Genomic DNA, 72,089 nt, shown 5'->3' with positions numbered 1-72,089 from the left:
CAAGTTTTGATCTCCCCCAATTCCCTTTTCATCCGTTTTTTTAAAGGGAAAAAGATAAAACTTCAATTAATACTGCAAGGCATAAACAATGCTTTTAGATACAAGTTCTACACTATTGATCAAATACAATGATACCCTGCTAAAACAAAAGCATGTTGCACACCCCACATCCAAAAACACGGACCTCCAGACCAATACACATTATGCAAAGACATCCAAACTTGAGCAAAGCAAAGCTGAAACAAATGAAAAAAGATACATTGAAACAATAGTCCAAAATTACAAAATAGACTTGTTTACTATTGTCATTAGGAAACAATAACGAGTTTTAATTCATTTGCAGAATCAAATTTGAAAAATCCTAAAAGACAATTTATGCTAAATATTTGAGAAAAAGCGTGATAATGTTATAATATTTCATAATGCAAATAAGTAAAGAACTTCAGCAAATGCTCTTAAATTAACATAATAATAAAAAGTAAACTACAAAAAGTAATAGAAAGTGTTTAAACTAAAGATGGGGACACAAGTTCTTACATTTATCAAAAACTCAAAAATCTCAGTAAATCGGATATGAGAGTTCTAAAGAGAATAAAATAAAAATGTGAAGCCCCATCACATAAACAAAATCTACTTATGTACTATGTACATCAATAACTGTCAACAACAGTTATATCTTTAGAATTTGACATGTATCTTCTATGTGGGATTTCATCTTAGATGTGTTTAAACGCGTCTTTGATTTTCGAACCGCTCCAAACCATTACTATTGTCAAAAACGTCTTCTAGTTACCTGATCATATCTATCGAAAACTCCACTTATTGAATTTGCAACTTGGTGTTGACAACATGACTTAACTACCTTATATCTCACAATCATGTAAAAAAGGCTAAGTCAAAAATCTCAGGCTAACATAAGCCACCTAAAAATGCTATTTTCGATCATATTTGCAATATGACAAAAATATGGCATTTTTTAGTAGACATTATTCAAACTATTTTGCACACGTCATCATCATCATCATGACTCCTATTACCTAGCCATCATGTCAGTAACGTGTGTGTACCTGCCATAATAGCTCCAATTTCCAAGACCATCATGAGCCACAAAAATTAACTGTATTAAATAAAAGAAAAATCATTAATTAGTAATGATTTAAATCAAAAATTAAAACGTCAGTGTTTTAATTTCAAAGCGTAAACAAAAGAGTCTCATTCCAATAGATATATAACTTCCTCTCCTTTTCTTCCTTCCGTTTCACTATTTTAATCTTTCTGGACCCTAAGAACTTTCATCTTCTTCAACCTCCAGTCTCACCTTTTCTTCTATTCAAGTTTAAGAAAAAATGGCCTCTTCTTCCGGTATAACGAAGCAACCCTAAATCTTGTTTGCTGTTGATATTTAGGGTCTCATCTATTTCGGTAATCACACATACATTCCAGAACCACCAATAAAGAAGGAAAAAGCCATCATTTGGGTTCCTAGGTACTAATTCCCTTCTCTATTGCAGGTTATGTTCATGCGTTCTTGAGTCCTTTACCCATATCATTTGTAAAACCTGCTAAATTGGACAATTTATTTCCTTGTTTACCCTATTATAAACCCCAAACCCCGTGCATTTAAGGACACAAGCTTTGAATTAGAGTTCATGTACCAACCCGATCATGTATTCCATTCTTCTCCTTCTATCAATACTGAAGCATATCTCAGTTGGTTAAATAGAATGGAAAAGAAGAAAGGAAAAATCTGGCAAGATCAAGGTATCTTTGACCTAATTCAGCTGTCAAGAGTTGGGCCAAGGTACAATGTCAACATGCTCATATTTGCCCCTCATTTTTTGGAAGCTTAGACTAATACACTCCAACTTCATTATGGGATAATAACCCTTACACTTTTCAACGTTTGTGCCATTACTAGTCTTCAAACGATACGGGAAACTTTCGACCTCGCTCTCAGGATCAAAATGAAACCTAGTTTCTCCTTCGACCATCCTAGCTTCAATGCATATATAAAAGACTACCATGGCCAAACTAAGGATGTCTCTGACTACAAGAATATTGATTTCCTCACCCTCTGGTTATCTCTTTTCATTTTCTGTTCTAGTTCTCTTCAAACAGCTAAGAAGTTCATATCTTTAGCAACCCAGATTCATGGGCGCTAAATGTCTGTCTCAACGGGTTGATCATGGGTTGTCTTTATGAATCCTTAGGGATTGCCTCCCTCGAACTAAAAAACCGAATTAGTGATAACGATAACCTTTTAATTTTTGGTCTCATGTGACTTTTGCAACTATGCCTTAATGCCACTTTTGAGCCTTCTCTAAATGTTCATGTCCCATATGACTTAGAAATACAAGTCAAAGGCACTAGGCTCACTTTGTTCACTCCAGAAGATGTTGACTTATCGACTAAAGAAACCTTCAAAAAATATTTCTATATGTATATAGATTATGCCACATTAGTTTCTTTTATGCCACCATTTTTCGATCGAAGCCATAAACCAGATTGGTTCAGAAGAGAGTTTTGAACTTCTTCACCTAAAAACCAATATGAAGTTCTCGACATCTGGGCAACTTTCCTTAAACCTATTTTCCTATCAACTAGAATTTCGATGGGGAAAGTTGGCATGAGGCTTGTTAGTTATCGGCCAAATTTGTTGGCTAGACAATTTGGTTTTAGCCTGTTCTTACCAAGATCACTTTTTACCAATGAAGATGAAATCTGCTTAGCTAATACCACACTAACAGAGAGAGACTACAAAGCGTATTTAGACTTTCATGCCCAAAAAGTCATTAATCTGATCCCTTTCAAATTTAAAACTTCTTACCTTTGTGCCAAGGAATTCGAAGAGTGTTGACATCATATTATAATGTTGTTGTTGTGGATCACTCAACTCTACTTCAACATTTGACTGACGCTTTTTCCTCTTTGTAGAAACAAACTATGAATAAAGGTCGAGGTACTCACATCAAGGAGATTCAAGCTTTTCAAAATTACTTCGAAATTGTGTATAATCAGTGTCAAGTTAGTCACACTATTTATCAGGCAACTTTTTCTTTAAAACAATAAATTACTAAAAATATTCCAAAACTTAATTTTCCTTCTTACTAATAAGATAGCTATGAGTTTGCTTTGAAATTTCATCTTCCCAAATTTCCACCATTACCCGCTTGTGAACTTGGTTTAGCTTTCATACTGCCACTTCCAAAATTGTGTTTCTTTAGGTCTTCTTTATACCTAAAAAATGAATAAAAGAATCCTTCCCAGAGAGTGATTTACACTAAGTATCATATACACAATTATCCATGGCCTTTGAGAGTCGGTCTCGAAAGCGTTCGAGTCAGATCCACCATTCTTGAAGGTGATATATTGGGACTCTCAAAAACCTCACCACCTTCTCTTTTGTTTTTATGTTATTTACTTGTGTCAAAAGTTTTGTAGTCCGAGCTCTCATTCCCCCTAAAGGGTCGAAGAAGAAGTAGCTTAAATTAACCGAAGGTAGTGAAGAATCTGGCTCAACGCTTGGCCAATAAAAAGAGACAACACAAGTGCATTTTCAAAACCTTTGTTTTCCTTTATGTCAAAATTTTTCTTTACTCTTTATTTTTCAGAATAGAAAAAGAGGAATTAGCTCAACTACTACTTTAAGTCAAAAAAAGACAAGGAAATAAAGACCATATGTCGCTCTCGACAATGAAAGAACTTAGGTTTAGACTGAACCTAAACCTTTATTAATGTTTTCTATCTATTCAACTTAACTATTCGTCGTACTAATAATTGCAAATGTCTTAGTCTGATCCAAAAGTTATATAAAAGAATAATGAAGTCGAAGATAATGATGAGAGTGATGATCTTAGGGGAAGCAATGAGGTTTCCAATGAACCCATACCTCCTAAATATTAAAGCACATGGCAGGGTGAAGCTAAAAAATTAAAACCTCAAAAAGCAAAAAAAAAAAATCAAGCTCAAAGGATAGCACACAAGAGACATCAAAAAGAAAATTGGTTCTTGCTTATGATGATGATGTTGAAGAAGAAGAAGAAGTTAAAGGTACTTAGCTAACTCGAAAGAAAGTAAATCGATGAAAACAATCTACTCCTGATGATCGTTCAAAGAGTAAAGATGCAAGACCCAACCATAGGGCCTCTAAGGTACTTTGTGTTTCATCCATATATTATTTTCAATATACTTCAAGAAATTTATAATATTGTTCCATTTCTATCTTCTTGTAGGAAATTCCTATTCCTAATACTTATCCTCCAACAAACATTGCTTCAGGCATCCACCAGCCCGTTCCACAAATAAAAAATTCATCACCACAAAAAATAATAGATGACAATCCTGTTAGGGAAACATGTGTTGAGAAATTAAAGGAAGTAGTTGAAGATCACAATCATGCACAACAATCGTCTGGTCTTGAGGATCAAGACCCTGAACAACCATCGACTGGTCCAAACGACAATGCTAAAATATAAGAGGGCCAAAAGCATGTTGATCAACCATAAGAGGAGCAAGATACTGATCAAACAAAAGAGGATCAAGTTCAAAGAGAATCTCAAAGTGCTACTATCGGAAAAGAACAACCACAAGTTGTTCAAACTTCACAAAGTTCACCAACAACCGTTGAGATTCCCTTTTCAACTACAACTACTATTATTGACCCTTAAATCACATATTCTTCATCCAAAACCTATAACACTTCTCTCAGACGGGAGGAACTAAAAGCTATAAAAGATAGAAATCATGTAGAAGATTTAAGGAACTTATGAGTTGTATAAGTATTGGCCCTGCTGAAAAATCCATAAGTTCTTCAACTGTGTCAGGAAGTGAGCCCTCTGGTAACTATGCGAGTATGTTGGTTCAACAATTGAAAGCAAATGTTTTTGAAGAAGATCTATTCAAAACCATCAATGAAAGTTCTTCTATTGAGTCGGATATTAGGGATTTATTGAAACAACTTAGTGATCAGGATTTACCTAACCCCATTGTTGATTTCGTGTTAGAGTTTGAATCATTTCTCAACCAAATTAGTCATAAAATGAAGATGAAACATGAGTCTGTAAAAAAGATCAAGCAAATAAATGTGATTGTGTCCAAAAAATGGGAGTTAATTGCTTAGTTTAAGAGTCTGGTTGATCAATTAGACGCACACGCTAAGAAGAATGAATATCAATTAACAGACTACAATGAAACATTTTCAAACTTGACAAAATAGCTTGAAGAACGATAACAAAAGAAAACTGTACTCTAAAATCCTAGATTGGACTCTTTCAAAGAATAGATAGACCAAGAGGCCACTGTTGGTCTTCAATATGCAGATACTACTTATCTGTTGGAAGAAGAAGTCCAAAAAAAAAAAAAAACTGAAGACTCAATGAATGATACGAGGATTGAGCTTGCAAAAAAGTGTTTTGAAAGGATCAAGGTTTAACTTCCATTATGAATTAACCTTTTTTTATTGTGTAACTATATAATGACAATACTCCATTTTGGCACTTTTAATTTTAATGTCATTCTGGCACCTTGATTCCTTATGCATTTTTCTTCTATTATTAGAATTTCTTGCAATGTAGGTTTGTTCTTCTTTAAGTACTTATCATTTATTCTCATAGTCCGCTCATCAGGACCCAACTCTTTAACTTTATAGGCGTTATTTGAAAACACATTGATGATTTGAAACGAGCCTTCCCAATTTGGTGACTATTTACCTAAAGTTCTATCTTTTTGACCCATAAGAAAAATAACTTTCCAAGCGTAGTCACCAACTATAAAGTTTTCAATTTAGCCTTCTTATTATATGCCTTAACTATTTGTTGTTTTATCTTATGAGAATGTTCAAGGTAGCTAATCTTTCCTCGTACAAATTAACTAATTCATCTAACATCATATACCAATAATGGTCAGAAGGAATTTCAACTTGCCTTTGAATTCTAGTTGGCCGTAAATAATATCCGACAGGTAAAACTGCATCATGACCAAATGTAAGTCAAAATGGAGTAGAATTAGTTGCCTCTTTATGGAAATTTCTACAAGCCCATAAATATTTGGTCTAAAGTCTTATGTCAATTCCTTAGCTTTTGACCCACATGTTTTTTAATCAGGTTGATTATAATTTTGTTAGATGCTTTGACTTGGTCATTTACTTGAGCATAATAAGGAGTATAAGTTAAAAGTTTTATTTCCGAGTTTGAAGCAAACTCAACTATCTTTCAACCAATACAAATTGTGCCTTGATTAGTGTTAAAGTTTTAGGAATTCCAAACCTATAAATAATGTGATTTTGAATAAAATTAATTACTGCTTCCTAATCAACATTAATCAAAGAAACATGCTCTATCCACTTGGTAAAATAATATATACCAACCACAATGTATTTGCGGCCTTTGGATGATGTAGGTAAATTATCACCAATTAAATCTAAAGCCCAACCTCTAAATGGACAATGTTTAATAATAGAGTGTAACTATCGCACCTCGAAAAATGCAATCCTTCGCGAAGCACATCACACGCTCGCGGAAAAAATGTTTGAATAGAGTCACCACCGAATTTTATTTATTCCAATGAAGGAATATGAAAACATCGATAAAACCTTTGGAAAAGAACATGGTCATCGCAACCGTATTTGAGTCTGGGAGTCGATTACGCAATGGGAAGGTATTAACACCCCTCATGTCCGTTGTACTAAATATGAACCTTTTAGTTGGACTTGCAATTTGAATGTTAGCTTATGTTAATTATTTTCTTAGAATTATTAAAAGATTAGAGAGAGAGAGAGAGAGAGAGAGAGAGAGATGAGTCGCAAAAAGTTTTACATTAATGTGCCTGACAAAATTGCGGGTCTTACTCCTACATATCTCTGGATGCGTTGGAGAACTGAAGGCATACGTAGCTCTGGGTAGAAAATGTTTTGTTTGTTGGTCGATTTTAGCAAAATCTATTTTGTATTAATCGACGAAAAATATTTTTTTTATCGAAAACAGGTGAGGAATGGGTGTTTGCATCATATTGAATGGATTTCTATGTATCAACTTTTATGGGAAAATGCCACTTATCTCAACTCAACGATTATGGATGAATCATTACTTTGCATTATCTTAAGACAAAATATATTTCTTTTTTTAAAAGGTTTTTAAGATCGCACGGCAGCGAGAAAAAAAAGTTTGATTGGTTGGATGTATTTTATAGGTGATTGACGAATGTTTGACGAGAACCAGATATAAGCCTCGAGATCAATCAACCGGGGTTCCATCGAAATGCTATATTCCGACGATCCTTTTTCATTCAAGATTAATTGAGAAAATTGTTTGATGAACAACAAATGCTCAATAAGAATCAATTGTTCAAAGAGTTACGCCAGAATGCTTGATCCCAACGACCCTTATTTGTCTAAGTTAATTTAAGTGTTTTAAGAAAGAAAGAAAAGAATGAACGGTTAACCCAAAACGCATGGCTCAGGACTGATAATTCGAGGGTTCTCACCAGAATGCTAAATTCCAATGATCCTTTTCTTTCGTGTTTGTTTAGAAAAATGTTTGACATTACGCTTGATTTTGGAAAAGTCACTCAATGTGATTGAGGTTTGATTCGTATAAATGATTTGAGAAATGGTTTCAAATTGAAATTAAAAATGGTTTTGAAAATGGTTTGAAGTTATTTATTCGATGATGAAATGTTAGTGAGGTTGAATGAAATGTTAGTGAAGTTAGTGTGAAATTGAATTTGATTATATACAGGATGGTACAGACATGAATTACTTAATTAATTGACTAATCACAATTAAACAAATAATTCACTTTAACAATTAAAATTAATTAATTAAATAAACAAAAATTAATTAATTTATTAATTACCACTCTAAATAAATGAATTAAAATAAATATATAATAAAACATGATATGGGTGCAAATACTGACATAGGGTGCATTTATCAAACCATATTGGACCAAACCAAAACTTCTACTAACCCTAATTGTAATGAAAGAAATAAAAAAGTAATAATAAAAATTAGAAAAAGAAAAAAAGGAAGAAAAAAAAGGATTGTGTCGTGTAATAGAAAGAGAGTGTTACATTGGCTTCTACTCTCAACTCAAGTTGTCATTTTTTTTATTAAAAAAAGGTAACCAAAGATATGGTGCCATGTGGCATATCCTAAAATAAAAAAATAAAAAAAGTAAATAACAGAAACAATAAGATTTTTTTACAAAAATAACCCAAATTTTCAAGGAAATTCCCAAAATACCTCTGGTTTCAAAAAATTCCCAAACTACACCACTTTTAGGAGGAAACGCCAATTCAATTGGCGACTCCTCTTAAAAAGTGAATAGAGCCGCCAATTGGATTGACACCCCAGTGTAAAATGCATTTTTTTGGCTAAACGGTCTACGTGATACATAATTTTTAAATAAGACCAATTGATATTAATAAAATTTTCATTCTCTTTCTTTGGTTTTTATCCAAATATATATTTCTTCTCTTTCTCTCCTTTGCTGCTTTCAACTAACAAACAGTGACAGCAAAAAAATGGCAGCCATTGAAAATCCAACCTCTGTTTTGAGGAACAAGTTTTCTAAAGCTGTAAAACGATGTTTTGTTCCATTGGTTTTCAATGGAACCATTATCGCTGTGTATTTAGGTCTTTCACATCAAAGTGATGTAGAAAAAAATACCAATTCAAAAATGTATAAAAATACTCATTCATAATTTGTTTTAATTCAATTTTCACTTTAGTTTCATAGATTAATGATATATTAATTCATTTGGAATTATGAAAATTCCTTCTACGAGAATGTCTGATAGTTACGGTGCGTGATGCGAATTGGACACCTCTTGAATGGATGTTGTTGCTGCCAAATGAAAAAGAAAAAATGTTTTTGGCGGTATATTGGGAGATCAAATCGTGTATTATGCGCTTTCAATAACCGTTTTTGAAATCCAATTTCTTGTTTGTTATTCGAGCCCAATAATGATTGAAATCCTTATTTATTCTCTTTCTTTGGTTTCATCTAAATATCTATTTCTTCTCTTTCTCTCCTTTGCAGCTTTCAACTAACAAACAATGATAGCAAAAAAATGGCAGCCATTGAAAATCCAAAATGTGTTTTGAGGACCAAGTTTGCTAAAGCTGTAAAACGAAGTTTTGTTCCATTAGTATTGAATGGAACCATTATGGCTGTGTATTTAGGTCTTTCACGTTCAAAATGATGTAGAAGAAATACCAATTCAAAAATTTATGAAAATACTCATTCATAATTTTTTTAGTCCAATTTTTACTTTCGTTTCATAGATTGATGATATATAAATTTAATAATGAAATATATATGTTTTGGTATGTACGACTTCTTTCTTTATTATTTTTTTTATAGGCATACTTGTTATTATTGTCCTATTAATTCATTTGGAATTGTGAAAATTCCTTATGCGAGAATGTCCGATAGTTTCGGTGCGTGATGCGAATTGGACACCTCTTGAATGGATGATGTTGTCTGCCAAATGAAAAAGAAAATTTGTTTTTGGCTCTATATTGAGAGATCAAATAGTAAATTATGTGCTTTCAATAACATTTTTTGAAAATCAATTTCTGGTTTGTTATTAGGGCCCAATAATGATTGAAATCCCTAATTATTCTCTTTCTTTGGTTTTATCCAAATATCTATTTCTTCTCTTTCTTTCCTTTGCTGCTTTCAACTAACAAACAATGATAGTAAAAAAATGGCAGCCATTGAAAATCCAAACTCTATTATGAGGAACTGTAAAACTAAGTTTTGTTCCATTCATTTTTAATGGAACCGATATCGCTGTGTATTTAGGTCTTTCACGTTCAAAGTGATGTAGAAAAAAATACCAATTCAATAATGTAGGAAAATACTCATTCATAATTTTTTCTATTCAATTTTTACTTTAGTTTCATAGATTAATGATATATAAATTTAATATTGAAATATATATGTTTTGGTATGTACAATTTCTTTCTTTATTATTATTATTTTTTGATAGGCATAGTTGTTATTATTGTCCTATTAATTCATTTGGAATTGTGAAAATTCCTTCTGCGAGAATGTTCGATAGTTTCGGTGCGTGATGCGAATTGGACACCTCTTGAATGGAAGCTGTTGTCTGCCAAATGAAAAAGAAAATTTGTTTTTGGCTGCATATGGTGAGATGAAAATCTGTATTATGCGCTTTCAATAACAGTGTTTGAAATCCAATTTCTTATTTGTTATTAGGGCCCAATAATGATTGAAGTCCCTATTTATTATCTTTCTTTGGTTTTTATCCAAATATCTATTTCTTCTCTTTCTCTGCTTTGCTTCTTTCAACTAACATACAGTGACAGCAAAAAAACTGGCAGCCATTGAAAATCCAAACTCTGTTTTGAGGAACAAGTTTTCTAAAGCTGTAAAACTAAGTTTTGTTCCATTGGTTTTCAAATGAACCATTATCGTTGTGTATTTAGGTCTTTAACGTTCAAAGTGATGTAGAAAAAAATACCATTTCAAAAATGTATGAAAATACTCATTGATAATTTCTTTTATTCAATTTTTAGATTAGTTTCATAGATTAATGATATATAAATTTAATATTGAAATATATATGTTTTGGTAGATACGGTTTCTTTCTTTATTATTATTATTTTTTGATAGGCATAGTTCTTGTTATTGTCCTATTAATTCATTTGGAATTGTGAAAATTCCTTCTGCGAGAATGTCCGATAGTTTCGGTGAGTGATGCAAATTTGACACCTCTTGAATGGATGTTGTTGTCTGCCAAATGAAAAAGAAAATTTGTTTTTGGCTATATATGGTGAGATCAAATCGTGTATTATGCGCTTTCAATAACATTTTTTGAAATCCAATTTCTTGTTTGTTATTTGGGCCCAATAATGATTGATATTCCTATTTATTCTCTTACTTTGGTTTTATCCAAATATCTATTTCTGCTCTTTCTCTCCTTTGCTACTTTCAACTTAAAAACAATGATAGCAAAAAAATGGCAGTCATTGAAAATCCAACCTCTGTTTTGAGGAACAAGTTTGCTAAAACGGTAAAACTAAGTTTTGTTCCATTAGGTTTGAATGGAACCATTATCGCTGTGTATTTAGGTCTTTCACGTTCAAAGTAATGTAGTAAAAATACCAATTCAAAAATGTATGAAAATACTGATTCATAATTTTTTTTAGTTCAATTTCTAATTTCGTTTCATAGATTAATGATATATAAATTTAATAGTGAAATATATATGTTTCGGAATATACAATTACTTTCTTTATTATTATTTTTTGTATGATAGGCATATTTGTTGTTATTGTCCTATTAATTCATTTGGAATTATGAAAATTCCTTCTGCGAGAATGTCCGATAGTTTCGGTGAGTGGTGTGAATTTGACACCTCTTAAGTGGATGTTGTTGTCTGCCAAATGAAAAAGAAAATTTTATTTTGGCTGTATATCGTGAGATCAAATCGTGTATCATGCTGTTTCAATAACAATTTTTGAAATCTGATTTCTCGTGTGTTATTAGGGCCCAATAATGATTGAAATCCCTATTTATTCTCTTTCTTTGGTTTTTATCCAAATATCTATATCTTCTCTTTCTCTCCTTTGATGCTTTCAACTAACAAACAGTGATAGCAAAAAAGTGGCAGCCACTGAAAATCCAAACTCTGTTTTGAGGAACAAGTTTTCTAAAGGTGTAAAACTAAGTTTTGTTCCATTGATTTTAAATGGAACCATTATTGTTATGTATTTAGGTCTTTCACGTTCAAAGTGATGTAGAAAAAAATACCAATTCAAAAATGTATGAAAATACTCATACATAATTTTTTTATATTCAATTTTTACTTTAGTTTCATAGATTAATGATATATAAAGTTAATATTGAAATATATATGTTTTGGTATGTACGGTTTCTTTCTTTATTATTATTATTTTTTGATAGAAATAGTTGTTGTTATTGTCCTATTAAATCATTTGGAATTGTGAAAATTCCTTTTGCGAGAATGTCCGATAGTTTCGGTGTGACACCTCTTGAATGGATGTTGTTGTCTTCCAAATGAAAATGAAAATTTGTTTTTGGCTTTATATGGTGAGATCAAATCGTGTATTATGCGCTATCAATAACATTTTTTGAAATCCAATTTCTTGTTTGTTACTAGGGCCTAATAATGATTGATATCCCTATTTATTCTCTTCCTTTGGTTTTATCCAAATATCTATTTCTTCTCTTTCTCTCCTTTGATGCTTCCAACTAACAAACAATGACAATAAAAAAATGGCCGCAATTGAAAATCCAAACTCTGTTTTAAGGCACAAGTTTACTAAAGCTGTAAAACTAAGTTTTGTTCCATTAATTTTCAATGGAACCATTATCGCTGTGTACTTAGGTCTTTCACGTTCAAAGTAATGTAGAAAAAAATACCAATTCTAAAATGTATAAAAATACTCATTCATAATTTTATTTAATTCAATTTTTACTTTAGTTTCATAGAGTAATGATATATAAATTTAATATTGAAATATATATGTTTTGGAATGTACAGTTTCTTTCTTTATTATTATTTTTTGTTTGATAGGCATAGTTATTATTATTGTCCTATTAATTCATTTGAAATTGTGAAAATTCCTTCTACGAGAATGTCCGATAATTACGGTGAGTGATGCGAATTGGACACCTCTTGAATGGATGTTGTTGTCTGCCAAATGAAAAAGAAAATTTGTTTTTGGCAGTATATTAGGAGATCAAATCGTGTATTATGCGCTTTCAATAACAGTTTTTGAAATCCAATTTCTAGTTTGTTATTAGGGCCCAATAATGATTGAAATCCATATTTACTCTCTTTCTTTAGTTTCATCTAAATATCTATTTCTTCTCTTTCTCTCCTTTGCAGCTTTCAACTAACAAACAATGATAGCAAAAAAATGGCAGCCATTGAAAATCCAAACTCTGTTTTGAGGACCAAGTTTGCTAAAGCTGTAAAACTATGTTTTGTTCCATTAGTTTTGAATGGAACTATTATCGCTGTGTATTTAGGTCTTTCACGTTTAAAGTTATGTAGAAAAAATACCAATTCAAAAATGTATGAAAATACTCATTCATAATTTTTTTAGTTCAATTTTTACTTTTGTTTCATAGATTAATGATATATAAATATAATATTAAAATATATATGTTTTGGTATGCACGGTTTCTTTATTTATTATTATTTTTTATTTGGTAGGCATAGTTGTTGTTATTGTCCTATTAATTTATTTGGAATTGTGAAAATTCCTTCTGCGAGAGTTTCCGATAGTTTCGGTGAGTGGTGCGAATTTGACACCTCTTGAGTGGATGCTGTTGTTTGCCAAATGAAAAAGACAAATTGTTTTTGGTTGTATATGGTGAGATCAAATCGTGTATCATGCGCTTTCAATAACAATTTTGGATATTCGATTTCTTCTGTTATTAGGGCCCAATAGTGATTGAAATCCCTATTTATTCTCTTTCTTTGGTTTTTATCCAAATATCTATTTCTTGTCTTTCTCTCCTTTGCTGCTTTCAACTAACAAACAGTGATAGAAAAAAAAATGGCAGCCATTGAAAATCCAACCTCTGTTTTGAGGAACAAGTTTTCTAAAGCTGTAAAACGAGGTTTTGTTCCATTGGTTTAAAATTGTTGTTTTAGTCCTATTAATTCATTTGGAATTGTGAAAATTCCTTCTGCGAGAGTTTTCGATAGTTTCGGTGAGTGGTGCGAATTGGACACCTCTTGAATGGATGTTGCTGTCTGCCAAATGAAAAAGAAAATTTGTTTTTGGTTGTATATTCGGAGAGGAAATCGTGTATTACAAGCTTTCAATAACAGTTTTTGAAATTCAATTTCTTATTTGTTATTAGGGCCCAGTAATGATTATAATCCCTATTTATTATCTTTCTTTCATTTTATCCAAATATCTATCTCTTCTCTTTCTCTCCTTTGCTGCTTTCAACTAACAAACTGTGATAGCAAAAAAATGGCAACCATTGAATATCCAAACTCTGTTTTGAGGAACAAGTTTGCTAAATCTGTAAAACTAAGTTTTGTTTCATTAGTTTTGAATGGAACCATTATCGCAGTGTATTTAGGTCTTTCACGTTTAAAGTGATGTAGAAAAAATACAAATTAAAAAATGTATGAAAATACTCATTCATAATTTTTTTAGTTCAATTTTTACTTTTGTTTCTTAGATTAATGATATATAAGTATAATATTGAAATATATATGTTTTGGTATGTACGGTTTCTTTATTTATTATTATTTTTTGTTTGATAGGCATAGCTGTTGTTATTGTCCTATTAATTCATTTGGAATTGTGAAAATTCCTTCTGCGAGAGTTTCCGATAGTTTCGGTGAGTGGTGCGAATTTGACACCTCTTGAGTGGATGCTGTTGTTTGCCAAATGAAAAAGAAAATTTGTTTTTGGCTGTATATGGTGAGATCAAATCGGGTATCATGCGCTTTTAATAACAGTTTTTGAAATCCTATTTCTTGTGTGTTATTAGGGCCCAATAATGATTGAAATCCCTATTTATTCTCTTTCTTTGGTTTTTATCCAAATATCTATTTCTTCTCTTTCTCTACTTTGTTGTTTTCAACTTACAAACAGTGACAGCAAAAAAATGGCAGCCATTGAAAATCCATCATCTGTTTTGAGGAACAAGTTTTCTAAAGTTGTAAAACGAAGCTTTGTTCCATTGGTTTTCAATGGAACCATTATCGTTGTGTATTTAGGTCTTTCACGTTCAAAGTGATGTAGAAAAAAATACCAATTCAAAAATGTATGAAAATACTCATTCAAATATTCATTTTTACTTTAGTTTCATAGATTAATGAATTGTATTCCTTCTGCGATAATGTCTGATAGTTTCGGTGAGTGATGAGAATTGGACACCTCTTGAATGGATGTTGTTGTCTGCCAAATGAAAAAGAAAATTTGTTTTTGGTTGTATATTCCGAGATGAAATCATGTATTATGCGCTTTCAATAACAGTTTTTGAAATCCAATTTCTTATTTGTTATTAGGGCCCAGTAATGATTATAATCCCTATTTATTCTATTTCTTTGGTTTTATCCAAATATCTCTTTCTTCTCTTTCACTCCTTTGTTGCTTTCAACTACCAAATAGTGATAGCAAATAAATGGCATCCATTGAAAATCCAAACTCTGTATTGAGGAACAAGTTTGCTAAAGCTGTAAAACTATGTTTCGTTCCATTAGTTTTGAATGGAACCATTATCGCTGTGTATTAAGGTCTTTCACGTTCAAAGTGATGTAGAAAAAAAATATCAATTCCAAAATGTATAAAAATACTCATTCATAACTTTTTTTAATTCAATTTTTACTTTAGTTTCATAGATTAATGATATATAAATTTAATATTGAAATATATATTTTTTGGTATGTACGGTTTCTTTCTTTATTATTATTTTTTGTTTGATAGTTATAATTGTTGTTATTGTCCTATTAATTCATTTGAAATTGTGAAAATCCTTCTGCGAGGATGTCCGATAGTTTCGGTGAGTGGTGCGAATTTGACACCTCTTGAGTGGATGCTGTTGTCTGCCAAATGAAAAAGAAAATTTGTTTTTGGCTGTATATGGTGAGATCAAATCGTGTATCATGCGCTTTCAATAACAATTTTTGAAATCCTATTTCTTGTGTTATTAGGGCCCAATAATGATTGAAATCCCTATTTATTCTCTTTCTCTGGTTTTTATCCAAATATCTATTTCTTCTCTTTCTCTGCTTTGCTTCTTTCAACTAACATACAGTGACAGCAAAAAAACTGGCAGCCATTGAAAATCCAAACTCTGTTTTGAGGAACAAGTTTTCTAATGCTGTAAAACTAAGTTTTGTTCCATTGGTTTTCAAATGAACCATTATCGTTGTGTATTTAGGTTTTTAACGTTCAAAGTGATGTAGAAAAAAATACCATTTCAAAAATGTATGAATATACTCATTGATAATTTCTTTTATTCAATTTTTAGATTAGTTTCATAGATTAATGATAGATAAATTTAATATTGAAATATATATGTTTTGGTATGTACGATTTCTTTATTTATTATTATTTCTTGAAATTGTTGTTTTTGTCCTATTAATGCATTTGGAATTGTGAAAATTCCTTCTGCGAGAATGTCTGATAGTTTCGGTGAGTGATGCGAATTGGACACCTTTTGACTGGATGTTGTTGTCTGCCAAATGAAAAAGAAAATTTGTTTTTGGTTGTATATTCGGAGATCAAATCGTGTATTATGCGCTTTCAATAACAGTTTTTGAAATCCAATTTCTTGTTTGTTATTAGGGCCCAGTAATGATTAAAATCCCTATTTATTCTCTTTCTTTGGTTTTATCCAAATATCTATTTCTTCTCTTTCACTCCTTTGTTGCTTTCAACTACCGAACAGTGATAGCAAAAAAATGGCAGCCATTGAAAATCCAAACTCTGTTTTGAGGACCATGTTTGCTAAAGCTGTAAAACTAAGTTTTGTTATATTAGTTTTGAACGGAACCATTATCGCTGTGTATTTAGGTCTTTCACGTTTAAAGTGATGTAGAAAAAATACCAATTCAAAAATGTATGAAAATACTCATTCATAGTTTTTTTAGTTCAATTTTTACTTTTGTTTCATAGATTAATGATATATAAATATAATATTGAAATATATATGTTTTGGTATGTACGGTTTCTTTATTTATTATTATTTTTTGTTTGAAAGGCATAGTTGTTGTTATTGTCCTATTAATTCATTTGGAATTGTGAAAATTCCTTCTGCGGGAGTTTCCGATAGTTTCGGTGAGTGGTGCGAATTTGACAACTCTAGAGTGGATGCTGTTGTCTGCCAAATGAAAAAGAAAATTTGTTTTTGGTTGTATATGGTGAGATCAAATCGTGTATCATGCGCTTTCAATAACAATTTTTGAAATCCGATTTCTTGTGTGTTATTAGGGCCCAATAATGATTGAAATCCCTATTTATTCTCTTTCTTTGGTTTTTATCTAAATATCTATTTCTTCTCTTTCTCTCCTTTGTTGCTTTCAACTAACAAACAGTGACAGCAAAAAAATGGCAGCCATTGAAAATCCATCATCTGTTTTGAGGAACAAGTTTTCTAAAGTTGCAAAACGAAGCTTTGTTCCATTGGTTTTCAATGAACCATTATCGTTGTGTATTTAGGTTTTTCACGTTCAAAGTGATGTAGAAAAAAATACTCATTCATAATTTTTTATTCAATTTTTAGATTAGTTTCATAGATTAATGATAGATAAATTTAATATTGAAATATATATGTTTTGGTATGTACGATTTCTTTATTTATTATTATTTCTTGAAATTGTTGTTTTTGTCCTATTAATTCATTTGGAATTGTGAAAATTCCTTCTGCGAGAATGTCTGATAGTTTCGGTGAGTGATGCGAATTGGACACCTTTGACTGGATGTTGTTGTCTGCCAAATGAAAAAGAAAATTTGTTTTTGGTTGTATATTCGGAGATCAAATCGTGTATTATGCGCTTTCAATAACAGTTTTTGAAATCCAATTTCTTGTTTGTTATTAGGGCCCAGTAATGATTGAAATCCCTATTTATTCTCTTTCTTTGGTTTTATCCAAATATCTATTTCTTCTCTTTCACTCCTTTGTTGCTTTCAACTACCGAACAGTGATAGCAAAAAAATGGCAGCCATTGAAAATCCAAACTCTGTTTTGAGGACCATGTTTGCTAAAGCTGTAAAACTAAGTTTTGTTATATTAGTTTTGAACGGAACCATTATCGCTGTGTATTTAGGTCTTTCACGTTTAAAGTGATGTAGAAAAAATACCAATTCAAAAATATATGAAAATACTCATTCATAGTTTTTTTAGTTCAATTTTTACTTTTGTTTCATAGATTAATGATATATAAATATAATATTGAAATATATATGTTTTGGTATGTACGATTTCTTTATTTATTATTATTTTTTGTTTGAAAGGCATAGTTGTTGTTATTGTCCTATTAATTCATTTGGAATTGTGAAAATTCCTTCTGCGGGAGTTTCCGATAGTTTCGGTGAGTGGTGCGAATTTGACAACTCTAGAGTGGATGCTGTTGTCTGCCAAATGAAAAAGAAAATTTGTTTTTGGTTGTATATGGTGAGATCAAATCGTGTATCATGCGCTTTCAATAACAGTTTTTGAAATCCGATTTCTTGTGTGTTATTAGGGCCCAATAATGATTGAAATCCCTATTTATTCTCTTTCTTTGGTTTTTATCTAAATATCTATTTCTTCTCTTTCTCTCCATTGTTGCTTTCAACTAACAAACAGTGACAGCAAAAAAATGGCAGCCATTGAAAATCCATCATCTGTTTTGAGGAACAAGTTTTCTAAAGTTGCAAAACGAAGCTTTGTTCCATTGGTTTTCAATGGAACCATTATCGTTGTGTATTTAGATCTTTCACATTCAAAGTGATGTAGAAAAAAATACTCATTCATAATTTTTTATATTCAATTTTTACTTTAGTTTCATAGATTAATGATAGATAAATTTAATATTGAAATATATATGTTTTGGTATGTACGATTTCTTTATTTATTATTATTTCTTGAAATTGTTGTTTTTGTCCTATTAATTCATTTGGAATTGTGAAAATTCCTCCTGCGAGAAAGTCTGATAGTTTCGGTGAGTGATGTGAATTGGACACCTCTTGAATGGATGTTGTTGTCTGCCAAATGAAAAAGAAAATTTATTTTTGGTTGTATATTCGGAGATCAAATCGTGTATTATGCGCTTTCAATAACAGTTTTTGAAATCCAATTTCTTGTTTGTTATTAGGGCCCAGTAATGATTGAAATCCCTATTTATTCTCTTTCTTTGGTTTTATCCAAATATCTATTTCTTCTCTTTCACTCCTTTGTTGCTTTCAACTACCGAACAGTGATAGCAAAAAAATGGCAGCCATTGAAAATCCAAACTCTGTTTTGAGGACCATGTTTGCTAAAGCTGTAAAACTAAGTTTTGTTATATTAGTTTTGAACGGAACCATTATCGCTGTGTATTTAGGTCTTTCACGTTTAAAGTGATGTAGAAAAATACCAATTCAAAAATGTATGAAAATACTCATTCATAGTTTTTTTAGTTCAATTTTTACTTTTGTTTCATAGATTAATGATATATAAATATAATATTGAAATATATATGTTTTGGTATGTACGATTTCTTTATTTATTATTATTTTTTGTTTGAAAGGCATAGTTGTTGTTATTGTCCTATTAATTCATTTGGAATTGTGAAAATTCCTTCTGCGGGAGTTTCCGATAGTTTCGGTGAGTGGTGCGAATTTGACAACTCTAGAGTGGGTGTTTTCTCTGCCAAATGAAAAAGAAAATTTGTTTTTGGTTGTATATGGTGAGATCAAATCGTGTATCATGCGCTTTCAATAACAGTTTTTGAAATCCGATTTCTTGTGTGTTATTAGGGCCCAATAATGTTTGAAATCCCTATTTATTCTCTTTCTTTGGTTTTTATCTAAATATCTATTTCTTCTCTTTCTCTCCTTTGTTGCTTTCAACTAACAAACAGTGACAGCAAAAAAATGGCAGCCATTGAAAATCCATCATCTGTTTTGAGGAACAAGTTTTCTAAAGTTGCAAAACGAAGCTTTGTTCCATTGGTTTTCAATGGAACCATTATCGTTGTGTATTTAGGTCTTTCACGTTCAAAGTGATGTAGAAAAAAATACCAATTCAAAAATGTATGAAAATACTCATTCATAATTTTTTATATTCAATTTTTAGTTTAGTTTCATAGATTAATGATAGATAAATTTAATATTGAAATATATATGTTTTGGTATGTACGATTTCTTTATTTATTATTATTTCTTGAAATTGTTGTTTTTGTCCTATTAATTCATTTGGAATTGTGAAAATTCCTTCTGCGAGAAAGTCTGATAGTTTCGGCGAGTGATGTGAATTGGACACCTTTTGACTGGATGTTGTTGTCTGCCAAATGAAAAAGAAAATTTGTTTTTGGTTGTATATTCGGAGATCAAATCGTGTATTATGCGCTTTCAATAACAGTTTTTGAAATCCAATTTCTTGTTTGTTATTAGGGCCAGTAATGATTGAAATCCCTATTTATTCTCTTTCTTTGGTTTTATCCAAATATCTATTTCTTCTCTTTCACTCCTTTGTTGCTTTCAACTACCGAACAGTGATAGCAAAAAAATGGCAGCCATTGAAAATCCAAACTCTGTTTTGAGGACCATGTTTGCTAAAGCTGTAAAACTAAGTTTTGTTATATTAGTTTTGAACGGAACCATTATCGCTGTGTATTTAGGTCTTTCACGTTTAAAGTGATGTAGAAAAGATACCAATTCAAAAATGTATGAAAATACTCAGTCATAGTTTTTTTAGTTCAATTTTTACTTTTGTTTCATAGATTAATGATATATAAATATAATATTGAAATATATATGTTTTGGTATGTACGATTTCTTTATTTATTATTATTTTTTGTTTGAAAGGCATAGTTGTTGTAATTGTCCTATTAATTCATTTGGAATTGTGAAAATTCCTTCGGCGGGAGTTTCCGATAGTTTCGGTGAGTGGTGCGAATTTGACAACTCTAGAGTGGATGTTGTTGTCTGCCAAATGAAAAAGAAAATTTGTTTTTGGTTGTATATGGTGAGATCAAATCGTGTATCATGCGCTTTCAATAACAGTTTTTGAAATCCGATTTCTTGTGTGTTATTAGGGCCCAATAATGATTGAAATCCCTATTTATTCTCTTTCTTTGGTTTTTATCTAAATATCTATTTCTTCTCTTTCTCTCCTTTGTTGCTTTCAACTAACAAACAGTGACAGCAAAAAAATGGCAGCCATTGAAAATCCATCATCTGTTTTGAGGAACAAGTTTTCTAAAGTTGCAAAACGAAGCTTTGTTCCATTGGTTTTCAATGGAACCATTATCGTTGTGTATTTAGGTCTTTCACGTTCAAAGTGATGTAGAAAAAAATACCAATTCAAAAATGTATGAAAATACTCATTCATAATTTTTTATATTCAATTTTTAGTTTAGTTTCATAGATTAATGATAGATAAATTTAATATTGAAATATATATGTTTTGGTATGTACGATTTCTTTATTTATTATTATTTCTTGAAATTGTTGTTTTTGTCCTATTAATTCATTTGGAATTGTGAAAATTCCTTCTGCGAGAAAGTCTGATAGTTTCGGTGAGTGATGTGAATTGGACACCTTTTGACTGGATGTTGTTGTCTGCCAAATGAAAAAGAAAATTTGTTTTTGGTTGTATATTCGGAGATCAAATCGTGTATTATGCGCTTTCAATAACAGTTTTTGAAATCCAATTTCTTGTTTGTTATTAGGGCCAGTAATGATTGAAATCCCTATTTATTCTCTTTCTTTGGTTTTATCCAAATATCTATTTCTTCTCTTTCACTCCTTTGTTGCTTTCAACTACCGAACAGTGATAGCAAAAAAATGGCAGCCATTGAAAATCCAAACTCTGTTTTGAGGACCATGTTTGCTAAAGCTGTAAAACTAAGTTTTGTTATATTAGTTTTGAACGGAACCATTATCGCTGTGTATTTAGGTCTTTCACGTTTAAAGTGATGTAGAAAAGATACCAATTCAAAAATGTATGAAAATACTCAGTCATAGTTTTTTTAGTTCAATTTTTACTTTTGTTTCATAGATTAATGATATATAAATATAATATTGAAATATATATGTTTTGGTATGTACGATTTCTTTATTTATTATTATTTTTTGTTTGAAAGGCATAGTTGTTGTAATTGTCCTATTAATTCATTTGGAATTGTGAAAATTCCTTCGGCGGGAGTTTCCGATAGTTTCGGTGAGTGGTGCGAATTTGACAACTCTAGAGTGGATGTTGTTGTCTGCCAAATGAAAAAGAAAATTTGTTTTTGGTTGTATATGGTGAGATCAAATCGTGTATCATGCGCTTTCAATAACAGTTTTTGAAATCCGATTTCTTGTGTGTTATTAGGGCCCAATAATGATTGAAATCCCTATTTATTCTCTTTCTTTGGTTTTTATCTAAATATCTATTTCTTCTCTTTCTCTCCTTTGTTGCTTTCAACTAACAAACAGTGACAGCAAAAAAATGGCAGCCATTGAAAATCCATCATCTGTTTTGAGGAACAAGTTTTCTAAAGTTGCAAAACGAAGCTTTGTTCCATTGGTTTTCAATGGAACCATTATCGTTGTGTATTTAGGTCTTTCACGTTCAAAGTGATGTAGAAAAAAATACCAATTCAAAAATGTATGAAAATACTCATTCATAATTTTTTATATTCAATTTTTACTTTAGTTTCATAGATTAATGATAGATAAATTTAATATTGAAATATATATGTTTTGGTATGTACGATTTCTTTATTTATTATTATTTCTTGAAATTGTTGTTTTTGTCCTATTAATTCATTTGGAATTGTGAAAATTCCTTCTGCGAGAAAGTCTGATAGTTTCGGTGAGTGATGTGAATTGGACACCTTTTGACTGGATGTTGTTGTCTGCCAAATGAAAAAGAAAATTTGTTTTTGGTTGTATATTCGGAGATCAAATCGTGTATTATGCGCTTTCAATAACAGTTTTTGAAATCCAATTTCTTGTTTGTTATTAGGGCCAGTAATGATTGAAATCCCTATTTATTCTCTTTCTTTGGTTTTATCCAAATATCTATTTCTTCTCTTTCACTCCTTTGTTGCTTTCAACTACCGAACAGTGATAGCAAAAAAATGGCAGCCATTGAAAATCCAAACTCTGTTTTGAGGACCATGTTTGCTAAAGCTGTAAAACTAAGTTTTGTTATATTAGTTTTGAACGGAACCATTATCGCTGTGTATTTAGGTCTTTCACGTTTAAAGTGATGTAGAAAAGATACCAATTCAAAAATGTATGAAAATACTCAGTCATAGTTTTTTTAGTTCAATTTTTACTTTTGTTTCATAGATTAATGATATATAAATATAATATTGAAATATATATGTTTTGGTATGTACGATTTCTTTATTTATTATTATTTTTTGTTTGAAAGGCATAGTTGTTGTAATTGTCCTATTAATTCATTTGGAATTGTGAAAATTCCTTCGGCGGGAGTTTCCGATAGTTTCGGTGAGTGGTGCGAATTTGACAACTCTAGAGTGGATGTTGTTGTCTGCCAAATGAAAAAGAAAATTTGTTTTTGGTTGTATATGGTGAGATCAAATCGTGTATCATGCGCTTTCAATAACAGTTTTTGAAATCCGATTTCTTGTGTGTTATTAGGGCCCAATAATGATTGAAATCCCTATTTATTCTCTTTCTTTGGTTTTTATCTAAATATCTATTTCTTCTCTTTCTCTCCTTTGTTGCTTTCAACTAACAAACAGTGACAGCAAAAAAATGGCAGCCATTGAAAATCCATCATCTGTTTTGAGGAACAAGTTTTCTAAAGTTGCAAAACGAAGCTTTGTTCCATTGGTTTTCAATGGAACCATTATCGTTGTGTATTTAGGTCTTTCACGTTCAAAGTGATGTAGAAAAAAATACCAATTCAAAAATGTATGAAAATACTCATTCATAATTTTTTATATTCAATTTTTAGTTTAGTTTCATAGATTAATGATAGATAAATTTAATATTGAAATATATATGTTTTGGTATGTACGATTTCTTTATTTATTATTATTTCTTGAAATTGTTGTTTTTGTCCTATTAATTCATTTGGAATTGTGAAAATTCCTTCTGCGAGAAAGTCTGATAGTTTCGGTGAGTGATGTGAATTGGACACCTTTTGACTGGATGTTGTTGTCTGCCAAATGAAAAAGAAAATTTGTTTTTGGTTGTATATTCGGAGATCAAATCGTGTATTATGCGCTTTCAATAACAGTTTTTGAAATCCAATTTCTTGTTTGTTATTAGGGCCAGTAATGATTGAAATCCCTATTTATTCTCTTTCTTTGGTTTTATCCAAATATCTATTTCTTCTCTTTCACTCCTTTGTTGCTTTCAACTACCGAACAGTGATAGCAAAAAAATGGCAGCCATTGAAAATCCAAACTCTGTTTTGAGGACCATGTTTGCTAAAGCTGTAAAACTAAGTTTTGTTATATTAGTTTTGAACGGAACCATTATCGCTGTGTATTTAGGTCTTTCACGTTTAAAGTGATGTAGAAAAGATACCAATTCAAAAATGTATGAAAATACTCAGTCATAGTTTTTTTAGTTCAATTTTTACTTTTGTTTCATAGATTAATGATATATAAATATAATATTGAAATATATATGTTTTGGTATGTACGATTTCTTTATTTATTATTATTTTTTGTTTGAAAGGCATAGTTGTTGTAATTGTCCTATTAATTCATTTGGAATTGTGAAAATTCCTTCGGCGGGAGTTTCCGATAGTTTCGGTGAGTGGTGCGAATTTGACAACTCTAGAGTGGATGTTGTTGTCTGCCAAATGAAAAAGAAAATTTGTTTTTGGTTGTATATGGTGAGATCAAATCGTGTATCATGCGCTTTCAATAACAGTTTTTGAAATCCGATTTCTTGTGTGTTATTAGGGCCCAATAATGATTGAAATCCCTATTTATTCTCTTTCTTTGGTTTTTATCTAAATATCTATTTCTTCTCTTTCTCTCCTTTGTTGCTTTCAACTAACAAACAGTGACAGCAAAAAAATGGCAGCCATTGAAAATCCATCATCTGTTTTGAGGAACAAGTTTTCTAAAGTTGCAAAACGAAGCTTTGTTCCATTGGTTTTCAATGGAACCATTATCGTTGTGTATTTAGGTCTTTCACGTTCAAAGTGATGTAGAAAAAAATACCAATTCAAAAATGTATGAAAATACTCATTCATAATTTTTTATATTCAATTTTTAGTTTAGTTTCATAGATTAATGATAGATAAATTTAATATTGAAATATATATGTTTTGGTATGTACGATTTCTTTATTTATTATTATTTCTTGAAATTGTTGTTTTTGTCCTATTAATTCATTTGGAATTGTGAAAATTCCTTCTGCGAGAAAGTCTGATAGTTTCGGTGAGTGATGTGAATTGGACACCTTTTGACTGGATGTTGTTGTCTGCCAAATGAAAAAGAAAATTTGTTTTTGGTTGTATATTCGGAGATCAAATCGTGTATTATGCGCTTTCAATAACAGTTTTTGAAATCCAATTTCTTGTTTGTTATTAGGGCCAGTAATGATTGAAATCCCTATTTATTCTCTTTCTTTGGTTTTATCCAAATATCTATTTCTTCTCTTTCACTCCTTTGTTGCTTTCAACTACCGAACAGTGATAGCAAAAAAATGGCAGCCATTGAAAATCCAAACTCTGTTTTGAGGACCATGTTTGCTAAAGCTGTAAAACTAAGTTTTGTTATATTAGTTTTGAACGGAACCATTATCGCTGTGTATTTAGGTCTTTCACGTTTAAAGTGATGTAGAAAAGATACCAATTCAAAAATGTATGAAAATACTCAGTCATAGTTTTTTTAGTTCAATTTTTACTTTTGTTTCATAGATTAATGATATATAAATATAATATTGAAATATATATGTTTTGGTATGTACGATTTCTTTATTTATTATTATTTTTTGTTTGAAAGGCATAGTTGTTGTAATTGTCCTATTAATTCATTTGGAATTGTGAAAATTCCTTCGGCGGGAGTTTCCGATAGTTTCGGTGAGTGGTGCGAATTTGACAACTCTAGAGTGGATGTTGTTGTCTGCCAAATGAAAAAGAAAATTTGTTTTTGGTTGTATATGGTGAGATCAAATCGTGTATCATGCGCTTTCAATAACAGTTTTTGAAATCCGATTTCTTGTGTGTTATTAGGGCCCAATAATGATTGAAATCCCTATTTATTCTCTTTCTTTGGTTTTTATCTAAATATCTATTTCTTCTCTTTCTCTCCTTTGTTGCTTTCAACTAACAAACAGTGACAGCAAAAAAATGGCAGCCATTGAAAATCCATCATCTGTTTTGAGGAACAAGTTTTCTAAAGTTGCAAAACGAAGCTTTGTTCCATTGGTTTTCAATGGAACCATTATCGTTGTGTATTTAGGTCTTTCACGTTCAAAGTGATGTAGAAAAAAATACCAATTCAAAAATGTATGAAAATACTCATTCATAATTTTTTATATTCAATTTTTAGTTTAGTTTCATAGATTAATGATAGATAAATTTAATATTGAAATATATATGTTTTGGTATGTACGATTTCTTTATTTATTATTATTTCTTGAAATTGTTGTTTTTGTCCTATTAATTCATTTGGAATTGTGAAAATTCCTTCTGCGAGAAAGTCTGATAGTTTCGGTGAGTGATGTGAATTGGACACCTTTTGACTGGATGTTGTTGTCTGCCAAATGAAAAAGAAAATTTGTTTTTGGTTGTATATTCGGAGATCAAATCGTGTATTATGCGCTTTCAATAACAGTTTTTGAAATCCAATTTCTTGTTTGTTATTAGGGCCAGTAATGATTGAAATCCCTATTTATTCTCTTTCTTTGGTTTTATCCAAATATCTATTTCTTCTCTTTCACTCCTTTGTTGCTTTCAACTACCGAACAGTGATAGCAAAAAAATGGCAGCCATTGAAAATCCAAACTCTGTTTTGAGGACCATGTTTGCTAAAGCTGTAAAACTAAGTTTTGTTATATTAGTTTTGAACGGAACCATTATCGCTGTGTATTTAGGTCTTTCACGTTTAAAGTGATGTAGAAAAGATACCAATTCAAAAATGTATGAAAATACTCAGTCATAGTTTTTTTAGTTCAATTTTTACTTTTGTTTCATAGATTAATGATATATAAATATAATATTGAAATATATATGTTTTGGTATGTACGATTTCTTTATTTATTATTATTTTTTGTTTGAAAGGCATAGTTGTTGTAATTGTCCTATTAATTCATTTGGAATTGTGAAAATTCCTTCGGCGGGAGTTTCCGATAGTTTCGGTGAGTGGTGCGAATTTGACAACTCTAGAGTGGATGTTGTTGTCTGCCAAATGAAAAAGAAAATTTGTTTTTGGTTGTATATGGTGAGATCAAATCGTGTATCATGCGCTTTCAATAACAGTTTTTGAAATCCGATTTCTTGTGTGTTATTAGGGCCCAATAATGATTGAAATCCCTATTTATTCTCTTTCTTTGGTTTTTATCTAAATATCTATTTCTTCTCTTTCTCTCCTTTGTTGCTTTCAACTAACAAACAGTGACAGCAAAAAAATGGCAGCCATTGAAAATCCATCATCTGTTTTGAGGAACAAGTTTTCTAAAGTTGCAAAACGAAGCTTTGTTCCATTGGTTTTCAATGGAACCATTATCGTTGTGTATTTAGGTCTTTCACGTTCAAAGTGATGTAGAAAAAAATACCAATTCAAAAATGTATGAAAATACTCATTCATAATTTTTTATATTCAATTTTTAGTTTAGTTTCATAGATTAATGATAGATAAATTTAATATTGAAATATATATGTTTTGGTATGTACGATTTCTTTATTTATTATTATTTCTTGAAATTGTTGTTTTTGTCCTATTAATTCATTTGGAATTGTGAAAATTCCTTCTGCGAGAAAGTCTGATAGTTTCGGTGAGTGATGTGAATTGGACACCTTTTGACTGGATGTTGTTGTCTGCCAAATGAAAAAGAAAATTTGTTTTTGGTTGTATATTCGGAGATCAAATCGTGTATTATGCGCTTTCAATAACAGTTTTTGAAATCCAATTTCTTGTTTGTTATTAGGGCCAGTAATGATTGAAATCCCTATTTATTCTCTTTCTTTGGTTTTATCCAAATATCTATTTCTTCTCTTTCACTCCTTTGTTGCTTTCAACTACCGAACAGTGATAGCAAAAAAATGGCAGCCATTGAAAATCCAAACTCTGTTTTGAGGACCATGTTTGCTAAAGCTGTAAAACTAAGTTTTGTTATATTAGTTTTGAACGGAACCATTATCGCTGTGTATTTAGGTCTTTCACGTTTAAAGTGATGTAGAAAAGATACCAATTCAAAAATGTATGAAAATACTCAGTCATAGTTTTTTTAGTTCAATTTTTACTTTTGTTTCATAGATTAATGATATATAAATATAATATTGAAATATATATGTTTTGGTATGTACGATTTCTTTATTTATTATTATTTTTTGTTTGAAAGGCATAGTTGTTGTAATTGTCCTATTAATTCATTTGGAATTGTGAAAATTCCTTCGGCGGGAGTTTCCGATAGTTTCGGTGAGTGGTGCGAATTTGACAACTCTAGAGTGGATGTTGTTGTCTGCCAAATGAAAAAGAAAATTTGTTTTTGGTTGTATATGGTGAGATCAAATCGTGTATCATGCGCTTTCAATAACAGTTTTTGAAATCCGATTTCTTGTGTGTTATTAGGGCCCAATAATGATTGAAATCCCTATTTATTCTCTTTCTTTGGTTTTTATCTAAATATCTATTTCTTCTCTTTCTCTCCTTTGTTGCTTTCAACTAACAAACAGTGACAGCAAAAAAATGGCAGCCATTGAAAATCCATCATCTGTTTTGAGGAACAAGTTTTCTAAAGTTGCAAAACGAAGCTTTGTTCCATTGGTTTTCAATGGAACCATTATCGTTGTGTATTTAGGTCTTTCACGTTCAAAGTGATGTAGAAAAAAATACCAATTCAAAAATGTATGAAAATACTCATTCATAATTTTTTATATTCAATTTTTAGTTTAGTTTCATAGATTAATGATAGATAAATTTAATATTGAAATATATATGTTTTGGTATGTACGATTTCTTTATTTATTATTATTTCTTGAAATTGTTGTTTTTGTCCTATTAATTCATTTGGAATTGTGAAAATTCCTTCTGCGAGAAAGTCTGATAGTTTCGGCGAGTGATCTGAATTGGACACCTTTTGACTGGATGTTGTTGTCTGCCAAATGAAAAAGAAAATTTGTTTTTGGTTGTATATTCGGAGATCAAATCGTGTATTATGCGCTTTCAATAACAGTTTTTGAAATCCAATTTCTTGTTTGTTATTAGGGCCAGTAATGATTGAAATCCCTATTTATTCTCTTTCTTTGGTTTTATCCAAATATCTATTTCTTCTCTTTCACTCCTTTGTTGCTTTCAACTACCGAACAGTGATAGCAAAAAAATGGCAGCCATTGAAAATCCAAACTCTGTTTTGAGGACCATGTTTGCTAAAGCTGTAAAACTAAGTTTTGTTATATTAGTTTTGAACGGAACCATTATCGCTGTGTATTTAGGTCTTTCACGTTTAAAGTGATGTAGAAAAGATACCAATTCAAAAATGTATGAAAATACTCAGTCATAGTTTTTTTAGTTCAATTTTTACTTTTGTTTCATAGATTAATGATATATAAATATAATATTGAAATATATATGTTTTGGTATGTACGATTTCTTTATTTATTATTATTTTTTGTTTGAAAGGCATAGTTGTTGTAATTGTCCTATTAATTCATTTGGAATTGTGAAAATTCCTTCGGCGGGAGTTTCCGATAGTTTCGGTGAGTGGTGCGAATTTGACAACTCTAGAGTGGATGTTGTTGTCTGCCAAATGAAAAAGAAAATTTGTTTTTGGTTGTATATGGTGAGATCAAATCGTGTATCATGCGCTTTCAATAACAGTTTTTGAAATCCGATTTCTTGTGTGTTATTAGGGCCCAATAATGATTGAAATCCCTATTTATTCTCTTTCTTTGGTTTTTATCTAAATATCTATTTCTTCTCTTTCTCTCCTTTGTTGCTTTCAACTAACAAACAGTGACAGCAAAAAAATGGCAGCCATTGAAAATCCATCATCTGTTTTGAGGAACAAGTTTTCTAAAGTTGCAAAACGAAGCTTTGTTCCATTGGTTTTCAATGGAACCATTATCGTTGTGTATTTAGGTCTTTCACGTTCAAAGTGATGTAGAAAAAAATACCAATTCAAAAATGTATGAAAATACTCATTCATAATTTTTTATATTCAATTTTTACTTTAGTTTCATAGATTAATGATAGATAAATTTAATATTGAAATATATATGTTTTGGTATGTACGATTTCTTTATTTATTATTATTTCTTGAAATTGTTGTTTTTGTCCTATTAATTCATTTGGAATTGTGAAAATTCCTTCTGCGAGAAAGTCTGATAGTTTCGGTGAGTGATGTGAATTGGACACCTTTTGACTGGATGTTGTTGTCTGCCAAATGAAAAAGAAAATTTGTTTTTGGTTGTATATTCGGAGATCAAATCGTGTATTATGCGCTTTCAATAACAGTTTTTGAAATCCAATTTCTTGTTTGTTATTAGGGCCAGTAATGATTGAAATCCCTATTTATTCTCTTTCTTTGGTTTTATCCAAATATCTATTTCTTCTCTTTCACTCCTTTGTTGCTTTCAACTACCGAACAGTGATAGCAAAAAAATGGCAGCCATTGAAAATCCAAACTCTGTTTTGAGGACCATGTTTGCTAAAGCTGTAAAACTAAGTTTTGTTATATTAGTTTTGAACGGAACCATTATCGCTGTGTATTTAGGTCTTTCACGTTTAAAGTGATGTAGAAAAGATACCAATTCAAAAATGTATGAAAATACTCAGTCATAGTTTTTTTAGTTCAATTTTTACTTTTGTTTCATAGATTAATGATATATAAATATAATATTGAAATATATATGTTTTGGTATGTACGATTTCTTTATTTATTATTATTTTTTGTTTGAAAGGCATAGTTGTTGTAATTGTCCTATTAATTCATTTGGAATTGTGAAAATTCCTTCTGCGGGAGTTTCCGATAGTTTCGGTGAGTGGTGCGAATTTGACAACTCTAGAGTGGATGTTGTTGTCTGCCAAATGAAAAAGAAAATTTGTTTTTGGTTGTATATGGTGAGATCAAATCGTGTATCATGCGCTTTCAATAACAGTTTTTGAAATCCGATTTCTTGTGTGTTATTAGGGCCCAATAATGATTGAAATCCCTATTTATTCTCTTTCTTTGGTTTTTATCTAAATATCTATTTCTTCTCTTTCTCTCCTTTGTTGCTTTCAACTAACAAACAGTGACAGCAAAAAAATGGCAGCCATTGAAAATCCATCATCTGTTTTGAGGAACAAGTTTTCTAAAGTTGCAAAACGAAGCTTTGTTCCATTGGTTTTCAATGGAACCATTATCGTTGTGTATTTAGGTCTTTCACGTTCAAAGTGATGTAGAAAAAAATACCAATTCAAAAATGTATGAAAATACTCATTCATAATTTTTTATATTCAATTTTTACTTTAGTTTCATAGATTAATGATAGATAAATTTAATATTGAAATATATATGTTTTGGTATGTACGATTTCTTTATTTATTATTATTTCTTGAAATTGTTGTTTTTGTCCTATTAATTCATTTGGAATTGTGAAAATTCCTTCTGCGAGAAAGTCTGATAGTTTCGGTGAGTGATGTGAATTGGACACCTTTTGACTGGATGTTGTTGTCTGCCAAATGAAAAAGAAAATTTGTTTTTGGTTGTATATTCGGAGATCAAATCGTGTATTATGCGCTTTCAATAACAGTTTTTGAAATCCAATTTCTTGTTTGTTATTAGGGCCAGTAATGATTGAAATCCCTATTTATTCTCTTTCTTTGGTTTTATCCAAATATCTATTTCTTCTCTTTCACTCCTTTGTTGCTTTCAACTACCGAACAGTGATAGCAAAAAAATGGCAGCCATTGAAAATCCAAACTCTGTTTTGAGGACCATGTTTGCTAAAGCTGTAAAACTAAGTTTTGTTATATTAGTTTTGAACGGAACCATTATCGCTGTGTATTTAGGTCTTTCACGTTTAAAGTGATGTAGAAAAAATACCAATTCAAAAATGTATGAAAATACTCAGTCATAGTTTTTTTAGTTCAATTTTTACTTTTGTTTCATAGATTAATGATATATAAATATAATATTGAAATATATATGTTTTGGTATGTACGATTTCTTTATTTATTATTATTTTTTGTTTGAAAGGCATAGTTTTTGTAATTGTCCTATTAATTCATTTGGAATTGTGAAAATTCCTTCTGCGGGAGTTTCCGATAGTTTCGGTGAGTGGTGCGAATTTGACAACTCTAGAGTGGATGCTGTTGTCTGCCAAATGAAAAAGAAAATTTGTTTTTGGTTGTATATGGTGAGATCAAATCGTGTATCATGCGCTTTCAATAACAGTTTTTGAAATCCGATTTCTTGTGTGTTATTAGGGCCCAATAATGATTGAAATCCCTATTTATTCTCTTTCTTTGGTTTTTATCTAAATATCTATTTCTTCTCTTTCTCTCCTTTGTTGCTTTCAACTAACAAACAGTGACAGCAAAAAAATGGCAGCCATTGAAAATCCATCATCTGTTTTGAGGAACAAGTTTTCTAAAGTTGCAAAACGAAGCTTTGTTCCATTGGTTTTCAATGGAACCATTATCGTTGTGTATTTAGGTCTTTCACGTTCAAAGTGATGTAGAAAAAAATACCAATTCAAAAATGTATGAAAATACTCATTCATAATTTTTTATATTCAATTTTTACTTTAGTTTCATAGATTAATGATAGATAAATTTAATATTGAAATATATATGTTTTGGTATGTACGATTTCTTTATTTATTATTATTTCTTGAAATTGTTGTTTTTGTCCTATTAATTCATTTGGAATTGTGAAAATTCCTCCTGCGAGAAAGTCTGATAGTTTCGGTGAGTGATGTGAATTGGACACCTCTTGAATGGATGTTGTTGTCTGCCAAATGAAAAAGAAAATTTATTTTTGGTTGTATATTCGGAGATCAAATCGTGTATTATGCGCTTTCAATAACAGTTTTTGAAATCCAATTTCTTGTTTGTTATTAGGGCCCAGTAATGATTGAAATCCCTATTTATTCTCTTTCTTTGGTTTTATCCAAATATCTATTTCTTCTCTTTCACTCCTTTGTTGCTTTCAACTACCAAACAGTGATAGCAAAAAAATGGCAGCCATTGAAAATCCAAACTCTGTTTTGAGGACCATGTTTGCTAAAGCTGTAAAATAAGTTTTGTTATATTAGTTTTGAACGGAACCATTATCGCTGTGTATTTAGGTCTTTCACGTTTAAAGTGATGTAGAAAAAATACCAATTCAAAAATATATGAAAATACTCATTCATAGTTTTTTTAGTTCAATTTTTACTTTTGTTTCATAGATTAGTGATACATAAATATAATATTGAAATATATATGTTTTGGTATGTACGATTTCTTTATTTATTATTATTATTTTTTGTTTGAAAGGCATAGTTGTTGTAATTGTCCTATTAATTCATTTGGAATTGTGAAAATTCCTTCTGCGGGAGTTTCCGATAGTTTCGGTGAGTGGTGCGAATTTGACAACTCTAGAGTGGATGCTGTTGTCTGCCAAATGAAAAAGAAAATTTGTTTTTGGTTGTATATGGTGAGATCAAATCGTGTATCATGCGCTTTCAATAACAGTTTTTGAAATCCGATTTCTTGTGTGTTATTAGGGCCCAATAATGATTGAAATCCCTATTTATTCTCTTTCTTTGGTTTTTATCTAAATATCTATTTCTTCTCTTTCTCTCCTTTGTTGCTTTCAACTAACAAACAGTGACAGCAAAAAAATGGCAGCCATTGAAAATCCATCATCTGTTTTGAGGAACAAGTTTTCTAAAGTTGCAAAACGAAGCTTTGTTCCATTGGTTTTCAATGGAACCATTATCGTTGTGTATTTAGGTCTTTCACGTTCAAAGTGATGTAGAAAAAAATACCAATTCAAAAATGTATGAAAATACTCATTCATAATTTTTTATATTCAATTTTTACTTTAGTTTCATAGATTAATGATAGATAAATTTAATATTGAAATATATATGTTTTGGTATGTACGATTTCTTTATTTATTATTATTTCTTGAAATTGTTGTTTTTGTCCTATTAATTCATTTGGAATTGTGAAAATTCCTCCTGCGAGAAAGTCTGATAGTTTCGGTGAGTGATGTGAATTGGACACCTCTTGAATGGATGTTGTTGTCTGGCAAATGAAAAAGAAAATTTATTTTTGGTTGTATATTCGGAGATCAAATCGTGTATTATGCGCTTTCAATAACAGTTTTTGAAATCCAATTTCTTGTTTGTTATTAGGGCCCAGTAATGATTGAAATCCCTATTTATTCTCTTTCTTTGGTTTTATCCAAATATCTATTTCTTCTCTTTCACTCCTTCGTTGCTTTCAACTACCAAACACTGATAGCAAAAAAATGGCAGCCATTGAAAATCCAAACTCTGTTTTGAGGACCAAGTTTGCTAAAGCTGTAAAACTAAGTTTTGTTATATTAGTTTTGAACGGAACCATTTTCGCTGTGTATTTAGGTCTTTCACGTTTAAAGTGATGTAGAAAAAATACCAATTCAAAAATATATGAAAATACTCATTCATAGTTTTTTTAGTTCAATTTTTACTTTTGTTTCATAGATTAATGATATATAAATATAATATTGAAATATATATGTTTTGGTATGTACGATTTCTTTATTTATTATTATTATTTTTTGTTTGAAAGGCATAGTTGTTGTAATTGTCCTATTAATTCATTTGGAATTGTGAAAATTCCTTCTGCGGGAGTTTCCGATAGTTTCGGTGAGTGGTGCGAATTTGACAACTCTAGAGTGGATGCTGTTGTCTGCCAAATGAAAAAGAAAATTTGTTTTTGGTTGTATATGGTGAGATCAAATCGTGTATCATGCGCTTTCAATAACAGTTTTTGAAATCCGATTTCTTGTGTGTTATTAGGGCCCAATAATGATTGAAATCCCTATTTATTCTCTTTCTTTGGTTTTTATCTAAATATCTATTTCTTCTCTTTCTCTCCTTTGTTGCTTTCAACTAACAAACAGTGACAGCAAAAAAATGGCAGCCATTGAAAATCCATCATCTGTTTTGAGGAACAAGTTTTCTAAAGTTGCAAAACGAAGCTTTGTTCCATTGGTTTTCAATGGAACCATTATCGTTGTGTATTTAGGTCTTTCACGTTCAAAGTGATGTAGAAAAAAATACCAATTCAAAAATGTATGAAAATACTCATTCATAATTTTTTATATTCAATTTTTACTTTAGTTTCATAGATTAATGATAGATAAATTTAATATTGAAATATATATGTTTTGGTATGTACGATTTCTTTATTTATTATTATTTCTTGAAATTGTTGTTTTTGTCCTATTAATTCATTTGGAATTGTGAAAATTCCTCCTGCGAGAAAGTCTGATAGTTTCGGTGAGTGATGTGAATTGGACACCTCTTGAATGGATGTTGTTGTCTGCCAAATGAAAAAGAAAATTTGTTTTTGGTTGTATATTCGGAGATCAAATCGTGTATTATGCGCTTTCAATAACAGTTTTTGAAATCCAATTTCTTGTTTGTTATTAGGGCCCAGTAATGATTGAAATCCCTATTTATTCTCTTTCTTTGGTTTTATCCAAATATCTATTTCTTCTCTTTCACTCCTTTGTTGCTTTCAACTACCAAACACTGATAGCAAAAAAATGGAAGCCATTGAAAATCCAAACTCTGTTTTGAGGACCAAGTTTGCTAAAGCTGTAAAATTAAGTTTTGTTATATTAGTTTTGAACGGAACCATTATCGCTGTGTATTTAGGTCTTTCACGTTTAAAGTGATGTAGAAAAAATACCAATTCAAAAATATATGAAAATACTCATTCATAGTTTTTTTAGTTCAATTTTTACTTTTGTTTCATAGATTAGTGATACATAAATATAATATTGAAATATATATGTTTTGGTATGTACGATTTTTTTATTTATTATTATTATTTTTTGTTTGAAAGGCATAGTTGTTGTTATTGTCCTATTAATTCATTTGGAATTGTGAAAATTCCTTCTGCGGGAGTTTCCGATAGTTTCGGTGAGTGGTGCGAATTTGACAACTCTAGAGTGGGTGCTTTTCTCTGCCAAATGAAAAAGAAAATTTGTTTTTGGTTGTATATGGTGAGATCAAATCGTGTATCATGCGCTTTCAATAACAGTTTTTGAAATCCGATTTCTTGTGTGTTATTAGGGCCCAATAATGTTTGAAATCCCTATTTATTCTCTTTCTTTGGTTTTTATCGAAATATCTATTTCTTCTCTTTCTCTCCTTTGTTGCTTTCAACTAACAAACAGTGACAGAAAAAAAATGGCAGCCATTGAAAATCCATCATCTGTTTTGAGGAACAAGTGTTCTAAAGTTGCAAAACGAAGCTTTGTTCCATTGGTTTTCAATGGAACCATTATCGTTGTGTATTTAGGTCTTTCACGTTCAAAGTGATGTAGAAAAAATTACCAATTCAAAAATGTATGAAAATACTCATTCATAATTTTTTATATTCAATTTTTAGTTTAGTTTCATAGATTAATGATAGATAAATTTAATATTGAAATATATATGTTTTGGTATGTACGATTTCTTTATTTATTATTATTTCTTGAAATTGTTGTTTTTGCCCTATTAATTCATTTGGAATTGTGAAAATTCCTTCTGCAAGAAAGTCTGATAGTTTCGGTGAGTGATGTGAATTGGACACCTATTGACTGGATGTTGTTGTCTGCCAAATGAAAAAGAAAATTTGTTTTTGGTTGTTTATTCGGAGATCAAATCGTGTATTATGCGCTTTCAATAACAGTTTTTGAAATCCAATTTCTTGTTTGTTATTAGGGCCCAGTAATGATTGAAATCCCTATTTATTCTCATTCTTTGGTTTTATCCAAATATCTATTTCTTCTCTTTCACTCCTTTGTTGCTTTCAACTACCAAACACTGATAGCAAAAAAATGGCAGCCATTGAAAATCCAAACTCTGTTTTGAGGACCATGTTTGCTAAAGCTGTAAAACTAAGTTTTGTTCCATTAGTTTTGAACGGAACCATTATCGCTGTGTATTTAGGTCTTTCACGTTTAAAGTGATGTAGAAAAAATACCAATTCAAAAATGTATGAAAATACTCGGTCATAGTTTTTTTAGTTCAATTTTTACTTTTGTTTCATAGATTAATGATACATAAATATAATATTGAAATATATATGTTTTGGTATGTACGATTTCTTTATTTATTATTATTTTTTGTTTGATAGGCATAGTTGTTGTTATTGTCCTATTAATTCATTTGGAATTGTGAAAATTCCTTCTGCGAGAGTTTCCGATAGTTTCGGTGAGTGGTGCGAATTTGACAACTCTAGAGTGGGTGCTTTTCTCTGCCAAATGAAAAAGAAAATTTGTTTTTGGTTGTATATGGTGAGATCAAATCGTGTATCATGCGCTTTCAATAACAGTTTTTGAAATCCGATTTCTTGTGTGTTATTAGGGCCCAATAATGTTTGAAATCCCTATTTATTCTCTTTCTTTGGTTTTTATCGAAATATCTATTTCTTCTCTTTCTCTCCTTTGTTGCTTTCAACTAACAAACAGTGACAGAAAAAAAATGGCAGCCATTGAAAATCCATCATCTGTTTTGAGGAACAAGTGTTCTAAAGTTGCAAAACGAAGCTTTGTTCCATTGGTTTTCAATGGAACCATTATCGTTGTGTATTTAGGTCTTTCACGTTCAAAGTGATGTAGAAAAAATTACCAATTCAAAAATGTATGAAAATACTCATTCATAATTTTTTATATTCAATTTTTAGTTTAGTTTCATAGATTAATGATAGATAAATTTAATATTGAAATATATATGTTTTGGTATGTACGATTTCTTTATTTATTATTATTTCTTGAAATTGTTGTTTTTGCCCTATTAATTCATTTGGAATTGTGAAAATTCCTTCTGCAAGAAAGTCTGATAGTTTCGGTGAGTGATGTGAATTGGACACCTATTGACTGGATGTTGTTGTCTGCCAAATGAAAAAGAAAATTTGTTTTTGGTTGTTTATTCGGAGATCAAATCGTGTATTATGCGCTTTCAATAACAGTTTTTGAAATCCAATTTCTTGTTTGTTATTAGGGCCCAGTAATGATTGAAATCCCTATTTATTCTCATTCTTTGGTTTTATCCAAATATCTATTTCTTCTCTTTCACTCCTTTGTTGCTTTCAACTACCAAACACTGATAGCAAAAAAATGGCAGCCATTGAAAATCCAAACTCTGTTTTGAGGACCATGTTTGCTAAAGCTGTAAAACTAAGTTTTGTTCCATTAGTTTTGAACGGAACCATTATCGCTGTGTATTTAGGTCTTTCACGTTTAAAGTGATGTAGAAAAAATACCAATTCAAAAATGTATGAAAATACTCGGTCATAGTTTTTTTAGTTCAATTTTTACTTTTGTTTCATAGATTAATGATACATAAATATAATATTGAAATATATATGTTTTGGTATGTACGATTTCTTTATTTATTATTATTTTTTGTTTGATAGGCATAGTTGTTGTTATTGTCCTATTAATTCATTTGGAATTGTGAAAATTCCTTCTGCGAGAGTTTCCGATAGTTTCGGTGAGTGGTGCGAATTTGACATCTCTAGAGTATATGCTGTTGTCTGCCAAATGAAAAAGAAAATTTGTTTTTGGTTGTATATGGTGAGATCAAATCGTGTATCATGCGCTTTCAATAACAGTTTTTGAAATCCGATTTCTTGTGTGTTATTAGGGCCCAATAATGATTGAAATCCCTATTTATTCTCTTTCTTTGGTTTTTATCTAAATATCTATTTCTTCTCTTTCTCTCATTTGTTGCTTTCAACTAACAAACAGTGACAGCAAAAAAATGGCAGCCATTGAAAATCTATGATCTGTTTTGAGGAACAAGTTTTCTAAAGTTGCAAAACGAAGCTTTGTTCCATTGGTTTTCAATGGAACCATTATCGTTGTGTATTTAGGTCTTTCACGTTCAAAGTGATGTAGAAAAAAATACCAATTCAAAAATGTATGAAAAAACTCATTCATAATTTTTTATATTCAATTTTTACTTTAGTTTCATAGATTAATGATAGATAAATTTAATATTGAAATATATATGTTTTGGTATGTACGATTTCTTTATTTATTATTATTTCTTGAAATTGTTGTTTTTGTCCTATTAATTCATTTGGAATTGTGAAAATTCCTCCTGCGAGAAAGTCTGATAGTTTCGGTGAGTGATGTGAATTGGACACCTCTTGAATGGATGTTGTTGTCTGGCAAATGAAAAAGAAAATTTATTTTTGGTTGTATATTCGGAGATCAAATCGTGTATTATGCGCTTTCAATAACAGTTTTTGAAATCCAATTTCTTGTTTGTTATTAGGGCCCAGTAATGATTGAAATCCCTATTTATTCTCTTTCTTTGGTTTTATCCAAATATCTATTTCTTCTCTTTCACTCCTTTGTTGCTTTCAACTACCAAACACTGATAGCAAAAAAATGGAAGCCATTGAAAATCCAAACTCTGTTTTGAGGACCAAGTTTGCTAAAGCTGTAAAATTAAGTTTTGTTATATTAGTTTTGAACGGAACCATTATCGCTGTGTATTTAGGTCTTTCACGTTTAAAGTGATGTAGAAAAAATACCAATTCAAAAATATATGAATTAATAGGACAATAACAACAACTATAACTATCAAACAAAAAATAATAATAAATAAAGAAACCGTACATACCAAAACATATATATTTCAATATTAAATTTATATATCATTAATCTAAGAAACAAAAGTAAAAATTGAATTAAAAAAAGTTATGAATGAGTATTTTTATACATTTTGGAATTGGTATTTTTTTCTACATCACTTTGAATGTGAAAAACCTAAATACACAACGATAATGGTTCCATTAAAAATCAATGGAACAAAACTTAGTTTTACAGCTTTAGCAAACTTGTTCCTTAATATAGAGTTTGGATTTTCAATGGCTGCCATTTTTTTGCTATCAGTGTTTGGTAGTTGAAAGCAACAAAGGAGTGAAGGAGAAGAAATAGATATTTGGATAAAACCAAAGAAAGAGAATAAATAGGGATTTCAATCATTACTGGGCCCTAATAACAAACAAGAAATTGGATTTCAAAAACTGTTATTGAAAGCGCATAATACACGATTTGATCTCCGAATATACAACCAAAAACAAATTTTCTTTTTCATTACGCAGACAACAACATCCAGTCAATAGGTGTCCAATTCGCATCACTCACCGAAACTATCAGACATTCTCGCAGAAGGAATTTTCACAATTCCAAATGAATTAATAGGACAAAAACAACAAGTTCAAGAAATAATAATAAATAAAGAAACCGTACATACCAAAACATATATATTTCAATATTAAATTTATCTATCATTAATCTATGAAACTAAAGTAAAAATTGAATATAAAAAATTAGGAATGAGTATTTTCATACATTTTTGAATTGGTATTTCTTTCTACATCACTTTGAACGTGAAAGACCTAAATACACAATGATAATGGTTCCATTGAAAACCAATGGAACAAAGCTTCGTTTTGCAACTTTAGAAAACTTGTTCCTCAAAACAGATGATGGATTTTCAATGGCTGCCATTTTTTTCTGTCACTATTTGTTAGTTGAAAGCAACAAAGGAGAGAAAGAGAAGAAATAGATAGTTAGATAAAAACAAAAGAAAGAGAATAAATAGGGATTTCAAACATTATTGTGCCCTAATAACACACAAGAAATCGGATTTCAAAAACTGTTATTGAAAGCGCATGATACACGATTTGATCTCACCATATACAACCACAAACAAATTTTCTTTTTCATTTAGCAGAGAACAGCACCCACTCTAGAGTTGTCAAATTCGCACCACTCACCGAAACTATCGGAAACTCCCGCAGAAGGAATTTGCACAATTCCAATTGAATTAATAGGACAATAACAACAACTATGCCTTTCAAACAAAAAATAATAATAATAAATAAAGAAACCGTACATACCAAAACATATATATTTCAATAATATATTTATATATCATTAATCTATGAAACAAAAGTCAAAATTGAACTAAAAAAACTATGAATGAGTATTTTCATATATTTTTGAATTGCTATTTTTTCTACATCACTTTAAACGTGAAAGTCCTAAATACACAGCGATAATGGTTCCGTTCAAAACTAATATAACAAAACTTAGTTTTACAGCTTTAGCAAACTTGGTCCTCAAAACAGAGTTTGGATTTTCAATGGCTGCCATTTTTTTTGCTATCACTGTTCGGTAGTTGAAAGCAACAAAGGAGTGAAAGAGAAGAAATAGATATTTGGATAAAACCAAAGAAAGAGAATAAATAGGGATTTCAATCATTACTGGGCCCTAATAACAAACAAGAAATTGGATTTCAAAAACTGTTATTGAAAGCGCATAATACACGATTTGATCTCCGAATATACAACCAAAAACAAATTTTCTTTTTCATTTGGCAGACAACAACATCCAGTCAATAGGTGTCCAATTCGCATCACTCACCGAAACTATCAGACATTCTCGCAGAAGGAATTTTCACAATTCCAAATGAATTAATAGGACAAAAACAACAAGTTCAAGAAATAATAATAAATAAAGAAACCGTACATACCAAAACATATATATTTCAATATTAAATTTATCTATCATTAATCTATGAAACTAAAGTAAAAATTGAATATAAAAAATTATGAATGAGTATTTTCATACATTTTTGAATTGGTAATTTTTTCTACATCGCTTTGAACGTGAAAGACCTAAATACACAACGATAATGGTTCCATTGAAAACCAATGGAACAAAGCTTTGTTTTGCAACTTTAGTAAACTTGTTCCTCAAAACAGATGATGGATTTTCAATGGCTGCCATTTTTTTGCTGTCACTGTTTGTTAGTTGAAAGCAACAAAGTAGAGAAAGAGAAGAAATAGATATTTAGATAAAAACCAAAGAAAGAGAATAAATAGGGATTTCAAACATTATTCGGCCCTAATAACACACAAGAAATCGGATTTCAAAAACTGTTATTGAAAGCGCATGATACACGATTTGATCTCACCATATACAACCAAAAACAAATTTTCTTTTTCATTTGGCAGACAACAGGACCCACTCTAGAGTTGTCAAATTCGCACCACTCACCGAAACTATCAGAAACTTCCCAGAAGGAATTTTCACAATTCCAAATGAATTAATAGGACAATAACAACAACTATGCCTTTCAAACAAAAAATAATAATAAATAAAGAAACTGTACATACCAAAACATATATATTTCAATATTATATTTATATATCATTAATCTATGAAACAAAAGTTAAAATTGAACTAAAAAAACTATGAAGGTGTATTTTCATACATTTTTGAATTGGTATTTTTTCTACATCACTTTAAACGTGAAAGACCTAAATACACAGCGATAATGGTTCCATTCAAAACTAATGGAACAAAACTTAGTTTTACAGATTTAGCAAACTTGTTCCTCAAAACAAACTTTGGATTTTCAATGGCTGCCATTTTTTGCTGGCATTGTTTATTAGTTGAAAGCAACAAAGGAGAGAAAGAGAAGAAATAGAGATTTGAATAAACCGAAAGAAAGATAATAAATTGGGATTCAATCATTTTCAGACCTAATAACACCCAAGAAACTGGATTTCAAAAAATGTTATTGAAAGCGCATGATACACGATTAGATCTCACCATATACAGCCAAAAACAAATTTTCTTTTTCATTTGGCAGACAACAACATCCACTTAAGAGGTGTCAAATTCGCACCACTCACCGAAACTATCAGACTTTCTCGCAGAAGGATTTTCACAATTTCAAATTAATTAATAGGACAATAACAACAACTATAACTATCAAACAAAAAATAATAATAAATAATGAAACCGTACATACCAAAACATATATATTTCAATATTAAATTTATATATCATTAATCTAAGAAACTAAAGTAAAAATTGAATTAAAAAAAGTTATGAATGAGTATTTTTATACATTTTGGAATTGGTATTTTTTTCTACATCACTTTGAATGTGAAAAACCTAAATACACAACGATAATGGTTCCATTAAAAATCAATGGAACAAAACTTAGTTTTACAGCTTTAGCAAACTTGTTCCTTAATATAGAGTTTGGATTTTCAATGGCTGCCATTTTTTTGCTATCAGTGTTTGGTAGTTGAAAGCAACAAAGGAGTGAAGGAGAAGAAATAGATATTTGGATAAAACCAAAGAAAGAGAATAAATAGGGATTTCAATCATTACTGGGCCCTAATAACAAACAAGAAATTGGATTTCAAAAACTGTTATTGAAAGCGCATAATACACGATTTGATCTCCGAATATACAACCAAAAACAAATTTTCTTTTTCATTTGGCAGACAACAACATCCAGTCAATAGGTGTCCAATTCGCATCACTCACCGAAACTATCAGACATTCTCGCAGAAGGAATTTTCACAATTCCAAATGAATTAATAGGACAAAAACAACAAGTTCAAGAAATAATAATAAATAAAGAAACCGTACATACCAAAACATATATATTTCAATATTAAATTTATCTATCATTAATCTATGAAACTAAAGTAAAAATTGAATATAAAAAATTATGAATGAGTATTTTCATACATTTTTGAATTGGTATTTTTTTCTACATCACTTTGAACGTGAAAGACCTAAATACACAACGATAATGGTTCCATTGAAAACCAATGGAACAAAGCTTCGTTTTGCAACTTTAGAAAACTTGTTCCTCAAAACAGATGATGGATTTTCAATGGCTGCCATTTTTTTGCTGTCACTGTTTGTTAGTTGAAAGCAACAAAGGAGAGAAAGAGAAGAAATAGATATTTAGATAAAAACAAAGAAAGAGAATAAATAGGGATTTCAAACATTATTGGGCCCTAATAACACACAAGAAATCGGATTTCAAAAACTGTTATTGAAAGCGCATGATACACGATTTGATCTCACCATATACAACCAAAAACAAATTTTCTTTTTCATTTGGCAGAGAACAGCACCCACTCTAGAGTTGTCAAATTCGCACCACTCACCGAAACTATCGGAAACTCCCGCAGAAGGAATTTTCACAATTCCAATTGAATTAATAGGACAATAACAACAACTATGCCTTTCAAACAAAAATAATAATAATAAATAAAGAAACCGTACATACCAAAACATATATATTTCAATATTATATTTATATATCATTAATCTATGAAACAAAAGTAAAAATTGAACTAAAAAAACTATGAATGAGTATTTTCATATATTTTTGAATTGCTATTTTTTCTACATCACTTTAAACGTGAAAGACCTAAATACACAGCGATAATGGTTCCGTTCAAAACTAATATAACAAAACTTAGTTTTACAGCTTTAGCAAACTTGGTCCTCAAAACAGAGTTTGGATTTTCAATGGCTGCCATTTTTTTGCTATCACTGTTCGGTAGTTGAAAGCAACAAAGGAGTGAAAGAGAAGAAATAGATATTTGGATAAAACCAAAGAAAGAGAATAAATAGGGATTTCAATCATTACTGGGCCCTAATAACAAACAAGAAATTGGATTTCAAAAACTGTTATTGAAAGCGCATAATACACGATTTGATCTCCGAATATACAACCAAAAACAAATTTTCTTTTTCATTTGGCAGACAACAACATCCAGTCAATAGGTGTCCAATTCGCATCACTCACCGAAACTATCAGACATTCTCGCAGAAGGAATTTTCACAATTCCAAATGAATTAATAGGACAAAAACAACAATTTCAAGAAATAATAATAAATAAAGAAACCGTACATACCAAAACATATATATTTCAATATTAAATTTATCTATCATTAATCTATGAAACTAAAGTAAAAATTGAATATAAAAAATTATGAATGAGTATTTTCATACATTTTTGAATTGGTATTTTTTTCTACATCACTTTGAACGTGAAAGACCTAAATACACAACGATAATGGTTCCATTGAAAACCAATGGAACAAAGCTTCGTTTTGCAACTTTAGAAAACTTGTTCCTCAAAACAGATGATGGATTTTCAATGGCTGCCATTTTTTTGCTGTCACTGTTTGTTAGTTGAAAGCAACAAAGGAGAGAAAGAGAAGAAATAGATATTTAGATAAAAACCAAAGAAAGAGAATAAATAGGGATTTCAAACATTATTGGGCCCTAATAACACACAAGAAATCGGATTTCAAAAACTATTATTGAAAGCGCATGATACACGATTTGATCTCACCATATACAACCAAAAACAAATTTTCTTTTTCATTTGGCAGAGAACAGCACCCACTCTAGAGTTGTCAAATTCGCACCACTCACCGAAACTATCGGAAACTCCCGCAGAAGGAATTTTCACAATTCCAATTGAATTAATAGGACAATAACAACAACTATGCCTTTCAAACAAAAAATAATAATAATAAATAAAGAAACCGTACATACCAAAACATATATATTTCAATATTATATTTATATATCATTAATCTATGAAACAAAAGTAAAAATTGAACTAAAAAAACTATGAATGAGTATTTTCATATATTTTTGAATTGGTATTTTTTCTACATCACTTTAAACGTGAAAGACCTAAATACACAGCGATAATGGTTCCGTTCAAAACTAATATAACAAAACTTAGTTTTACAGCTTTAGCAAACTTGGTCCTCAAAACAGAGTTTGGATTTTCAATGGCTGCCATTTTTTTGCTATCACTGTTCGGTAGTTGAAAGCAACAAAGGAGTGAAAGAGAAGAAATAGATATTTGGATAAAACCAAAGAAAGAGAATAAATAGGGATTTCAATCATTACTGGGCCCTAATAACAAACAAGAAATTGGATTTCAAAAACTGTTATTGAAAGCGCATAATACACGATTTGATCTCCGAATATACAACCAAAAACAAATTTTCTTTTTCATTTGGCAGACAACAACATCCAGTCAATAGGTGTCCAATTCGCATCACTCACCGAAACTATCAGACATTCTCGCAGAAGGAATTTTCACAATTCCAAATGAATTAATAGGACAAAAACAACAATTTCAAGAAATAATAATAAATAAAGAAACCGTACATACCAAAACATATATATTTCAATATTAAATTTATCTATCATTAATCTATGAAACTAAAGTAAAAATTGAATATAAAAAATTATGAATGAGTATTTTCATACATTTTTGAATTGGTATTTTTTTCTACATCACTTTGAACGTGAAAGACCTAAATACACAACGATAATGGTTCCATTGAAAACCAATGGAACAAAGCTTCGTTTTGCAACTTTAGAAAACTTGTTCCTCAAAACAGATGATGGATTTTCAATGGCTGCCATTTTTTTGCTGTCACTGTTTGTTAGTTGAAAGCAACAAAGGAGAGAAAGAGAAGAAATAGATATTTAGATAAAAACCAAAGAAAGAGAATAAATAGGGATTTCAAACATTATTGGGCCCTAATAACACACAAGAAATCGGATTTCAAAAACTATTATTGAAAGCGCATGATACACGATTTGATCTCACCATATACAACCAAAAACAAATTTTCTTTTTCATTTGGCAGAGAACAGCACCCACTCTAGAGTTGTCAAATTCGCACCACTCACCGAAACTATCGGAAACTCCCGCAGAAGGAATTTTCACAATTCCAATTGAATTAATAGGACAATAACAACAACTATGCCTTTCAAACAAAAAATAATAATAATAAATAAAGAAACCGTACATACCAAAACATATATATTTCAATATTATATTTATATATCATTAATCTATGAAACAAAAGTAAAAATTGAACTAAAAAAACTATGAATGAGTATTTTCATATATTTTTGAATTGGTATTTTTTCTACATCACTTTAAACGTGAAAGACCTAAATACACAGCGATAATGGTTCCGTTCAAAACTAATATAACAAAACTTAGTTTTACAGCTTTAGCAAACTTGGTCCTCAAAACAGAGTTTGGATTTTCAATGGCTGCCATTTTTTTGCTATCACTGTTCGGTAGTTGAAAGCAACAAAGGAGTGAAAGAGAAGAAATAGATATTTGGATAAAACCAAAGAAAGAGAATAAATAGGGATTTCAATCATTACTGGGCCCTAATAACAAACAAGAAATTGGATTTCAAAAACTGTTATTGAAAGCGCATAATACACGATTTGATCTCCGAATATACAACCAAAAACAAATTTTCTTTTTCATTTGGCAGACAACAACATCCAGTCAATAGGTGTCCAATTCGCATCACTCACCGAAACTATCAGACATTCTCGCAGAAGGAATTTTCACAATTCCAAATGAATTAATAGGACAAAAACAACAATTTCAAGAAATAATAATAAATAAAGAAACCGTACATACCAAAACATATATATTTCAATATTAAATTTATCTATCATTAATCTATGAAACTAAAGTAAAAATTGAATATAAAAAATTATGAATGAGTATTTTCATACATTTTTGAATTGGTATTTTTTTCTACATCACTTTGAACGTGAAAGACCTAAATACACAACGATAATGGTTCCATTGAAAACCAATGGAACAAAGCTTCGTTTTGCAACTTTAGAAAACTTGTTCCTCAAAACAGATGATGGATTTTCAATGGCTGCCATTTTTTTGCTGTCACTGTTTGTTAGTTGAAAGCAACAAAGGAGAGAAAGAGAAGAAATAGATATTTAGATAAAAACCAAAGAAAGAGAATAAATAGGGATTTCAAACATTATTGGGCCCTAATAACACACAAGAAATCGGATTTCAAAAACTATTATTGAAAGCGCATGATACACGATTTGATCTCACCATATACAACCAAAAACAAATTTTCTTTTTCATTTGGCAGAGAACAGCACCCACTCTAGAGTTGTCAAATTCGCACCACTCACCGAAACTATCGGAAACTCCCGCAGAAGGAATTTTCACAATTCCAATTGAATTAATAGGACAATAACAACAACTATGCCTTTCAAACAAAAAATAATAATAATAAATAAAGAAACCGTACATACCAAAACATATATATTTCAATATTATATTTATATATCATTAATCTATGAAACAAAAGTAAAAATTGAACTAAAAAAACTATGAATGAGTATTTTCATATATTTTTGAATTGGTATTTTTTCTACATCACTTTAAACGTGAAAGACCTAAATACACAGCGATAATGGTTCCGTTCAAAACTAATATAACAAAACTTAGTTTTACAGCTTTAGCAAACTTGGTCCTCAAAACAGAGTTTGGATTTTCAATGGCTGCCATTTTTTTGCTATCACTGTTCGGTAGTTGAAAGCAACAAAGGAGTGAAAGAGAAGAAATAGATATTTGGATAAAACCAAAGAAAGAGAATAAATAGGGATTTCAATCATTACTGGGCCCTAATAACAAACAAGAAATTGGATTTCAAAAACTGTTATTGAAAGCGCATAATACACGATTTGATCTCCGAATATACAACCAAAAACAAATTTTCTTTTTCATTTGGCAGACAACAACATCCAGTCAATAGGTGTCCAATTCGCATCACTCACCGAAACTATCAGACATTCTCGCAGAAGGAATTTTCACAATTCCAAATGAATTAATAGGACAAAAACAACAAGTTCAAGAAATAATAATAAATAAAGAAACCGTACATACCAAAACATATATATTTCAATATTAAATTTATCTATCATTAATCTATGAAACTAAAGTAAAAATTGAATATAAAAAATTATGAATGAGTATTTTCATACATTTTTGAATTGGTATTTTTTTCTACATCACTTTGAACGTGAAAGACCTAAATACACAACGATAATGGTTCCATTGAAAACCAATGGAACAAAGCTTCGTTTTGCAACTTTAGAAAACTTGTTCCTCAAAACAGATGATGGATTTTCAATGGCTGCCATTTTTTTGCTGTCACTGTTTGTTAGTTGAAAGCAACAAAGGAGAGAAAGAGAAGAAATAGATATTTAGATAAAAACCAAAGAAAGAGAATAAATAGGGATTTCAAACATTATTGGGCCCTAATAACACACAAGAAATCGGATTTCAAAAACTATTATTGAAAGCGCATGATACACGATTTGATCTCACCATATACAACCAAAAACAAATTTTCTTTTTCATTTGGCAGAGAACAGCACCCACTCTAGAGTTGTCAAATTCGCACCACTCACCGAAACTATCGGAAACTCCCGCAGAAGGAATTTTCACAATTCCAATTGAATTAATAGGACAATAACAACAACTATGCCTTTCAAACAAAAAATAATAATAATAAATAAAGAAACCGTACATACCAAAACATATATATTTCAATATTATATTTATATATCATTAATCTATGAAACAAAAGTAAAAATTGAACTAAAAAAACTATGAATGAGTATTTTCATATATTTTTGAATTGGTATTTTTTCTACATCACTTTAAACGTGAAAGACCTAAATACACAGCGATAATGGTTCCGTTCAAAACTAATATAACAAAACTTAGTTTTACAGCTTTAGCAAACTTGGTCCTCAAAACAGAGTTTGGATTTTCAATGGCTGCCATTTTTTTGCTATCACTGTTCGGTAGTTGAAAGCAACAAAGGAGTGAAAGAGAAGAAATAGATATTTGGATAAAACCAAAGAAAGAGAATAAATAGGGATTTCAATCATTACTGGGCCCTAATAACAAACAAGAAATTGGATTTCAAAAACTGTTATTGAAAGCGCATAATACACGATTTGATCTCCGAATATACAACCAAAAACAAATTTTCTTTTTCATTTGGCAGACAACAACATCCAGTCAATAGGTGTCCAATTCGCATCACTCACCGAAACTATCAGACATTCTCGCAGAAGGAATTTTCACAATTCCAAATGAATTAATAGGACAAAAACAACAATTTCAAGAAATAATAATAAATAAAGAAACCGTACATACCAAAACATATATATTTCAATATTAAATTTATCTATCATTAATCTATGAAACTAAAGTAAAAATTGAATATAAAAAATTATGAATGAGTATTTTCATACATTTTTGAATTGGTATTTTTTTCTACATCACTTTGAACGTGAAAGACCTAAATACACAACGATAATGGTTCCATTGAAAACCAATGGAACAAAGCTTCGTTTTGCAACTTTAGAAAACTTGTTCCTCAAAACAGATGATGGATTTTCAATGGCTGCCATTTTTTTGCTGTCACTGTTTGTTAGTTGAAAGCAACAAAGGAGAGAAAGAGAAGAAATAGATATTTAGATAAAAACCAAAGAAAGAGAATAAATAGGGATTTCAAACATTATTGGGCCCTAATAACACACAAGAAATCGGATTTCAAAAACTATTATTGAAAGCGCATGATACACGATTTGATCTCACCATATACAACCAAAAACAAATTTTCTTTTTCATTTGGCAGAGAACAGCACCCACTCTAGAGTTGTCAAATTCGCACCACTCACCGAAACTATCGGAAACTCCCGCAGAAGGAATTTTCACAATTCCAATTGAATTAATAGGACAATAACAACAACTATGCCTTTCAAACAAAAAATAATAATAATAAATAAAGAAACCGTACATACCAAAACATATATATTTCAATATTATATTTATATATCATTAATCTATGAAACAAAAGTAAAAATTGAACTAAAAAAACTATGAATGAGTATTTTCATATATTTTTGAATTGGTATTTTTTCTACATCACTTTAAACGTGAAAGACCTAAATACACAGCGATAATGGTTCCGTTCAAAACTAATATAACAAAACTTAGTTTTACAGCTTTAGCAAACTTGGTCCTCAAAACAGAGTTTGGATTTTCAATGGCTGCCATTTTTTTGCTATCACTGTTCGGTAGTTGAAAGCAACAAAGGAGTGAAAGAGAAGAAATAGATATTTGGATAAAACCAAAGAAAGAGAATAAATAGGGATTTCAATCATTACTGGGCCCTAATAACAAACAAGAAATTGGATTTCAAAAACTGTTATTGAAAGCGCATAATACACGATTTGATCTCCGAATATACAACCAAAAACAAATTTTCTTTTTCATTTGGCAGACAACAACATCCAGTCAATAGGTGTCCAATTCGCATCACTCACCGAAACTATCAGACATTCTCGCAGAAGGAATTTTCACAATTCCAAATGAATTAATAGGACAAAAACAACAATTTCAAGAAATAATAATAAATAAAGAAACCGTACATACCAAAACATATATATTTCAATATTAAATTTATCTATCATTAATCTATGAAACTAAAGTAAAAATTGAATATAAAAAATTATGAATGAGTATTTTCATACATTTTTGAATTGGTATTTTTTTCTACATCACTTTGAACGTGAAAGACCTAAATACACAACGATAATGGTTCCATTGAAAACCAATGGAACAAAGCTTCGTTTTGCAACTTTAGAAAACTTGTTCCTCAAAACAGATGATGGATTTTCAATGGCTGCCATTTTTTTGCTGTCACTGTTTGTTAGTTGAAAGCAACAAAGGAGAGAAAGAGAAGAAATAGATATTTAGATAAAAACCAAAGAAAGAGAATAAATAGGGATTTCAAACATTATTGGGCCCTAATAACACACAAGAAATCGGATTTCAAAAACTATTATTGAAAGCGCATGATACACGATTTGATCTCACCATATACAACCAAAAACAAATTTTCTTTTTCATTTGGCAGAGAACAGCACCCACTCTAGAGTTGTCAAATTCGCACCACTCACCGAAACTATCGGAAACTCCCGCAGAAGGAATTTTCACAATTCCAATTGAATTAATAGGACAATAACAACAACTATGCCTTTCAAACAAAAAATAATAATAATAAATAAAGAAACCGTACATACCAAAACATATATATTTCAATATTATATTTATATATCATTAATCTATGAAACAAAAGTAAAAATTGAACTAAAAAAACTATGAATGAGTATTTTCATATATTTTTGAATTGGTATTTTTTCTACATCACTTTAAACGTGAAAGACCTAAATACACAGCGATAATGGTTCCGTTCAAAACTAATATAACAAAACTTAGTTTTACAGCTTTAGCAAACTTGGTCCTCAAAACAGAGTTTGGATTTTCAATGGCTGCCATTTTTTTGCTATCACTGTTCGGTAGTTGAAAGCAACAAAGGAGTGAAAGAGAAGAAATAGATATTTGGATAAAACCAAAGAAAGAGAATAAATAGGGATTTCAATCATTACTGGGCCCTAATAACAAACAAGAAATTGGATTTCAAAAACTGTTATTGAAAGCGCATAATACACGATTTGATCTCCGAATATACAACCAAAAACAAATTTTCTTTTTCATTTGGCAGACAACAACATCCAGTCAATAGGTGTCCAATTCGCATCACTCACCGAAACTATCAGACATTCTCGCAGAAGGAATTTTCACAATTCCAAATGAATTAATAGGACAAAAACAACAATTTCAAGAAATAATAATAAATAAAGAAACCGTACATACCAAAACATATATATTTCAATATTAAATTTATCTATCATTAATCTATGAAACTAAAGTAAAAATTGAATATAAAAAATTATGAATGAGTATTTTCATACATTTTTGAATTGGTATTTTTTTCTACATCACTTTGAACGTGAAAGACCTAAATACACAACGATAATGGTTCCATTGAAAACCAATGGAACAAAGCTTCGTTTTGCAACTTTAGAAAACTTGTTCCTCAAAACAGATGATGGATTTTCAATGGCTGCCATTTTTTTGCTGTCACTGTTTGTTAGTTGAAAGCAACAAAGGAGAGAAAGAGAAGAAATAGATATTTAGATAAAAACCAAAGAAAGAGAATAAATAGGGATTTCAAACATTATTGGGCCCTAATAACACACAAGAAATCGGATTTCAAAAACTGTTATTGAAAGCGCATGATACACGATTTGATCTCACCATATACAACCAAAAACAAATTTTCTTTTTCATTTGGCAGAGAACAGCACCCACTCTAGAGTTGTCAAATTCGCACCACTCACCGAAACTATCGGAAACTCCCGCAGAAGGAATTTTCACAATTCCAATTGAATTAATAGGACAATAACAACAACTATGCCTTTCAAACAAAAAATAATAATAATAAATAAAGAAACCGTACATACCAAAACATATATATTTCAATATTATATTTATATATCATTAATCTATGAAACAAAAGTAAAAATTGAACTAAAAAAACTATGAATGAGTATTTTCATATATTTTTGAATTGGTATTTTTTCTACATCACTTTAAACGTGAAAGACCTAAATACACAGCGATAATGGTTCCGTTCAAAACTAATATAACAAAACTTAGTTTTACAGCTTTAGCAAACTTGGTCCTCAAAACAGAGTTTGGATTTTCAATGGCTGCCATTTTTTTGCTATCACTGTTCGGTAGTTGAAAGCAACAAAGGAGTGAAAGAGAAGAAATAGATATTTGGATAAAACCAAAGAAAGAGAATAAATAGGGATTTCAATCATTACTGGGCCCTAATAACAAACAAGAAATTGGATTTCAAAAACTGTTATTGAAAGCGCATAATACACGATTTGATCTCCGAATATACAACCAAAAACAAATTTTCTTTTTCATTTGGCAGACAACAACATCCAGTCAATAGGTGTCCAATTCGCATCACTCACCGAAACTATCAGACATTCTCGCAGAAGGAATTTTCACAATTCCAAATGAATTAATAGGACAAAAACAACAATTTCAAGAAATAATAATAAATAAAGAAACCGTACATACCAAAACATATATATTTCAATATTAAATTTATCTATCATTAATCTATGAAACTAAAGTAAAAATTGAATATAAAAAATTATGAATGAGTATTTTCATACATTTTTGAATTGGTATTTTTTTCTACATCACTTTGAACGTGAAAGACCTAAATACACAACGATAATGGTTCCATTGAAAACCAATGGAACAAAGCTTCGTTTTGCAACTTTAGAAAACTTGTTCCTCAAAACAGATGATGGATTTTCAATGGCTGCCATTTTTTTGCTGTCACTGTTTGTTAGTTGAAAGCAACAAAGGAGAGAAAGAGAAGAAATAGATATTTAGATAAAAACCAAAGAAAGAGAATAAATAGGGATTTCAAACATTATTGGGCCCTAATAACACACAAGAAATCGGATTTCAAAAACTGTTATTGAAAGCGCATGATACACGATTTGATCTCACCATATACAACCAAAAACAAATTTTCTTTTTCATTTGGCAGAGAACAGCACCCACTCTAGAGTTGTCAAATTCGCACCACTCACCGAAACTATCGGAAACTCCCGCAGAAGGAATTTTCACAATTCCAATTGAATTAATAGGACAATAACAACAACTATGCCTTTCAAACAAAAAATAATAATAATAAATAAAGAAACCGTACATACCAAAACATATATATTTCAATATTATATTTATATATCATTAATCTATGAAACAAAAGTAAAAATTGAACTAAAAAAACTATGAATGAGTATTTTCATATATTTTTGAATTGGTATTTTTTCTACATCACTTTAAACGTGAAAGACCTAAATACACAGCGATAATGGTTCCGTTCAAAACTAATATAACAAAACTTAGTTTTACAGCTTTAGCAAACTTGGTCCTCAAAACAGAGTTTGGATTTTCAATGGCTGCCATTTTTTTGCTATCACTGTTCGGTAGTTGAAAGCAACAAAGGAGTGAAAGAGAAGAAATAGATATTTGGATAAAACCAAAGAAAGAGAATAAATAGGGATTTCAATCATTACTGGGCCCTAATAACAAACAAGAAATTGGATTTCAAAAACTGTTATTGAAAGCGCATAATACACGATTTGATCTCCGAATATACAACCAAAAACAAATTTTCTTTTTCATTTGGCAGACAACAACATCCAGTCAATAGGTGTCCAATTCGCATCACTCACCGAAACTATCAGACATTCTCGCAGAAGGAATTTTCACAATTCCAAATGAATTAATAGGACAAAAACAACAAGTTCAAGAAATAATAATAAATAAAGAAACCGTACATACCAAAACATATATATTTCAATATTAAATTTATCTATCATTAATCTATGAAACTAAAGTAAAAATTGAATATAAAAAATTATGAATGAGTATTTTCATACATTTTTGAATTGGTATTTTTTTCTACATCACTTTGAACGTGAAAGACCTAAATACACAACGATAATGGTTCCATTGAAAACCAATGGAACAAAGCTTCGTTTTGCAACTTTAGAAAACTTGTTCCTCAAAACAGATGATGGATTTTCAATGGCTGCCATTTTTTTGCTGTCACTGTTTGTTAGTTGAAAGCAACAAAGGAGAGAAAGAGAAGAAATAGATATTTAGATAAAAACCAAAGAAAGAGAATAAATAGGGATTTCAAACATTATTGGGCCCTAATAACACACAAGAAATCGGATTTCAAAAACTGTTATTGAAAGCGCATGATACACGATTTGATCTCACCATATACAACCAAAAACAAATTTTCTTTTTCATTTGGCAGAGAACAGCACCCACTCTAGAGTTGTCAAATTCGCACCACTCACCGAAACTATCGGAAACTCCCGCAGAAGGAATTTTCACAATTCCAATTGAATTAATAGGACAATAACAACAACTATGCCTTTCAAACAAAAAATAATAATAATAAATAAAGAAACCGTACATACCAAAACATATATATTTCAATATTATATTTATATATCATTAATCTATGAAACAAAAGTAAAAATTGAACTAAAAAAACTATGAATGAGTATTTTCATATATTTTTGAATTGGTATTTTTTCTACATCACTTTAAACGTGAAAGACCTAAATACACAGCGATAATGGTTCCGTTCAAAACTAATATAACAAAACTTAGTTTTACAGCTTTAGCAAACTTGGTCCTCAAAACAGAGTTTGGATTTTCAATGGCTGCCATTTTTTTGCTATCACTGTTCGGTAGTTGAAAGCAACAAAGGAGTGAAAGAGAAGAAATAGATATTTGGATAAAACCAAAGAAAGAGAATAAATAGGGATTTCAATCATTACTGGGCCCTAATAACAAACAAGAAATTGGATTTCAAAAACTGTTATTGAAAGCGCATAATACACGATTTGATCTCCGAATATACAACCAAAAACAAATTTTCTTTTTCATTTGGCAGACAACAACATCCAGTCAATAGGTGTCCAATTCGCATCACTCACCGAAACTATCAGACATTCTCGCAGAAGGAATTTTCACAATTCCAAATGAATTAATAGGACAAAAACAACAATTTCAAGAAATAATAATAAATAAAGAAACCGTACATACCAAAACATATATATTTCAATATTAAATTTATCTATCATTAATCTATGAAACTAAAGTAAAAATTGAATATAAAAAATTATGAATGAGTATTTTCATACATTTTTGAATTGGTATTTTTTTCTACATCACTTTGAACGTGAAAGACCTAAATACACAACGATAATGGTTCCATTGAAAACCAATGGAACAAAGCTTCGTTTTGCAACTTTAGAAAACTTGTTCCTCAAAACAGATGATGGATTTTCAATGGCTGCCATTTTTTTGCTGTCACTGTTTGTTAGTTGAAAGCAACAAAGGAGAGAAAGAGAAGAAATAGATATTTAGATAAAAACCAAAGAAAGAGAATAAATAGGGATTTCAAACATTATTGGGCCCTAATAACACACAAGAAATCGGATTTCAAAAACTGTTATTGAAAGCGCATGATACACGATTTGATCTCACCATATACAACCAAAAACAAATTTTCTTTTTCATTTGGCAGAGAACAGCACCCACTCTAGAGTTGTCAAATTCGCACCACTCACCGAAACTATCGGAAACTCCCGCAGAAGGAATTTTCACAATTCCAATTGAATTAATAGGACAATAACAACAACTATGCCTTTCAAACAAAAAATAATAATAATAAATAAAGAAACCGTACATACCAAAACATATATATTTCAATATTATATTTATATATCATTAATCTATGAAACAAAAGTAAAAATTGAACTAAAAAAACTATGAATGAGTATTTTCATATATTTTTGAATTGGTATTTTTTCTACATCACTTTAAACGTGAAAGACCTAAATACACAGCGATAATGGTTCCGTTCAAAACTAATATAACAAAACTTAGTTTTACAGCTTTAGCAAACTTGGTCCTCAAAACAGAGTTTGGATTTTCAATGGCTGCCATTTTTTTGCTATCACTGTTCGGTAGTTGAAAGCAACAAAGGAGTGAAAGAGAAGAAATAGATATTTGGATAAAACCAAAGAAAGAGAATAAATAGGGATTTCAATCATTACTGGGCCCTAATAACAAACAAGAAATTGGATTTCAAAAACTGTTATTGAAAGCGCATAATACACGATTTGATCTCCGAATATACAACCAAAAACAAATTTTCTTTTTCATTTGGCAGACAACAACATCCAGTCAATAGGTGTCCAATTCGCATCACTCACCGAAACTATCAGACATTCTCGCAGAAGGAATTTTCACAATTCCAAATGAATTAATAGGACAAAAACAACAATTTCAAGAAATAATAATAAATAAAGAAACCGTACATACCAAAACATATATATTTCAATATTAAATTTATCTATCATTAATCTATGAAACTAAAGTAAAAATTGAATATAAAAAATTATGAATGAGTATTTTCATACATTTTTGAATTGGTATTTTTTTCTACATCACTTTGAACGTGAAAGACCTAAATACACAACGATAATGGTTCCATTGAAAACCAATGGAACAAAGCTTCGTTTTGCAACTTTAGAAAACTTGTTCCTCAAAACAGATGATGGATTTTCAATGGCTGCCATTTTTTTGCTGTCACTGTTTGTTAGTTGAAAGCAACAAAGGAGAGAAAGAGAAGAAATAGATATTTAGATAAAAACCAAAGAAAGAGAATAAATAGGGATTTCAAACATTATTGGGCCCTAATAACACACAAGAAATCGGATTTCAAAAACTGTTATTGAAAGCGCATGATACACGATTTGATCTCACCATATACAACCAAAAACAAATTTTCTTTTTCATTTGGCAGAGAACAGCACCCACTCTAGAGTTGTCAAATTCGCACCACTCACCGAAACTATCGGAAACTCTCGCAGAAGGAATTTTCACAATTCCAATTGAATTAATAGGACAATAACAACAACTATGCCTTTCAAACAAAAAATAATAATAAATAAAGAAACCGTACATACCAAAACATATATATTTCAATATTATATTTATATATCATTAATCTATGAAACAAAAGTAAAAATTGAACTAAAAAAACTATGAATGAGTATTTTCATATATTTTTGAATTGGTATTTTTTCTACATCACTTTAAACGTGAAAGACCTAATTACACATCGATAATGGTTCCGTTCAAAACTAATGGAACAAACCTTAGTTTTACAGCTTTAGCAAACTTGGTCCTCAAAACAGAGTTTGGATTTTCAATGGCTGCCATTTTTTTGCTATCACTGTTCGGTAGTTGAAAGCAACAAAGGAGTGAAAGAGAAGAAATAGATATTTGGATAAAACCAAAGAAAGAGAATAAATAGGGATTTCAATCATTACTGGGCCCTAATAACAAACAAGAAATTGGATTTCAAAAACTGTTATTGAAAGCGCATAATACACGATTTGATCTCCGAATATACAACCAAAAACAAATTTTCTTTTTCATTTGGCAGACAACAACATCCAGTCAATAGGTGTCCAATTCGCATCACTCACCGAAACTATCAGACATTCTCGCAGAAGGAATTTTCACAATTCCAAATGAATTAATAGGACAAAAACAACAATTTCAAGAAATAATAATAAATAAAGAAACCGTACATACCAAAACATATATATTTCAATATTAAATTTATCTATCATTAATCTATGAAACTAAAGTAAAAATTGAATATAAAAAATTATGAATGAGTATTTTCATACATTTTTGAATTGGTATTTTTTTCTACATCACTTTGAACGTGAAAGACCTAAATACACAACGATAATGGTTCCATTGAAAACCAATGGAACAAAGCTTCGTTTTGCAACTTTAGAAAACTTGTTCCTCAAAACAGATGATGGATTTTCAATGGCTGCCATTTTTTTGCTGTCACTGTTTGTTAGTTGAAAGCAACAAAGGAGAGAAAGAGAAGAAATAGATATTTAGATAAAAACCAAAGAAAGAGAATAAATAGGGATTTCAAACATTATTGGGCCCTAATAACACACAAGAAATCGGATTTCAAAAACTGTTATTGAAAGCGCATGATACACGATTTGATCTCACCATATACAACCAAAAACAAATTTTCTTTTTCATTTGGCAGAGAACAGCACCCACTCTAGAGTTGTCAAATTCGCACCACTCACCGAAACTATCGGAAACTCCCGCAGAAGGAATTTTCACAATTCCAATTGAATTAATAGGACAATAACAACAACTATGCCTTTCAAACAAAAAAATAATAATAAATAAAGAAACCGTACATACCAAAACATATATATTTCAATATTATATTTATATATCATTAATCTATGAAACAAAAGTAAAAATTGAACTAAAAAAACTATGAATGAGTATTTTCATATATTTTTGAATTGGTATTTTTTCTACATCACTTTAAACGTGAAAGACCTAAATACACAGCGATAATGGTTCCGTTCAAAACTAATGGAACAAAACTTAGTTTTACAGCTTTAGCAAACATGGTCCTCAAAACAGAGTTTGGATTTTCAATGGCTGCCATTTTTTTGCTATCACTGTTCGGTAGTTGAAAGCAACAAAGGAGTGAAAGAGAAGAAATAGATATTTGGATAAAACCAAAGAAAGAGAATAAATAGGGATTTCAATCATTACTGGGCCCTAATAACAAACAAGAAATTGGATTTCAAAAACTGTTATTGAAAGCGCATAATACACGATTTGATCTCCGAATATACAACCAAAAACAAATTTTCTTTTTCATTTGGCAGACAACAACATCCAGTCAATAGGTGTCCAATTCGCATCACTCACCGAAACTATCAGACATTCTCGCAGAAGGAATTTTCACAATTCCAAATGAATTAATAGGACAAAAACAACAATTTCAAGAAATAATAATAAATAAAGAAACCGTACATACCAAAACATATATATTTCAATATTAAATTTATCTATCATTAATCTATGAAACTAAAGTAAAAATTGAATATAAAAAATTATGAATGAGTATTTTCATACATTTTTGAATTGGTATTTTTTTCTACATCACTTTGAACGTGAAAGACCTAAATACACAACGATAATGGTTCCATTGAAAACCAATGGAACAAAGCTTCGTTTTGCAACTTTAGAAAACTTGTTCCTCAAAACAGATGATGGATTTTCAATGGCTGCCATTTTTTTGCTGTCACTGTTTGTTAGTTGAAAGCAACAAAGGAGAGAAAGAGAAGAAATAGATATTTAGATAAAAACCAAAGAAAGAGAATAAATAGGGATTTCAAACATTATTGGGCCCTAATAACACACAAGAAATCGGATTTCAAAAACTGTTATTGAAAGCGCATGATACACGATTTGATCTCACCATATACAACCAAAAACAAATTTTCTTTTTCATTTGGCAGAGAACAGCACCCACTCTAGAGTTGTCAAATTCGCACCACTCACCGAAACTATCGGAAACTCTCGCAGAAGGAATTTTCACAATTCCAATTGAATTAATAGGACAATAACAACAACTATGCCTTTCAAACAAAAAATAATAATAATAAATAAAGAAACCGTACATACCAAAACATATATATTTCAATATTATATTTATATATCATTAATCTATGAAACAAAAGTAAAAATTGAACTAAAAAAACTATGAATGAGTATTTTCATATATTTTTGAATTGGTATTTTTTCTACATCACTTTAAACGTGAAAGACCTAAATACACAGCGATAATGGTTCCGTTCAAAACTAATGGAACAAAACTTAGTTTTACAGCTTTAGCAAACATGGTCCTCAAAACAGAGTTTGGATTTTCAATGGCTGCCATTTTTTTGCTATCACTGTTCGGTAGTTGAAAGCAACAAAGGAGTGAAAGAGAAGAAATAGATATTTGGATAAAACCAAAGAAAGAGAATAAATAGGGATTTCAATCATTACTGGGCCCTAATAACAAACAAGAAATTGGATTTCAAAAACTGTTATTGAAAGCGCATAATACACGATTTGATCTCCGAATATACAACCAAAAACAAATTTTCTTTTTCATTTGGCAGACAACAACATCCAGTCAATAGGTGTCCAATTCGCATCACTCACCGAAACTATCAGACATTCTCGCAGAAGGAATTTTCACAATTCCAAATGAATTAATAGGACAAAAACAACAATTTCAAGAAATAATAATAAATAAAGAAACCGTACATACCAAAACATATATATTTCAATATTAAATTTATCTATCATTAATCTATGAAACTAAAGTAAAAATTGAATATAAAAAATTATGAATGAGTATTTTCATACATTTTTGAATTGGTATTTTTTTCTACATCACTTTGAACGTGAAAGACCTAAATACACAACGATAATGGTTCCATTGAAAACCAATGGAACAAAGCTTCGTTTTGCAACTTTAGAAAACTTGTTCCTCAAAACAGATGATGGATTTTCAATGGCTGCCATTTTTTTGCTGTCACTGTTTGTTAGTTGAAAGCAACAAAGGAGAGAAAGAGAAGAAATAGATATTTAGATAAAAACCAAAGAAAGAGAATAAATAGGGATTTCAAACATTATTGGGCCCTAATAACACACAAGAAATCGGATTTCAAAAACTGTTATTGAAAGCGCATGATACACGATTTGATCTCACCATATACAACCAAAAACAAATTTTCTTTTTCATTTGGCAGAGAACAGCACCCACTCTAGAGTTGTCAAATTCGCACCACTCACCGAAACTATCGGAAACTCTCGCAGAAGGAATTTTCACAATTCCAATTGAATTAATAGGACAATAACAACAACTATGCCTTTCAAACAAAAAATAATAATAATAAATAAAGAAACCGTACATACCAAAACATATATATTTCAATATTATATTTATATATCATTAATCTATGAAACAAAAGTAAAAATTGAACTAAAAAAACTATGAATGAGTATTTTCATATATTTTTGAATTGGTATTTTTTCTACATCACTTTAAACGTGAAAGACCTAAATACACAGCGATAATGGTTCCATTCAAAACTAATGGAACAAAACTTAGTTTTACAGCTTTAGCAAACTTGGTCCTCAAAACAGAGTTTGGATTTTCAATGGCTGCCATTTTTTTGCTATCACTGTTCGGTAGTTGAAAGCAACAAAGGAGTGAAAGAGAAGAAATAGATATTTGGATAAAACCAAAGAAAGAGAATAAATAGGGATTTCAATCATTACTGGGCCCTAATAACAAACAAGAAATTGGATTTCAAAAACTGTTATTGAAAGCGCATAATACACGATTTGATCTCCGAATATACAACCAAAAACAAATTTTCTTTTTCATTTGGCAGACAACAACATCCAGTCAATAGGTGTCCAATTCGCATCACTCACCGAAACTATCAGACATTCTCGCAGAAGGAATTTTCACAATTCCAAATGAATTAATAGGACAAAAACAACAATTTCAAGAAATAATAATAAATAAAGAAACCGTACATACCAAAACATATATATTTCAATATTAAATTTATCTATCATTAATCTATGAAACTAAAGTAAAAATTGAATATAAAAAATTATGAATGAGTATTTTCATACATTTTTGAATTGGTATTTTTTTCTACATCACTTTGAACGTGAAAGACCTAAATACACAACGATAATGGTTCCATTGAAAACCAATGGAACAAAGCTTCGTTTTGCAACTTTAGAAAACTTGTTCCTCAAAACAGATGATGGATTTTCAATGGCTGCCATTTTTTTGCTGTCACTGTTTGTTAGTTGAAAGCAACAAAGGAGAGAAAGAGAAGAAATAGATATTTAGATAAAAACCAAAGAAAGAGAATAAATAGGGATTTCAAACATTATTGGGCCCTAATAACACACAAGAAATCGGATTTCAAAAACTGTTATTGAAAGCGCATGATACACGATTTGATCTCACCATATACAACCAAAAACAAATTTTCTTTTTCATTTGGCAGAGAACAGCACCCACTCTAGAGTTGTCAAATTCGCACCACTCACCGAAACTATCGGAAACTCTCGCAGAAGGAATTTTCACAATTCCAATTGAATTAATAGGACAATAACAACAACTATGCCTTTCAAACAAAAAATAATAATAATAAATAAAGAAACCGTACATACCAAAACATATATATTTCAATATTATATTTATATATCATTAATCTATGAAACAAAAGTAAAAATTGAACTAAAAAAACTATGAATGAGTATTTTCATATATTTTTGAATTGGTATTTTTTCTACATCACTTTAAACGTGAAAGACCTAAATACACAGCGATAATGGTTCCGTTCAAAACTAATGGAACAAAACTTAGTTTTACAGCTTTAGCAAACATGGTCCTCAAAACAGAGTTTGGATTTTCAATGGCTGCCATTTTTTTGCTATCACTGTTCGGTAGTTGAAAGCAACAAAGGAGTGAAAGAGAAGAAATAGATATTTGGATAAAACCAAAGAAAGAGAATAAATAGGGATTTCAATCATTACTGGGCCCTAATAACAAACAAGAAATTGGATTTCAAAAACTGTTATTGAAAGCGCATAATACACGATTTGATCTCCGAATATACAACCAAAAACAAATTTTCTTTTTCATTTGGCAGACAACAACATCCAGTCAATAGGTGTCCAATTCGCATCACTCACCGAAACTATCAGACATTCTCGCAGAAGGAATTTTCACAATTCCAAATGAATTAATAGGACAAAAACAACAATTTCAAGAAATAATAATAAATAAAGAAACCGTACATACCAAAACATATATATTTCAATATTAAATTTATCTATCATTAATCTATGAAACTAAAGTAAAAATTGAATATAAAAAATTATGAATGAGTATTTTCATACATTTTTGAATTGGTATTTTTTTCTACATCACTTTGAACGTGAAAGACCTAAATACACAACGATAATGGTTCCATTGAAAACCAATGGAACAAAGCTTCGTTTTGCAACTTTAGAAAACTTGTTCCTCAAAACAGATGATGGATTTTCAATGGCTGCCATTTTTTTGCTGTCACTGTTTGTTAGTTGAAAGCAACAAAGGAGAGAAAGAGAAGAAATAGATATTTAGATAAAAACCAAAGAAAGAGAATAAATAGGGATTTCAAACATTATTGGGCCCTAATAACACACAAGAAATCGGATTTCAAAAACTGTTATTGAAAGCGCATGATACACGATTTGATCTCACCATATACAACCAAAAACAAATTTTCTTTTTCATTTGGCAGAGAACAGCACCCACTCTAGAGTTGTCAAATTCGCACCACTCACCGAAACTATCGGAAACTCTCGCAGAAGGAATTTTCACAATTCCAATTGAATTAATAGGACAATAACAACAACTATGCCTTTCAAACAAAAAATAATAATAATAAATAAAGAAACCGTACATACCAAAACATATATATTTCAATATTATATTTATATATCATTAATCTATGAAACAAAAGTAAAAATTGAACTAAAAAAACTATGAATGAGTATTTTCATATATTTTTGAATTGGTATTTTTTCTACATCACTTTAAACGTGAAAGACCTAAATACACAGCGATAATGGTTCCTTTCAAAACTAATGGAACAAAACTTAGTTTTACAGCTTTAGCAAACTTGGTCCTCAAAACAGAGTTTGGATTTTCAATGGCTGCCATTTTTTTGCTATCACTGTTCGGTAGTTGAAAGCAACAAAGGAGTGAAAGAGAAGAAATAGATATTTGGATAAAACCAAAGAAAGAGAATAAATAGGGATTTCAATCATTACTGGGCCCTAATAACAAACAAGAAATTGGATTTCAAAAACTGTTATTGAAAGCGCATAATACACGATTTGATCTCCGAATATACAACCAAAAACAAATTTTCTTTTTCATTTGGCAGACAACAACATCCAGTCAATAGGTGTCCAATTCGCATCACTCACCGAAACTATCAGACATTCTCGCAGAAGGAATTTTCACAATTCCAAATGAATTAATAGGACAAAAACAACAATTTCAAGAAATAATAATAAATAAAGAAACCGTACATACCAAAACATATATATTTCAATATTAAATTTATCTATCATTAATCTATGAAACTAAAGTAAAAATTGAATATAAAAAATTATGAATGAGTATTTTCATACATTTTTGAATTGGTATTTTTTTCTACATCACTTTGAACGTGAAAGACCTAAATACACAACGATAATGGTTCCATTGAAAACCAATGGAACAAAGCTTCGTTTTGCAACTTTAGAAAACTTGTTCCTCAAAACAGATGATGGATTTTCAATGGCTGCCATTTTTTTGCTGTCACTGTTTGTTAGTTGAAAGCAACAAAGGAGAGAAAGAGAAGAAATAGATATTTAGATAAAAACCAAAGAAAGAGAATAAATAGGGATTTCAAACATTATTGGGCCCTAATAACACACAAGAAATCGGATTTCAAAAACTGTTATTGAAAGCGCATGATACACGATTTGATCTCACCATATACAACCAAAAACAAATTTTCTTTTTCATTTGGCAGAGAACAGCACCCACTCTAGAGTTGTCAAATTCGCACCACTCACCGAAACTATCGGAAACTCTCGCAGAAGGAATTTTCACAATTCCAATTGAATTAATAGGACAATAACAACAACTATGCCTTTCAAACAAAAAATAATAATAATAAATAAAGAAACCGTACATACCAAAACATATATATTTCAATATTATATTTATATATCATTAATCTATGAAACAAAAGTAAAAATTGAACTAAAAAAACTATGAATGAGTATTTTCATATATTTTTGAATTGGTATTTTTTCTACATCACTTTAAACGTGAAAGACCTAAATACACAGCGATAATGGTTCCGTTCAAAACTAATGGAACAAAACTTAGTTTTACAGCTTTAGCAAACTTGGTCCTCAAAACAGAGTTTGGATTTTCAATGGCTGCCATTTTTTTGCTATCACTGTTCGGTAGTTGAAAGCAACAAAGGAGTGAAAGAGAAGAAATAGATATTTGGATAAAACCAAAGAAAGAGAATAAATAGGGATTTCAATCATTACTGGGCCCTAATAACAAACAAGAAATTGGATTTCAAAAACTGTTATTGAAAGCGCATAATACACGATTTGATCTCCGAATATACAACCAAAAACAAATTTTCTTTTTCATTTGGCAGACAACAACATCCAGTCAATAGGTGTCCAATTCGCATCACTCACCGAAACTATCAGACATTCTCGCAGAAGGAATTTTCACAATTCCAAATGAATTAATAGGACAAAAACAACAATTTCAAGAAATAATAATAAATAAAGAAACCGTACATACCAAAACATATATATTTCAATATTAAATTTATCTATCATTAATCTATGAAACTAAAGTAAAAATTGAATATAAAAAATTATGAATGAGTATTTTCATACATTTTTGAATTGGTATTTTTTTCTACATCACTTTGAACGTGAAAGACCTAAATACACAACGATAATGGTTCCATTGAAAACCAATGGAACAAAGCTTCGTTTTGCAACTTTAGAAAACTTGTTCCTCAAAACAGATGATGGATTTTCAATGGCTGCCATTTTTTTGCTGTCACTGTTTGTTAGTTGAAAGCAACAAAGGAGAGAAAGAGAAGAAATAGATATTTAGATAAAAACCAAAGAAAGAGAATAAATAGGGATTTCAAACATTATTGGGCCCTAATAACACACAAGAAATCGGATTTCAAAAACTGTTATTGAAAGCGCATGATACACGATTTGATCTCACCATATACAACCAAAAACAAATTTTCTTTTTCATTTGGCAGAGAACAGCACCCACTCTAGAGTTGTCAAATTCGCACCACTCACCGAAACTATCGGAAACTCTCGCAGAAGGAATTTTCACAATTCCAATTGAATTAATAGGACAATAACAACAACTATGCCTTTCAAACAAAAATAATAATAATAAATAAAGAAACCGTACATACCAAAACATATATATTTCAATATTATATTTATATATCATTAATCTATGAAACAAAAGTAAAAATTGAACTAAAAAAACTATGAATGAGTATTTTCATATATTTTTGAATTGGTATTTTTTCTACATCACTTTAAACGTGAAAGACCTAAATACACAGCGATAATGGTTCCGTTCAAAACTAATGGAACAAAACTTAGTTTTACAGCTTTAGCAAACATGGTCCTCAAAACAGAGTTTGGATTTTCAATGGCTGCCATTTTTTTGCTATCACTGTTCGGTAGTTGAAAGCAACAAAGGAGTGAAAGAGAAGAAATAGATATTTGGATAAAACCAAAGAAAGAGAATAAATAGGGATTTCAATCATTACTGGGCCCTAATAACAAACAAGAAATTGGATTTCAAAAACTGTTATTGAAAGCGCATAATACACGATTTGATCTCCGAATATACAACCAAAAACAAATTTTCTTTTTCATTTGGCAGACAACAACATCCAGTCAATAGGTGTCCAATTCGCATCACTCACCGAAACTATCAGACATTCTCGCAGAAGGAATTTTCACAATTCCAAATGAATTAATAGGACAAAAACAACAATTTCAAGAAATAATAATAAATAAAGAAACCGTACATACCAAAACATATATATTTCAATATTAAATTTATCTATCATTAATCTATGAAACTAAAGTAAAAATTGAATATAAAAAATTATGAATGAGTATTTTCATACATTTTTGAATTGGTATTTTTTTCTACATCACTTTGAACGTGAAAGACCTAAATACACAACGATAATGGTTCCATTGAAAACCAATGGAACAAAGCTTCGTTTTGCAACTTTAGAAAACTTGTTCCTCAAAACAGATGATGGATTTTCAATGGCTGCCATTTTTTTGCTGTCACTGTTTGTTAGTTGAAAGCAACAAAGGAGAGAAAGAGAAGAAATAGATATTTAGATAAAAACCAAAGAAAGAGAATAAATAGGGATTTCAAACATTATTGGGCCCTAATAACACACAAGAAATCGGATTTCAAAAACTGTTATTGAAAGCGCATGATACACGATTTGATCTCACCATATACAACCAAAAACAAATTTTCTTTTTCATTTGGCAGAGAACAGCACCCACTCTAGAGTTGTCAAATTCGCACCACTCACCGAAACTATCGGAAACTCTCGCAGAAGGAATTTTCACAATTCCAATTGAATTAATAGGACAATAACAACAACTATGCCTTTCAAACAAAAAATAATAATAATAAATAAAGAAACCGTACATACCAAAACATATATATTTCAATATTATATTTATATATCATTAATCTATGAAACAAAAGTAAAAATTGAACTAAAAAAACTATGAATGAGTATTTTCATATATTTTTGAATTGGTATTTTTTCTACATCACTTTAAACGTGAAAGACCTAAATACACAGCGATAATGGTTCCGTTCAAAACTAATGGAACAAAACTTAGTTTTACAGCTTTAGCAAACATGGTCCTCAAAACAGAGTTTGGATTTTCAATGGCTGCCATTTTTTTGCTATCACTGTTCGGTAGTTGAAAGCAACAAAGGAGTGAAAGAGAAGAAATAGATATTTGGATAAAACCAAAGAAAGAGAATAAATAGGGATTTCAATCATTACTGGGCCCTAATAACAAACAAGAAATTGGATTTCAAAAACTGTTATTGAAAGCGCATAATACACGATTTGATCTCCGAATATACAACCAAAAACAAATTTTCTTTTTCATTTGGCAGACAACAACATCCAGTCAATAGGTGTCCAATTCGCATCACTCACCGAAACTATCAGACATTCTCGCAGAAGGAATTTTCACAATTCCAAATGAATTAATAGGACAAAAACAACAATTTCAAGAAATAATAATAAATAAAGAAACCGTACATACCAAAACATATATATTTCAATATTAAATTTATCTATCATTAATCTATGAAACTAAAGTAAAAATTGAATATAAAAAATTATGAATGAGTATTTTCATACATTTTTGAATTGGATTTTTTCTACATCACTTTGAACGTGAAAGACCTAAATACACAACGATAATGGTTCCATTGAAAACCAATGGAACAAAGCTTCGTTTTGCAACTTTAGAAAACTTGTTCCTCAAAACAGATGATGGATTTTCAATGGCTGCCATTTTTTTGCTGTCACTGTTTGTTAGTTGAAAGCAACAAAGGAGAGAAAGAGAAGAAATAGATATTTAGATAAAAACCAAAGAAAGAGAATAAATAGGGATTTCAAACATTATTGGGCCCTAATAACACACAAGAAATCGGATTTCAAAAACTGTTATTGAAAGCGCATGATACACGATTTGATCTCACCATATACAACCAAAAACAAATTTTCTTTTTCATTTGGCAGAGAACAGCACCCACTCTAGAGTTGTCAAATTCGCACCACTCACCGAAACTATCGGAAACTCTCGCAGAAGGAATTTTCACAATTCCAATTGAATTAATAGGACAATAACAACAACTATGCCTTTCAAACAAAAAATAATAATAATAAATAAAGAAACCGTACATACCAAAACATATATATTTCAATATTATATTTATATATCATTAATCTATGAAACAAAAGTAAAAATTGAACTAAAAAAACTATGAATGAGTATTTTCATATATTTTTGAATTGGTATTTTTTCTACATCACTTTAAACGTGAAAGACCTAAATACACAGCGATAATGGTTCCGTTCAAAACTAATGGAACAAAACTTAGTTTTACAGCTTTAGCAAACATGGTCCTCAAAACAGAGTTTGGATTTTCAATGGCTGCCATTTTTTTGCTATCACTGTTCGGTAGTTGAAAGCAACAAAGGAGTGAAAGAGAAGAAATAGATATTTGGATAAAACCAAAGAAAGAGAATAAATAGGGATTTCAATCATTACTGGGCCCTAATAACAAACAAGAAATTGGATTTCAAAAACTGTTATTGAAAGCGCATAATACACGATTTGATCTCCGAATATACAACCAAAAACAAATTTTCTTTTTCATTTGGCAGACAACAACATCCAGTCAATAGGTGTCCAATTCGCATCACTCACCGAAACTATCAGACATTCTCGCAGAAGGAATTTTCACAATTCCAAATGAATTAATAGGACAAAAACAACAATTTCAAGAAATAATAATAAATAAAGAAACCGTACATACCAAAACATATATATTTCAATATTAAATTTATCTATCATTAATCTATGAAACTAAAGTAAAAATTGAATATAAAAAATTATGAATGAGTATTTTCATACATTTTTGAATTGGTATTTTTTTCTACATCACTTTGAACGTGAAAGACCTAAATACACAACGATAATGGTTCCATTGAAAACCAATGGAACAAAGCTTCGTTTTGCAACTTTAGAAAACTTGTTCCTCAAAACAGATGATGGATTTTCAATGGCTGCCATTTTTTTGCTGTCACTGTTTGTTAGTTGAAAGCAACAAAGGAGAGAAAGAGAAGAAATAGATATTTAGATAAAAACCAAAGAAAGAGAATAAATAGGGATTTCAAACATTATTGGGCCCTAATAACACACAAGAAATCGGATTTCAAAAACTGTTATTGAAAGCGCATGATACACGATTTGATCTCACCATATACAACCAAAAACAAATTTTCTTTTTCATTTGGCAGAGAACAGCACCCACTCTAGAGTTGTCAAATTCGCACCACTCACCGAAACTATCGGAAACTCACGCAGAAGGAATTTTCACAATTCCAATTGAATTAATAGGACAATAACAACAACTATGCCTTTCAAACAAAAAATTAATAATAATAAATAAAGAAACCGTACATACCAAAACATATATATTTCAATATTATATTTATATATCATTAATCTATGAAACAAAAGTAAAAATTGAACTAAAAAAACTATGAATGAGTATTTTCATATATTTTTGAATTGGTATTTTTTCTACATCACTTTAAACGTGAAAGACCTAAATACACAGCGATAATGGTTCCGTTCAAAACTAATATAACAAAACTTAGTTTTACAGCTTTAGCAAACATGGTCCTCAAAACAGAGTTTGGATTTTCAATGGCTGCCATTTTTTTGCTATCACTGTTCGGTAGTTGAAAGCAACAAAGGAGTGAAAGAGAAGAAATAGATATTTGGATAAAACCAAAGAAAGAGAATAAATAGGGATTTCAATCATTACTGGGCCCTAATAACAAACAAGAAATTGGATTTCAAAAACTGTTATTGAAAGCGCATAATACACGATTTGATCTCCGAATATACAACCAAAAACAAATTTTCTTTTTCATTTGGCAGACAACAACATCCAGTCAATAGGTGTCCAATTCGCATCACTCACCGAAACTATCAGACATTCTCGCAGAAGGAATTTTCACAATTCCAAATGAATTAATAGGACAAAAACAACAATTTCAAGAAATAATAATAAATAAAGAAACCGTACATACCAAAACATATATATTTCAATATTAAATTTATCTATCATTAATCTATGAAACTAAAGTAAAAATTGAATATAAAAAATTATGAATGAGTATTTTCATACATTTTTGAATTGGTATTTTTTTCTACATCACTTTGAACGTGAAAGACCTAAATACACAACGATAATGGTTCCATTGAAAACCAATGGAACAAAGCTTCGTTTTGCAACTTTAGAAAACTTGTTCCTCAAAACAGATGATGGATTTTCAATGGCTGCCATTTTTTTGCTGTCACTGTTTGTTAGTTGAAAGCAACAAAGGAGAGAAAGAGAAGAAATAGATATTTAGATAAAAACCAAAGAA

This window comes from Lathyrus oleraceus, chromosome 4 (assembly GCF_024323335.1).
Source record: "Lathyrus oleraceus cultivar Zhongwan6 chromosome 4, CAAS_Psat_ZW6_1.0, whole genome shotgun sequence".
NCBI classification, from domain to species: Eukaryota; Viridiplantae; Streptophyta; class Magnoliopsida; order Fabales; family Fabaceae; genus Lathyrus; species Lathyrus oleraceus.
This window is presented reverse-complemented; position numbering follows the sequence as displayed.